Source organism: Labrus bergylta, chromosome 8 (genome assembly GCF_963930695.1).
Source record: "Labrus bergylta chromosome 8, fLabBer1.1, whole genome shotgun sequence".
Taxonomy (NCBI): Eukaryota; Metazoa; Chordata; class Actinopteri; order Labriformes; family Labridae; genus Labrus; species Labrus bergylta.
Window position 1 is genome coordinate 22,116,802 of NC_089202.1, and position 60,948 is coordinate 22,177,749.

Sequence of the window (60,948 nt, forward strand, 5' to 3'; positions counted from 1 at the left end):
TGTGTGGTGTGAACTCTCCCATCAGCTGTGGCAGCTCGGTGTCACTCCGTACATTACTGCGCGTGGAGAGCATCAGCAGCTGCCCAGATGTTTGAGGACTCAGTGAGAGGAAAGTTGCAGGTTTCATGCCACAGGTAGGTGTTCCTGAAACACACTCAAATAAAGATCAATCAAACCACGAGGGCCGTGCTGTGATTGGTTTCTTGTAGTTTCCTGTTAATCAAACAAAACAAATCCTCTTAAATGCTGGATCGATTTCAGATTCTTACCACCTGATCCCACATCTCTCCTATGATCACCTGGAACAATAAAGATGATCTATAACTATCTATAAGATGACAAGTTTTAAGTGACACAATCCGAACAGGAACTCCCATATTTGTAGTCTTTTTGGAGTTTTTCTTTTTCTGGGTGAAAATTGTAATCTCCGAGATGCACAGATGCATCGCTTAAACGCCAATATGAGCCCTGTGGACCGACATCAGCCCATTGACAAATAATGTGGCAGGCATCAGAAGATGAAGATCTGTTGTGTCACATCAGTTCAGTGCAGGAAAGATGGTTTACTTAGCTGCTGAGTTTGTATTTGGGCAGAGGAAGTCACCTGTTGGACAAACTCTGATTTGTTTTCATGGACAAATGTGAAAGAAAATGTCAGCAGTGTGGGAGTCTTCCCGCTCAACCCCACGGGATCTGTGTTTGCTGCACTCTGGAGCTGATCATGACCTCTCGAGTCAATGCTCATGCTATCTACACTGTGAGTCGCTTCACTTGAAATACGCTCCGAGTCTATTTTCAACCGAAACGTTTCCAGCACTTCTGGACAGGATGTCATACATGGGAACGCATGGAGCATCCAGTGAATTTCACAATAAAACATTATGCACAGACAGTCCAGTGTATACCCCATCACTTTATCAACATTACATCTGAAGAGGCGCTGAGGGGCACCAGATAACCCCCCCTCCACCCTTTCTGTGTCAGTGTGTTAGAAGCTCAGGAGGTCTTGTCCCGGCAGCAGAAGCCAGGCTCTGGAGTAGACGGAGCTCCCCCAACCTACAGTAAGGTGATCTGGTATTACTACCACCCGACGTCCCTGACGCCCAGCCACCACCATCGGACTGTGTCGTCCCCTAAACCACCACCGTCCTCATTCATGCATTCCTGCTCCGACCTCCACCTCAACGGCAAGGAAGTGTGGACAACAGGAACGAGAGGAATACAAAGAAGAAATCCTTTCCTGCAGATTATCCCATTTCTCTTTTGTAACATAACGATGTGTTCAGTCTTCTACCTGTTGTTTTGTAAAGCGTCTCGAGATAACATTTGTTATGAACTGACGCTGTACAAATAAAGATTGATTGATATGCGGAGGAGAAACCATACAACATATTTTAAGAACTGCGAAGCTCGAAGCTTTTTATAAATTAATATTTGTTCAAATCACAACAGCAGACATCTCTTTTTTTGGGGGGGAAACCTCACAGGTTAGTTGCTTTGAGGACAACACTATCTACATGCAAACGGTGTCAAACTCAGATTGTCCGTCATGGCAGCGTTCAATTCAAGACGTTGTAAAGCATTCTGCACACAACGAAAACCACAGAGGTGATGTTAGACCTACTGCAGACATCCATCCACCCATCTGTCGGCATCCTTCACTGTTCAACATCCAGCTTGTCTGTGTCAGGCCTGCGAGCATGGCCGGACGTCGTCGGGCACGTCTCTGAGCACAGAGGCTGTGGGGGCCGCGGCGCTGTAATATCAGGCCGCCGTGTTTGACATGCATCTCAACGCGCCGCTGCCGTCACAGTGAGACGCCCTATCTCCTGGAGAGTCTATTAGCTGTGCTTAATTAAACAAATGTGATTAGACTGATCCAAACTCACACAACTGAATCCCCGGTAAGGAGTCAGCCATGAGAGGCGGCTGCAGAGAGAAAGAGAAGTCACGCATGGTTCGTCTTTATTAATAGCGTCTATTACACACTAACGCGCAGCTCGAGCACAGCGAGCTGCAGAGTTAACATGGGGAGAAATGTGTGCAGACAGCGACGTTTCTGAAGTTTGTCAATTACAGTTAACGTTGATTGTCAAGAGAGGATGAGGCTGGGAGTGTCAGGAAACAGGTGATTACTAATAACAGAGTGATCACTGGTTATTTAGTGCTAGGTCTGTGGGTGGGATTTAGACACGGCTGTCAGTTGTAACCAGGTGGAAAGCAGCGGGGAAATTACTCACTAACTTGTAAACGATGAATCACTGACAGAGACGCAGGGAGTAACGCCATGTGCTAATATTTCAGGGGGATTTGACTGTGAGTCATTTTGATTCACCTTCATGTGCAAAACGCTCGCTGTCAAAAAAATATACCTTGCTACTCAGAAGCACTAAGTCGAGGAAACAAGTCGCAGAAACTCAGTTAAAGTTTGAACTTCCTCTGCCCTCTGAGACTCCTGAATTTGATTGTGCGCTCGTTATTCAATCACAGACAAACCGGGCCGTCCAGCGAGGGGCTATTTTAAAGACAATGTTGGCCTATGTCCGAGCGAACCGAGGGGTTTCGGACGAGCTGCTGCAGGTAATGCGGCTCTGATATGTCTTTTGGTTCTGAGCCAAATCAAACTAATGAGGTCTTTAATAGCTGAAAAGTTCAGGTTAAGGTTCACAGACTTTAGTTTGTTTTAAATGATCCATTCAAACGTTCCTCTTTTGAAAATAGCTCTGCGCTGATATCGTCCACGTTATCAAGAGGTTTGTTTCTGCATTTTATTGATGTCTTGAAGTATTTTAAATATCTCACGATAAGTATCCCAGAATACAAAAACCTAGAAACTCATTGGCTTTCATGACCTCTTGGGAGTAATGGCCAACTCCACAGGGCTCACAGTGTAGCCAGCATTTACAAACTACTGGCTATGTTGTGATTCTTTACGGTCTTACAACTTGAGCTTAAAAAGAGTTAAGAGATGATGTCTCCTAAATCGTTGTTAGATGACTGCAGGATACAGAGGATTTGGTTCTGCCTTTTTTGCTCTCTTCACATGGACTGCTTTCCTGCATCTGGCCAAAATATGACAAAACGCTGGTGGACAGCACTCCTCAAACTAAAACATAAGTCTCTAAAAAGAAAAGTGATGACAGAATACCCAACTTTAACTCCTCCCTCAAAAGGTTATTGTCCAGTTACATCTTAGGAACTGTAAGTGGTGGTAACAGTTCCACACAAACATGACAAAATCATTTTTGCCAGCTGAGCTACAGAGGTGGGTCATGAGCAACATCCGCTTTGAAACTTTCCAGTCCGAGCTGGACCAACAAAGAACTACAACCTCATCTGTTTGACTACACGATGGTTGACAGGATGGAAGCAACTTACTGTATGGTACAAGTTTGTAGGTCGAAGGAATACTGCAGAAATGCAGAATGTGTTGCGTGTGATGGTTTAAATACAGATTTAGAGGCCTTTGTAAACACAGATGTCTGGTAGTATACTGGGGGGGAGATTATTGTCACTCGAGCATGCATATCAGCCTTCAGGAGCGTATATCTGTCAACCCTGATACAAAGATTTCAACACAAAGATACGCTGACAGGGAAATGTTTTAGATGCGATATGTTTACACCTAAATGTGTACAGTGTGTTCACATTTTAAAGTTTTTGCAAAGGGAAAAATAAAGAAGACTAAGCTGATTTATGCTAAATGGACTTTTTCTAGTCTTCTGATTACTCAAATTGCTTTGACACCTACACTTTCACACAGTGATGGTAGAGGTTGCTATGTAAAGTGACCATCAGAAGTAACTAATCCATTCATATGCCAACTTGAGGTTAAGTGTCTTGCTCAAGGACACATCTGACATGTTGTTGCAGGAGCTGGGGATCAAACCCCTGACCTTTCTGTCTGGAGACAACTGACTACCAACTGAGCCACAGCAGCTCACGGTTATATCACATAACGTTATAGGAAAAGTAAACATTTAAGTGACTTCACTCCTTGCAGCCTTTACCATAAAGAGTAAAAAAGATTAAGAGGAGACGATGTCTTTGCTAATGAATACAAACACAGAAAGGAATTATAAAAGTGTTTAATGTCATGGTATCTCTTATAATTGTACAGGGCATGTGGGCATGATGTAACCATGACAACTTCTGCACTATATGTTGGTGTGTGTGTGTGTGTGAGGGAAGTTTAAACTTCATTGGAGATTGGAGATGTCAAAACAGTGACGCGCAGTGTTGAGACTCTGATTCAATTAACTTTATTCCGAGTAGGAGATATAATACAGACAATGTTTAGCGTGCAGATGTTGTCAGGTGTACGGTGTGTTGGTTGGAACGTGTTAAACTAGGCAAAGTATTTATTTCTAATTTATGTTGACTGTATAATCATGGACTCCCCGACCCGTGACCACATCAACCCCGTCCTCCATAACCTCCACTGGCTCCCCATCCCCCCAGTGTATCCATTTCAAACTTCTCATGGTCATCACCTATAAAGCCCTCCATAACCTGGCTCTTCCCCTCTACGTGTCTGAGCTCCTCCACTGACACTCTCAGGTCTGCTGACGCAAACGCACCTCTTCAACATCGCCTACAACCACCAACAAACTCAACTCTCATCCTCCTTCTCATTAGTTCTTTGTTGAATTGTTTTCGTCGTCTTTTGTTATTCCTTGCTAAGCGTCTTTGAGTTTTTAGAAAAGTCTAATTTATTATTATTATGATTATTAAAAGACACATGTAAAATATAAATGATTTGATGCAGACTTTAACTTTGGTGAAACTCTTCCTTGTGTTGTTTTTTATAATCCTGGAACATAAAGGGTGTCTCTGTCGGTCCTTTAACAGGACCATATCTCTACTGAACCATTTATCCAGGCCTGCAATGCTATTTTGTACTGGTGCATCCATCACACCACCATTAAGAATTGAAATGCCTTTAAGCCTCTTATGTACATTTCCCTTTTAGCCGCCATGACTTCATTGCTACCAGTGCAACCAGAGGATTCTCTAATTCTGCATAATTTTGGAGCGTTGCTTGGATAACCTAATTGTGTTAAAAAATCAAAAAACAAAAACAGCAGGTTGGGTGACTTTATGGCACCTGTGCATGAAACTGAGAGTTCAGGTTAATGCAGCTGTTTTGATTCTGTTAGCGGAGCTTCAAACAAAGCGAGCGATAACGCTGAACGCTGATTGTGGGTATACAAGGTAGAACAAAAAGCTAGAAATGTGACTGTTTGACTGAAAAGCAGCATGTCAAAGAGTGCATAAGAGTGTTAGGCGTGTTTAACCATGTCTGACCATGAATCAATGAGCTTTAATCCTCACACATTTACAAAAGTTACAGTCACTATGTGTGATTGTTGTTCCTCTGGAAAAGCCGCAAAACTCAGGGAGCAGTTTTCTTTCAAACTGTAGACGGAACCTACTCACCCTGTCGGGGTCTATCATTCCACAATAACAACCTGCTGGCTATACATTATCCCTTAAAGGCAGGGTTGGACATTTTTCAAAAACTAGCTCTCTGTGCTCCCTCTAAAGCCACGCCCCTCACTTACACGCATGACCGCCGACTTTGCTCCAGAAGCGGACCTCAACTCATCTCTTGCATTGTGTAGAAACTGCGTCGTCTCATGTCTCATTCAGCGGTAAGTAAACTCACAGTATAAACTCCGTCATCGGTGACGCTTAGGAGGTAGAGAATGAGCAGGGAGACAGGGAGGCATCTGATTGGTTCATCAGATTGGTACCTCGTGGCAGACATTGGTCGAAGTTTTTTCAGGCTTACAAACTGCTACAGATGATGGAGAACATGAGTTATTAATTTCTCTCAGGACCTAAAGATAATTTCAACCAAAATCTTAAAAAGTGAATTGCAAATGCTCACTTATTTCTCAAGTAATACTCAGCATGGATGAGTAAAGTTTGTCTTTTCTAAAAAATGTGTGCAACTTTGGGGGAATGGGGGGGGTGGGGGGGTGGGGGGGCAACTGTTTAAGAAGTAACGACCCAAACAATATCATATCAGTTGGGGGATTTCTCTTATGCACATGAAACTGTTTCATTTCAAGTGTGCAGTAACTGGATCATCCGTCAATCGGGAGACATCTCCATACGCTGCGATGCATCACTTGATCTCTAACAATCACTCATATAGTGAACCTCCAATCCAGCACACAGTCTCAAGTTGCCTTTGACAGCAGCTTAGCCACCCTGCCATCCAGTGGAACACAGCGGGTGTGGAGAGGCCCTCAGGGGTGAGAAACCCTCCACCACCCTCCGCCCCCCCCCTCCACCTCCTCCACGATTACCCCCGGTGACAGTGACAGAAGTCTGTAATTGCCACCTCGTCAGACGGCTTCATTAAGGCGAGCATTGTCTGCGCAGCTGAACGGCGGTGGATGGGGAAGAGGAGAGCGCGAGCCGGGGAGAGGAGAGAGCCCGCAATGCAATTACTGCATCACCATGACAGGTGGGGCCTCCAATCCTCTGCGTCTATGGGGCCCTCCTGGTGCATGTTGGGGAGCATCATTTTTCAACCCCCCCACTGTCATTAGCTGGTAATGATTGGATTATTTTGCAGATGAATCGTAGTATATGTCTTACTCACAAACATTTCATGGACGAATTAATCAAAAGCATCAAGGCAGAGCAGTCAGAGTGAATTAGAAAAACAACACGTCTAGATTAAAAATTGCCGTAATCCTTCATCAGCGCGCCTTTAACCCGATGATTGGGGCTGCTTTGCTCTGTGTCATCATCAATAAATGTTTGTGACATCAGGACAGTCATTGCCAGTTACAAATAAGGAGAGTTTTCATATTTTTATCCAGCATTCCTTCAAACTCTGTTCACACCGATGATTCACCGACACTGCACTTCCGAACGTTGGCAATGCTCATCACCACAGCAGGATGTAATGTGTACCCAGCATGTAGGAGGTAGACTCTCCATGGACCACTTCTACATGCAAGGTGAGGCTCACGTAATTAACACGGGAAGCCAAGCTGTTAGCAGGGCTACTTTGCTGACATGTTTATAAATGGCTTTGTGAGCTCTTACAATAGGGGTTTGGAGGTTTTACATTTTCTTTTATTACATGATTTCATGATGATGAATAATTTAAAATTGTTGCCTTTTTACTTAAAGGTATAGTATGTATAATTTTATGACAATGTTTACATTCAAATAACTAAATTAATTAAAAATGGACTAAGCCTATGTTATATATAATTCTGGTCGAGTACATTACCTCAGATATTTCCAACAGTTATCTTATTCCCTGCTAGCCGTCATCTTTTGTTATTGTTTTGATTGACAGTCCCCTGGCGGCAGTTTTACATACTGCGCGTTTAAAGGAAGAATATGCGATATTTCACACATTGATATAGCAGAAATCCAGTTTATCTTCTGTAAATGTCTATCTTGAGTCTTTTTATCCCACTGTGTCAATTTATGTGCAATTTGAAGCTACAAGCTAACCAAAGTATGCTAGCATTAGCCTGCTAACACAAGAATGCAGGCCACAGGCAATCATCAAGAGCAAAGGACAATTTTGTCCACCGATTGCGCTTAATGGTGCGTTCTTATTGATAACGCCGTCATGCGAATGTGAGTGAAGAGGGGTTGGAGGTGTGTCGCGACAGAACAGCGGAGGCTTCAGAACAGCGAAGGTGTCGCTGAACAGCAGTTTGTTTTGGTTTCATGCTGGAGCTCAATGGTGACATCTACCGATTTAAAAAGTTGCCCAATATTCCTTCAAACAGCAGTAAAGTGTGTCGTGTAATAATTCAATACTAGCCTAGTGCTCGTTGACAGCAACAATCGATGCAACATGCGACAATCTATTTGTAATGTGTGCTTGTTCAGAGTCAATCTTAGGACAAATCGGCTATCGTCTGACCATGACATGTTCTCCGAGAGCCACTGTCCACTACTCGCAAGTTATGGAGTAGCCATCTGTTAATGAAGAAGGTTAAATACTCCTGGCTTGGACATCCTTCTCCATGAATTCTGTTTCTGTGGTTTGAGCTCTACAAAATAAATTGTGTTTTCATTTTACTTGAGTAACAACAAATCCAACAGAAGAATATCTCAAAGTCAAGACAAACCAAATCTTTTTGCGTGCATAAATTCCCTCATTATACAAGAGTATTAATGCTTTCTTGTAATTCAGGTAAATGGCCATTTAAAGCATGAATGATGGTTTGTTTTATCTGAATTCTAAGTGTTTTTTTCACACTGAAATGTCGCTCTCATATTGAAGAAGGAACCTTCTTTTCTCTGCTGTGTTACTTGTTAATGTGTGAAAGCAGCAGCTTGACTCGCTATCATTCAGTCCACCCCCAGCGAAAACACATTCCTTTCATCCATCGAAATTCCACATGATTGAAATTGCCCTCGGTGGAAACATATCATAGCCATCCATGGCTCTTGGACTGCTCCCATTGGGCGGTTCGGTCCATGCCAAGCGTCTGGGTTGGCCGAGAGCCTCCAGGGAGGCCGGGGCTTATGTCTCCATGGGCCAGTAAGCCTAGAGGCCCCGTAGCCCAGGGAAATGTAGCAAATCAGGGGAGCACCTTGGCAGTCGTGCCCCTCCCCTCCTCCCCCGTCTCCTCTTAGCCTTAGGACTGTCAATGCTAAAAGAAGGCTAATGATGGCCAACTGTGCAGCGAGTGGGTCTGGGGTGTTGGGGAAGCGTGTCTGTAGGTTCATCTGGATTGGCGTCGATAAGGATGTGCGCTCTTCGTCCTCTGCCTATCACTGCCATGCACAGGGTGGGAACCGAGTGTGACGCGTTTATGTTTCTGTGTGTTTGTGTGTGTGTGCGGCAATGGCACAATGATGAGGGACTGGCAGACCATCTCCAGAATGCCAGCAGTGACTGATGCCACACCAGACATTCCTTTCAGAGGAAACGGCAGCGTGGTCAGCACCATGCCAGCTTCTACAGGCCCTAAGGACACCAACGCGCCCCCCCCACACACACACACACACACACCCACAAACACACACACACACCCTCTCTCCTTTAAGCAAAGAAAACAGCAGTGATGGCACGAGCTTCCAACTGATGTGTGTAACGGGTCAGACGGGGAAAACAAACAATAAGGGAAGATGTGTTTGGTCTCAACTTTTCCGATTTTTTTCCTTTGTCATTTCAATGGAGCTGAAGTTTTGTTTTTCATTTAACTTTGATGAGGCAAATTATTTTTCATGTAGACTGCAGAGCCCCGTTATATTTGAAGACTTAAAGGATATATCTGAAAATTTGTCAACTCCACAGATTTAGTTATTTTTCTGTTGTTGAGGGAACTCCAAGTAAAATCTGGTGGTAAAATTGTTTGTAATTCTTTTGGGTGGTTTAATTTCCCCTACCTCAGATTCTATTTTAAGTAAAGGGTGCAAACCGTAATGTTGGGTACGATTACATGCAGGATTTGGAGACGGAGCCTTCTCAGTGGCTCAATTGGTAGAATAAAGGGAGCTCCATCTTTCAAAAAATGTGGTTATCTAATTTATTAAGTTGAAGCAGCAACTTCCTGGTCTGGTTGTTGGCTATATTTTGATTCATTAAGGTATCTAACCAGGTTAATGGTAAAAGGACTTGGACTTGTGTAGCATATTTCAAGTCTTCTGAACCCTCAAAGCGCTTAAAAACTACCTGTCACATTCACCCATTCACACCACATGGACACACTGGCAGAGGCTGCTACGTAGAGCACCTTACTGCCCAACATATCCCATAAACATGTATTCATAAACCACTAGCATAGCAGCAGGGATGATTATGGGTTCAGCAATATACCCAAGGGCACCTTCTCATGTGGTTGTCAAGGGCTGAGGATCCAACCCCTGACCCTCCGGTCGAGAGACGACTAACTCTACCACTGAGCCACCACTTCTACATGGTTATGAAACTTCTGCAGTCTCACTGACTGTTATGAAACGGCTTCAGGAGGCAAGACATTACGCAAAATAGACACTGCAGAAACCCAAGATTGAGGGCAAAGTGTCAGAGTCCGACTGTAATGACTAAATAAATGCAACATGTATGCCTTATTTGGATGTATTCACAGTATCGACGGGTAGTGGATCGAAGTGGAAAAGGACAAACTGGCAGGGGGTTAGCTTGAATATGTCTCAGTTAAGTTTAGGTGAAAAATTAGCATTCTCACATCCAGCTCGACCAGAACATTTAGGGACATTTTTAGGAGTGTGAAATCTTGTGACTGTGCACTGCAATTTAGTGTTGTTAACTTGAAATTGGTCTTGGTTTCAAGACAACTTTTGAAGGTCTTGAGCTCGTCTTGGACTCAAAAGCATGTTTACTCGGTTGCGGCCTTCCTGGTGTTTCAGTGAGTGAGTGACACGGCCCATGCGAACAAGATGATGATTTGGTCTTTGTCTTGACTCGGTTTCGATCCCTAAATGTCTCGGTCATGTCTCGGTCTCGGAGCACTCTGGTCTCAGGTGCGTCTTGGTCTCGGGTTAGTGTGGTGTTGACTACAACACTACTAAAAATGGCGTATTTATTTTAAATGTCCCTCTCAGAAATGAGGCCTTGGTGCATTTTGGGGGAAATCCATGGTTGTATGTGGGTAGTGTTGTTCTTGCAGGTTTTTTTTTTTTTTTAAATCTTCTGCACAGGGGAAATCATTTTACAGATCATTGAAAAAGTCAAGTGGTTGCAGCAAATTCAGATCTTTATCTGAAGGGACATCCTGTTCTGTGGCCAGTGCATCATCTACTGTGATATGTAAATCTATTGAATCTAGAAATGCAGCTTTTTCTTCTTCTTCTTAATATTCTCTGTAAACGGTGAATTCTTCTTCTAAAGAAAAAAAGAGGAAGACAGCAAAAGATATCATGAGCCACCCAGCACTCTTCCTGTCAAGCCTCTCGCATCTCAAATTATTTCAAAAGGGTTCGGGGGGTATTCAATCGCCACAGCCCCTCATGCTCCACCAGGGCTTAAGTGATGACACAGAATGATTATAGCACCGTTAAATACCTGTTCTAATGAGCCAATTAGCCCTATTGACATCCATGGCTGTCTCAGAGGTGGAGCGAGCACCACGTACATGCTCCTTAATCAGAACCGATAACACCATTTAGCCTTCAAACACTAATCCTGACTCCCGGGCTCTCTCTGGAATCCACTGTGATTTCTCTGTACTCACGCTGAGAAACTTCACGCCTGATTCATTTTCAATTCCACTTCTCCCGCACGCTTGTGACTTCACTGTGGTTTTCACGACCATCATGACTTTTTTTTTTTTTTTTTTTAAACAGGATGCTTCTTTGCAACTGTTGCTCCACTAGTGTTCGTGTTGGTTTGTGTTTTTTTTTTTTAACCACGATCAACTGCAGGATCATGAGAGAGGTTGTACCAGTTGTTAAAGCAGACAGTGGAAAACCTTTAATCATCAGTTAATTTCCGTTTGATGGTTTACAAAAAACGAAACTGAATAAGTGGTGACACTTCAGGTAAATTTGGGGCTTTTTATTAAAAAACATGTGCCACAACAAAGAGATTGAAAGTCAAAGTTTTAATGTGGGGTACTTTTTTGAGTCATAATAGTATGAAATGTTTTGATATTATTCAGGTTACTGTAAAAACAAATATACATCCATCATCTTGGCACCGTGAGAATATCTCAACATGTGAACATGAAACTTTTTGCTTTTCTCGGTTCAGCTTTGTTACTCAGGTTGTGTTTTAACAGTGTGAATAAAAGAATCCTGCTCTGCCTTCAAGCTCTCTCTCTCACCTGAAAATATTTAAATGTCATATTCGGGGAAATGCGCTGACAGGATGCACAGCCTGAGTTAATCTTTGATAGGGAATAAATGCAACATTTTCTTCTTTGTCTTTGTGGTTAAAAGGAGGCGAGAAGAGAACAACTGTTCTGCTGCCTATCTGCTCATCTTAACTCGCGCAAGATCAAGGTCAGTTAGACAAACACACAGATGTCCTATCACACATGGGCACACATGAAACGGATTTGACAAATACACTTGCAGACACTTTCACACAAGGAAGCATGAACCTAAACGGGTAAACATGAGAGTTGTTGTCGACGGCCTAAACACAGACAAAGTTAAGTCCAAGACCCGAGTGTGTCGAGACAGAGACAAGGCCAAGACGTAGAAGGTAATGATGTAGTCAAGACCACATTAACTGAGAACAAGACATCGACTGAGACCAGAGTGCTCCAAGACCTAGACATTTAGGGATCAAGACCAAGTCAAGACCAAGACCAAAAATATCTCTGAAAAATCATCATCTTGTGTGCAGCCTGCGTGTCACTTAGACCATAACAGCGGGAAAGTTGCAGCCGTAACCAGGGGAAACATCGAACTATTAATGAATTGAAGTTATTCATTCTTTTAAAAACGGCCAATCAGTGGTGGTCTTGACTCGTCTTGATTTCAAATCTGGAGTCCGCTCAGTCTGAGACAGAGACAAGGCCGAGTAAAAATGCTTTCGATTCCGAGACGAGACCTTCAAAAAGTTGTCTTGAGACCGGTGTTGAGACCAAGACCAATTTCAAGTACTACAAGACTAGTAGAAGGGATTGATAAGTGGTCAACATCGAGACCAAGGCATGGCAAAACAGAGACCAGACCAGAACAATGCGAGTCCCAAACATTGTGTGACTACTTGGGCGTTTTCACACATGCACAAAACTACCTGTCATTTTCTGGGCGAGCTGCAGGTGTGAACGCGAACAGCTGACTTCACAGTGACTTTAACCGCCGGAACTCAGGGTGAGTCGATATGAGAACACAGCAGGAAATATTCAGAAAAATCCACTGCTAGCAAGAGTGAGGGGAGGGGGGGGATGATGTAAATCATGCGAGGGGATACTCATTCTTTGATACTATGAATAAGTCCAATTACACGTGTAGCATTGATATAATAACTGTTATCACAGCAGACTTTTACTGCTTTGTATGCCATCAGCATTGCTCTTTCTACATCCTGCCTCCTGAGACTCCCTCCCTTCCCGTCCATCACAAATAGTCTCCCGCTGTTAGCAGCTAATATTCCTTTTCAAACTTGCACAAAACTCCTGAGACCCCTTTCGGTGTGTGAGCTGCATGTGTGAACACAAACACACCTCTTGTTTTTATTCTGCAGAAAGTCCCAGATAAGTGAACCGATGTGAGAAGGCAGCAGGATGTAATCAGGAGAATTCACCTTGAGCGAGTGGGGGGGAGCGGTGACGATTATGATATGAACCTGCATTATGCTTTCTGTTCTCCAGTATCTTCTCTGCTCTTTTGTCGATATTGTCATTCTGTTGAACTACGCGTAACATTGATTTAAAGGCAAATATTCTCTTTATAGCGTCATATAGCGGACTCTGCTTCATCCGCTACTTTCACATCGTTCTTTTAACGCCATGTGTTGCCTCAGGAGACCCCCTCCCGTTTGAACGGGACAGTCAGGAGGATTTCAGGGGCCGTCTTCCTGAAATTCTCTTTAAATTTTCAGGAATGCATGGGGCGCTGGCTGTAGTTTTCCAAGTGGGCAGCCCAAGTTCGAATCCAGCCTGTGGCTCCTTTCCTGTATGTCATTCCCTACTCTCTTTCCCTGATTTCCGACTCAATCCACTGTCCTATCTCTCAATAAAAGGAACAAAAAGCCCCAAAAATAAATCTTTAAAAAAATTAAAAAAGAGGAAATTTCAGGAATGCATGCGGGGAAACAGGTTAGGATTAAAATACAACCCAATGGCACTCTTCAATTTGATCTGAAAGATCCACATCTTATAAAACACCAACAAAAATAAAAATAAATGCAGCTTTACTCTCTTTGCCTCAGTGTTTCCCTGCACCCTAAAGAAGGTGTTAGCTGATACACGTTGGTTTATTTGAATGTTTCTAGCCCAATGAATTAAAGGCCTTTTATATTTTTCCAAACCATCTGTGTGCCTGGGTCTGGATTATTTATATCTATGTTTTTTTGGTCCTAACTTTTCCTCCACTTTAATGAATCGAAGTTGTTGTTTAAAACCAAGTAAACATGCGCCAGTTTACTCCAAAACACAGAAGTTACCAGGAAGAAGTGAACTTTCTTTGTGCTAAGACCTCAGCAGGTTCTTCTCCTTTTTCAAAACAAATCTCGTCTGCATTATGAAAAACATTATCTTTTAAAATGTCCCCACTTTTAAAAACCTCCTCACTTTGTAAACATGCTCTCACTTTTCAAAGGAAACCTGATTGTCCTCAAGGAACTCCTGTTGTTTACGCTATAGACCTCACAAGAATAGAAGTACAAGAACACACACACACACACACACACACACACACACACACACACACACACAGAGGTGTTATCTTCTTAAAATCAAGTCGAGTCTCTCTGGTCTCTGTTAGTAAATCTGGTGTCCAGATGGTGAAGGAGGGAGACGTCAGACCGTCGTCCCTAAAGAAACGGAACCACAGAGCCGCACAGTCGGTGTGAATCTCTTACTCGCTGTCGTCCCTGTGGACCAGCAGAAGTGTCTACCGGGCCACGTCTGCCTGCCTCTCCAAGTGGGCACTGGGGAGGGCCAATTAGCAGTTCCCATGGAGAGGCGGTGTGGCCCTAATAAGAGACGGAGGGAGAAGGAGAATCAATTAAACCTGAGCTGACCCCCCGGAAACAACACGGGACGATCTGTCGCCCCAGAAGCTCTAAAATGAGACGTCAGTTTGGCTGATTTTAACTCGTGTCCCGCTGAATCTGACTCAAACGTCTGTGTCAAAAAAGTTTGTGAACAAAGGAGAAAGACCAAAGTGTCAAATGCAAACGTAAGGAAAGAATCGCTAATTTACAGTTTCCACAATTTTCCAACACTCACTCCGTAACAATATGACTGCAGAGAAAAACATCATCCAACAAACCAACATAGTTTGGTCGGACCTTTTTGTTCTATTTGTCAAATAATTACACCTGCCCTCAAAGGAAGCCGATGAAGCGCAGATCCGAATCAAATTAAAACCAAAAGATATTATTTGCATGAATGTCGTCACTTCTCAAAATATCGCTTTGCAAATTTTTTAGGCTGTGGTGTCTCAAGCAGACACTCGACGAACTGCAGGATTTTGCACTTCCGCATTGGCTTAATTATTTGGTTTAAACACTCGTTAAGCGCCGACTGTAACTTCAATAAATTAAACATGAAGTGTCCTCCTGCGCCATTCAAAGGCATTGACCACAAATTGAGCGAGCTGAAACACCTGTAGTCGGTCTTCATCTGAAATAGAAGCCAAATCTGGACCTGTATTCAGACATTTTACAGAACAGCTGACATCTCAGATAATGGTACAATCGACAGTCGAACAAAAAGTGCATTTATTTTTCTACCTCACCAAGATCACACAGCGAACACTTTCTCTCCTCTGCTGGAATTAAGAGAGAGCGACCTGTTTCCACAGCCAGAGGAAGGTCCTTAACTCCAGAAAACTCCAGAAAAAACACCCGTTAGAAAAAGGAAGCTCTTCATTTAGGTCAGCAACACAAAGTTCATTACATATTGGTTCTTTTTGCAGACTTTTATATATGATATATAGAGTATATGACCCTATAGGGTACTTTCACAGGTGATGATGAAGTTCTCATGTGCAGAGTTTCAAGCGTAACCCATAGCAACGCTTGAGACAGTTATCTGCTCCAGACAGGGCCGTGAGCGAGAGCTTTTGTGTGTTCAAAACAAAAAAAAATGTTTGACCGAGGGAAGCTGATGAATGAGAGAACACTTGTAGATACGCAATGCATTGTGGGTAGCTTCCTCTCATTTAAGCTTTGGGAGTCGTCGACAAAGAATCGGCGGAGGCAACCTCAGGAGGGAGGAGAGGATAATGAAAAGTTTGATTATCCGAGTTGCACTCTGTTTTGGACAATAATTCAAACCAGAAATTAAATTCTGCATACAGTCCTCTTAATTTGACTTTAATTAAACAATACTCTATAAATGGTGCTTTCAATGACCAAACGTTCCCACGTAGCCTCGCAGCGGGTCCCCAGCCATTAAGGCTGATATACAGCTGGTCTCGGGGGGCCTGCACGGAGTCTGATTTGCAGGAATGACAGCTGATGACTTCAAAAAGTTAATTAACTTTTCAATTAGGACTTCATCTGACTCTGCAGTTGAATCTGTTTGGAGCGACGAGACTGCTGCATGGGGAGGAAAAGACTTAAATAGATTGATGCACTTCAGTGTCTTCGAGCGCCTGAGTAACGGTTTGTAATGTGAGCACGTGGAATTAAAGAGAGAGGCGTGTATACATTTTAAACTCTGTAGGTAGATAGTTGCTAGCATCATGGTTGTCTAGCTTCATCGATGACCTCACACAGAAACTTCTGACTTCAGAAACATGCAGCTTGTAGGATCTATGGAAATATTTTATTTATTCACATTTTGTCTTCCTGTAAAGACTCAAAAGGTTCAGATTTTGTAAAACTTTTATAAGAGCTCATCAATTTGTTTTGGTGTTGAAAAATGAAGCCAATGAGGAAGTGCAAAATCCTGCAGTTGGTCACGTGACCGCTTGAGGCTGACTCCAGGAACACTGGAAGTCACATACACACCACATTCAAAAAAGCAGCATGAACACACAACACTGAAACACAGAAAAGTCATTTTTAGGAGGCACTTTTCCTGAAATCTAGAAGCTGTTTTATTAAGGATTAAAGGATTCTCAACGGAGTGAGGTTCGACTTTTGATGAGAGTCTGTAAACGGAAAATAGACTTCAAATAGAAGTCTATTTGAAGTTAAATCGAAATAGAACTTCATTTTTCTTATTTTTTAAATTCTTTTGTCAAAATACGCTCAGTATACTTTAAGTTATTACTCATATTCATGTTGTTTTTTTGCCGTTATTATTGATCCTCAACCGGCCAGAGGGACCAGAGAGTTGGCATGGGCCCCCCCTTTAAATCTGATTGGCCACCCCAGGTGCCACCCCAAAATCCAAAGCTATGATTGCCTATTTGCCTAATCAGGGGCGGGACTTAAGTGCAAACCAACTATTCTTGCTGTTTTCAACAGGTTAATGGTCGTATTTTCAGTTGTGAATAAAGACTTTGCTCTTTACATAACAATGTCCGAGCAAAAACTCATGCACGCTGTATAACCTGCAATGCACCTAATTGCATAAAAAATATTTTTGGGAAGTTAGACGTCGTACAAGTGTTTGCAATTTACTTGAAATTGTGATGTTGCATATACCTCTTTGTGTTTAAGTCCCTGAAGAATTAAGCTAAGAAGAATTACATGTTACCAAATTGTGTTTCTTACACATCTGTGGTGGGAATAGAAAGGGTAAGAAAATGTGAACCCCTAGGAAAAAGAGGACACATTATCCCCCTTCTCCACCTTTTCAAACAGTCCCCTGTGGTCTAAATGAAACATCTGTGCTGTGCTTTGGTCAAAATATAACATGAATCAAGCACCAGAGGAGGTTTGTGACCCTGTATAAACCAGCTCTCTCTGAACGCTCCGTTTTGGTGTGTGTGTCTCTTTAAATACAATGAGCCCCCCCCTGAGTTTTCCCAGTAGACATCACTCCTCTGTAGAGAGAATAAAAATGGCGGACCTGCACAAAAGTTTTGTTCTCCCCTGGAGATACCAGGGGAGGGGAGGGGATTTTTTTTTACCAGAATCCCACTGTGACATCACAAGGAGAGCACATTTGAAATGGAGCATTTTTCTCTGTGTTGTAAGTCTTACGCAGACCACAAACAAAGGACTGGATGGGTTTATTTCACATTTTGTGGGTCAGTAGACACTCAGGTTACCTAAATAAATGTTCAAAAACACTGTAGAAGTGGATTTTTCATAATATGTCCCCTTTAATCTCAGGGTCTCCTTACGAGAGATTTTAGCTGCCTCTCCTTAGATTTCTTAGTTGTCATAAAGAGTTAGGAAGCATTAATAAATAAAAACTACTCAATTAATAAATAGCACAAATAATTCATGGAATTTTAAATGATTACAGCTATGTTATATATCATCAATCATTCATGGAATTACAGTTGTTGACAAATAAAAGCTGAACAGTGTCTCTTTGTCTCCTTACAACAACTATAATATTTGTGTTTGAGTCTATTTGTTTATTATCTTCTTGACTTCAAGAGGGGAGTCTCAAACTCTCTCTCTCTCTTTCTGTCTCTCTCTCTGTGGAGGAGAAACGACCGTTTGTGCATCATTGAGGATATTAGATCAGATATATCTTCGCCATTTGCTCACAAACTCTCTCTTCTTGAATGCGATGTTTTCAATTAGCGCGTGATTTCCTCAATTTCCGGCTAATATTTAGGCGTGTGCCAGGCTCTAATTGAAGTGGGTGGGTGGCTGTGTGCACTGACGTGGGGACAATGTGCTAGCGCGGCGCTACTCATTAGCCCGACAGTGCCTTACACCTGGGGTTCATTCAGAGCAGGGGTCAGAGTGCACGGGAATTTGTGGGATAATTATTGACAAGCAGATGTTATAAAATCATTTATGGTAATGCAATCATAATAAATGGGCCGTGTGTAGCCGGGCAGATGAGCGGAGGGGGAGAAAGTTTAGGCGAGAAATTAAAGAGAAAGAGGGAAATTTACACAAAAAACCCGCCGCAGTGATTGCAGCAAAGTCGATGTAGATGATGGGAGAATGTATGGAGGGAAGAGCACCTGCATGCAGCACACACACACTTACACACACGGTCATAATTTAAGACAAGAATGTGAACTAAAGCTGTTTTAATCTGTGTCGACTGTTCATTTAGCGTGCTCAAAATAAGGAAACATTAGAAACTATTTCTTTAAAGCTACATATAGACCTTCATTGTTCTCCTTTATTTATACCAACCTGCTGTTTGCAGACCAGCCGTCTGACTTTAAATGTGTGTTTGCTTATTTTGATCACAACACCGCCGTTTAATTATAAAAATAACCTCTATCCCCGGCGTACGGAGGCTCCTCACAAATAAAATATTAGGAACTAAAAGGGGGGGAAAAGCTAGGTGTCTTTACATATATTGTCATTTGCTATAAGACACCCTATCTGTCTCTTGAAATGTGTCAGGAATTACCGCCAATTCCAAAAACATGCATTAGCCCCCACCTTAGGTGCAATAGTTCTTTTTACAGCGGGCAAATATCGCAGCGAAACACGGCTGAGCGAGGCAGCTAACCTGGCAGCTGGCGGAGAATAACCCTGCACGGGAAGAAAGCAACCATGTTATCATGCACACACATGTGGCCTGGGTAAAGATTAAGCCGTATTCATCCCTGGCTGCGTCGCTCTCTCCTGCCTCAGTCCATCACAAGATATGGCAGCCGTTCAGCCAGGAAGCCAGGAGAGGTGCCACGGATTTCACGGCGTTCCCAAATCAGGCCGTCTGGAGACTCGGGCGAGGTGCTCCACGGCTCCGCTACTCGCCTCGGCTTTCCCACAGATCCTAAGCTCCGTACTGATGCCGGGGGTTTTGGAATTTTGTTGGATGGGAGCGTTTGGTGCTAACAGAGGCTCCCCTGCACCCACCTCAACACACACACACACACACACACACACACACACACACATACACTGAACACAATCCCCTGTTGTGTGAATAGAATTGGGAATCATCTGCTGATTCATGATTTCTGAGCGCCATTGTTCAACAGCGTGTTAATATTTTCTGGGAGTTTTTCCTTTTTAAGGGGAGTGGATTTAGTTGAATGCGAACAGAGTGTAAGAAAGGAAAACGATCATTTAGCATGGAGAAGTGAGGGATCACTGCGTGTCCCTGCTGACATGTACATTATCACTGAATGGGGCTGGCGGGCTCAGAGTGCTGTTGGCCTTGACTTGGGAGAGGGGCTTACACCCTGAGAGCTACTTAGGGGCCTCTCGGTGCTAAGCCGCTAATAATTCCTGCAGTTCCCTTAAAAGAAGGAGCAACACAAAAGGGGAAACAAAGTGATGAATGCAGGGTGGATGGTTATACATCAGGCAGGGTTGGGGGGGGGGGGGGGTTGGGGCTTTCACAGTGAAGGTGTGAGCGCTGGGGCAGCGAGTCGGGTCAGAAGGGGTGATAATGAAAAACACATTGAAGAGGAGTTTGATAAAACAACAGAAAAAACTGTCAGGAAAGAATAAAAAGCATCACCTTCATTATCGTTAATGTCTGCACATTTTTTCATTATTAAATTATCACTTTTAAGACGTTTGAGATTTATAAAAAATACACATTTTTTATTTGGAAAATGACTCAAAAAAAGTATTTTTTTTAAATAATTGCTGATAAATTTATTGTCAATCAACAAAAATGTTTAGTATTTTTATTTTGCTCATCCTCAGAGCTAAAAAGGAAGTGATGCACGATGGTTAATTTTTTGTTAAAAATGTTTTATTTTTCATACTTTCTCAAAAAAAAAAAAATTCCCAGCAGGAAGAAGCTAAAAGAGAAACAATGAGGTTATTAAAAAGAAAACGGGATTTTTAAAGCCGCCACATTTACAGGATTAAGATGTTTGAATCCTGAGTAGTATGTATCCGTCATGCTCATGCAAGAGGTGATGACATCGGTGTAAAAGTCACCAAGGCGTTCGTTCGTTCGCACCAGATGTCAGATGGGAAAATCAACTTCCTCTTTTGTCATCTCAGACGCACTCCTCATCGAGGGTGTTTGTCACAAAAAAACAAAAAGATGACTGGTTTGTCACAAATCACAGGTTTTAATTTAAAAAATTTAAAAAACACAAGCAGCATGTTTGGGTGTAGATTTACGGTGTGAACTTCAGGGATGGTCTTTATTGTTTGCTCTAAACTTTTTTTTTTAATAGCGCCGAAGAAAAAAACAACATCGCCGTCGCCTTCAGAGGGCTTCAGAGGAGACGCGCGCCAAAAGAAGCCAGGTAATCACAACGGTGTATCCAGGCATAAACGATTAGCTTACCCATCTGAATATTCAAGGTGATGCCCGAGCCATTTGTGTTGTGCTTCCTACATCCTCGCTTCAGCACACACTGATGAGGGAGGAGGGCGGGCGGTGTGCGAGAGGGGGTGTGCAGCGGAGAATCCAAAGTGGTTTCCCTGTGTCAGTAATTTTTTATTTCCGAAAAAGCCACTGGTGCAGTGTATTAGTCATAATTTATGTTTATCATGGCGTGTACCCCGGCTGACTTCAACAAACCGTTTAACGCTCCGAGCATATGTGCATATGGTCGCTTTAATAGCTATTCTGCATGGAGGAGCACTTTAAAGACTCTGAATCATTTCTTTGGACAAACACTAATGAATTATGTCACCACAAGTGCAATTCAAAGTGCAGGGGGGAAACCAGTGGTAATTATTGGGAGGCTTGGAGATTTTAATTATGAGGAGTGGGCTCCTTCAAAGTGTAACTAAGAGGATTCAGAGGCAGGGCGAGAGTGGAGGGCGAGGGCGGAGGGCGAGGGCGAGGGCGAGGGCGGGTCAGTTGTGAGGTCATGTGACTGAGAGAAAGAGGTCGTCCCAGACTCCTAACTGAGATATAATCAGTCCGTACACTGACGACTGAATGTATGATTTAACAACAGACGTGTGTTTCTCCTTCTTTCAAAAAGGTCTCTTAACTTTTTTTTTTTTTTTTTTTTTTTTTAAGATTTATTTTTGGGCTTTTTGTGCCTTTAATGGAGAGATAGGACAGTGGATAGAGTTGGAAATCAGGGAGAGAGAGAGTAGGGAATGACATGCGGGAAAGGAGCCACAGGCTGGATTCGAACCTGGGCCGCCCGCTTGGAGGACTATAGCCTCCATACATGGGGTGAGCGCACTAACCAACTGCTCCACCAGATATCTTAACTTTTGATACGCACTCTGAAGTCGCGTCACGTTCTTTAAAAACTAGCTCTCAAATTGTCTGTTTGTATTTTTTGGGGATGAAGTGATTGTTCATGAATCTGTTTTTTTTTTTCTGAGGTAAATAAAAAAAAAAAAAGCAGAGAAAAAGTAATGAGTGTGGGTGACAATGCTCCACGTCATGAATTAATGAAATGTTTTGTTTCCTGCATGCATCAAGGCCTCGTGTCTGAGGACGAACAATGGTGTACGCATCCTCTTGTTTGGTCTTTTTAATAAATGATTACCTTTCCTGTTGTCTCAAGCTCCCTCCCAGCCTCTTTTACACAAATACAAAAAAATACACCTTTTAGATTTCTGTGTGTGTGTGTGACGTGTTCGTGTGTTCACGAGAAGGGTTTTGTTTCTGCATGTGGACACAGTAACGCTGTTTTTAAAATGTGGAGCCGTGCCTTTTTTTTTTTTTTTTTTTTTTTTACTTAATGCCCTAAATACTGCTTTAATGTCATCCTCTTATTTATTTTTTTTAATCGTATTTACAGACACGTTATGAAGTTTGTTTAAGACGCCGGTGACAGCTCTGAAGGCTCTTCCTCGCCACACGATGTCTATTTACATCTGAATGTGTAAGCAGGGCCATTATGAATGTCCTGAAATCAGATTTATCCGCTAAAAATACCCTCATTCCAAATCATTAAAAAAAAAAATGGCAACAAGCTGTGCGGGGTTTTTTTTTTTTTTTTTTTTTTTTTTCTCACACAGAAAATAGCTGAAATATGGCGTGTGAGAAATGTGCAAGGTGGCCGTCTTACAGAAGGTGTAGAGGTGGGATAAATTTAATTACAGCTTCAAATATTCATTTGGCAAATATATCAAGGTTGGAAACACAGGCCCAGAAATGGCAAGCCGGTCTGGCAGGCGCTCACAATAGCGGATGGCAAATGACAGTAATCCATGAAAAGAGACCAGACATTTATAGAATTTACAGAGAAGGACTCGCCATCCAGATCTCTGATGTTTGTGGGATTTGCTCGTTGGCATGTAAAAACCACGGGAAATATATAAAATAAACTTAACCTGTTTTTCTTTTTCGCTGTACTTTCGTCGCTAAATTGATTGGGGTTAATTATTGAGCCACATGGAAGAGACGTTCTGCAACAACTTGCCTGACTTTTAATGTCTTGATCAAAAATGAATAAATGTAAAAATACACCGTGTTTGAATTGTTCTCTCTCTTTTTTTTTTGAGATGATGATTTTGATTTCAATGTATAGAGAAAAAAAAAAGCAGAATGTCATTTACAGTTTTTTTTTTCATAAAGGGATTTCAAAGAGCAGTAAGTAATTACAGTTAAGCAAGAGACGAGCCGTCTTCCGCGCCTCTTTTGTTCTGAGGCCTCAGATGGTCACTCGACACGTTTCGCAGTATAGCAGGAAACGCGACACGTGAACCTCGCTGCTCTCTGATCTAACGCGCTCGCTGTCTCGTCTCCAGCTGTGCAGCGATTGTAGTGGCACGGCACCAGCGAGGCTCCAGGCCCAGGTGAAGGTGCAGCGAGGCACTTCCTCTTCCTGTGACAGCGAGTGAAGGCGCCCTACTTCTGCGTCTGTTACCGCGCTTTGCCCTGCTTAAGGTTGATTTAATCAGCGTGTTGGTGGGAGGGGATTGGGGCGAGGCGGGAGGGGAGTCTGCCTCACCTTCCCGAGCGGGGAGCTGGAGGAGAGCACGGGGGCGGCGAGTGGTTCCACCGAAGACCACACAGTCGCACAGAGTCCCGGTGCTGATGCCAAACAGTTCCCCCGACAGCGTCCCCTCCTCCTACTGAGAACCAGATAACATGTAGAGCAAACCTCACACACCTTTGCTTCCACCTCCAGGGGGCGGCTCTCGGGGAGCAGGAATCACTCTCGGGGGAGGGGGGGGCATTAGCCTGTGCTCTGGCTCCGGTCTGGAAGACAAAAGAGAGAAAAAAAACACTTAATTAGATATGGAAACTCAGACTGACCTAATTACTAAACCACAAGTTCAAACAGTTCACATCTTTCCTGTGTTTCATCTGATGGGCTCACGGTGATTGTAGAGCTCAGAGCAGTGATGTCTGGTAATTTAAAAAAAACAATGATTTGGTTTTAATGACGCAAAGAGTTTGTTTTGATGCGATTTTCACTGTCCAACGCTGGAGAATCAAAGAGGATTACTAACAGGCAAGCTCAGGACTGATTGAGGCTGCGTGAGAAACTGTGAGAAAAGCATACAGCACTCAGGAAAGCTGTCACACAAGAACAAATCAATCAATTAATCTTTATTGTATAGTGTCAGTTAGTGTTGTACAGAAGTCAAGTCCACACTAACTGAGACCAAGACATACCAGAGTGCTCCGAGACCGAGACATTTATGGATCAAGACCAAGACAAGATCAAGACCATAACACCGGGAAGGTTGGAGCTTTAACTAGGGGCAAAAATCAATCTACAAATGAATTGAAGAGATTCGTTGATTTACAAAAGGGCTGATCTTGATTTAAAAGCCGCCGGAGTCCGCCCAGTCTGAGACCAGGACAAGATTGAGTAAAAATGCTTTCAATTCCGAGCCGAGACCGAAACCTTAAGAAAGTGTTCTTGAGACCAAGACTGATTTTGAGTACAACACTGACATCAAAATGTTTTCAGAAGACAGTTCACAAAGAGAGCAGGAAGGTCATTACCTTACTCTGTTATATTATCTCCAAAGAGTCCATTTGAACTTTTGTGATCTTCTGTTGGTTTGGTAACCTCAGCATAAGGAAGTATGGTTAAACTTTGCCGAAAGATAGTTTGTGATGACTTGAAAAATCTTGGCCATGTTTTTTCAAATAAAAGCCACTCAGAAGGAAGAAGACCCTCGCCACCCTCAGCATGCAGAGTTCAGACCTCTTAGGTTAGGAGGCGCCTAATCATCAAAAGCATGTGTAGTTCTTTTCTAGTCTTCTGACTACTCAAAGCACTTCTACGCCGCAGGTAGAGGCTGCTATGTAAAGAGTCCATCAGAAGTAACTAATCCCATTCATACACATTCATGAAGCAGTGGGAGTAATTTAGGTTTAGGTATCTTGCTCGAGGACACATTGGACATGTTGCTGCAGGAGCTGGGGATCGTACCCCCAACCTTCCAGTTGAGAGATAACCGACTCTACCACCTGAGCCACAGCTGCCCCTTGAACCCCGAGAACCAGACCCATGTTGAACAGCCATATGCTGCACTGTTGGTTATGCACAACAAGTAACCCTAACCCTAGCAATAATAGTATAAAGTAAGTGTAATACACTTGTATTCATAGTTGCAGTTAGAGTCAGGCGGGTCCACAGCAGCAGGCCGTCTGCAGCAACGATCCAGAGGAACCAACGAGACAACAGAGCTCAGGACGCCCAGGGAAGATTTATGGTTAATTTATAGAAGAGTTAGGTTATCATGGGATGGTCCCAGAAGAAGAAGGTCAGAATCAGTAGTACTAGCTGATGTTCACTTTGTCCTCACAAGGCAACACGATCAGCTTAAGGAGGAGGTCAAGGGGGATGGAAGGGTCATCAAGGCTTCAAAATCAGAGACCTCAGCTGACAGGTTTATTTAGCATGACCAACCAAACTTTAGCCGTGTGTTTATGATGGTAAACATGGTGCAGAAATCTCTAATCTTAAAAGAGACAATTAAACCTAAAGCAGAATCTTGTCCTCACAGCACAGAGTCTTGTTGCCTCTCGCCAAGCAATAATTATACATCTAACTTCAGCAGTTCAACGTCAAAAAAAAAACGTCTTTTTTTTTTTAAACTGGAATTGGATTTTTTGAAGATGCAACAACTGAAGTCGTCGTGTAGATGTGGTCGTTAGATCAGAAAACACCCCCATGTGTGCGTCCAGATGAACAGTGCACTTTTAATCACAGAGACTTGTTGGTTAGCGAGCTCGCCAAGCGACACCTAGAAACACGAGAACATCATCAACAAAAAGATTTTTGAGGAAATGGGTGGAAAAGAGTTTCGCACGACGGTTTTTGATTGACAAGCCGCTCGTGCATCAATGATTCATTTAACTCCGCTGAAACAAGCGACGGGAAAATGAGCATCTCAGGAAATGAAGACATCCACACTGTTTTAAGATTGCAGGGTCGACCTGCGAGTCGTCTGACTGACGGCTGCTCCAGTTCAAACTTTTTTTTTTTTTTTTTCCAACTCCTACTCGGGCGTTACCTCTGCTTATGTTCACAGCGGCAGGTGTAGCGGCTCAACACGCTTTTGGAATCAAAGACGCTGGAAGAGCTGAAGCCAAACCTTCAAAAAAAAGGCCTTTTACCCTCCTGCTGTAGGAAAAGGGTCCATGTGGAGGTATGGAAGATGCTGGGAGCGGGACGGGCGGGGTAGAGGAGGTGGTGGCGGTGGGGTGCTAATCGGGAGGGATGGATGGATGTAGGAGGAGGAGGAGGAGGAGGAGGGGAGGGAGGTTTTGATAAAGCCTGATCTGTGCCACAGGGCATTTATGGCTGTTGGGGAGGCAGGGGGACGGGGATAGGGGGAAACGGGTGGGAGGAGGCATTGTCTGCTGTGTCCGCGCGTTTATAGGATTGAGCTCAAGTTTCCTTTGTGTTTCCATTTTGTTGAGGGATTATGTTCTTTGAGAGAGTTGTGCGAGCAGGCAGGCACACAGAGTGGAGGCGGAGAGAGAGAGAGGGAGAGAGAGAGAGAGAGAGAGAGAGAGAAGATGGGTGAGGAGAGGGGGGGAGGGCAGGAGGAGGGGAGGAGGATGTCTTTGTTCAGAGCGTTGATCATGAACAAGACAGATAGCAGAGGGTGTGTGTCTGCACGAGTGTGAGTGTGTGTGTGTGTGTGTGTGTGTGTGTGTGTGTGTCGGAGAGAGCGAGAGCAGGCAAAGCAAGATGTCAGGACATGTAACCAGCCATGTAACAATTTAAAATCAATTTGCCTCCCAAGAAGGAATTGCTCTGCGAGACGTTTTCTCCCTCCGAGCGTTTACAGGACTTTCATTCTATCCAAATAGATATCAATTACATAATCGCTTTTTCTTCTCTCCGCGCGGACGCCGACTGCAAAGTTTGTCACACAGAAGCTGCGGCGTAATTGTCCCCGGCGCATAATGTTTTGTGATTGCCTGTGACATTTGCAGTGTCATTGATCAAAGCAGCTAGGGGGAAACAGCGGTAATGAAAAGCTCCTCTGACTGACTCGAGGAGGCGGCTGAAGGTGGAGGTGTTTGGGGTGTGAGACTTCTTGTTGACTGAAGCAACAGTTTCAATTTTTTTTTTTTTATAAAAAATAAAAAAAAATGCCTAAATGAGTCCCGAGTCGCATCCAAAAGCAGCTTCCTCTCATGAATCGATTGGTGATGGATGACAGTCTGCATCTCTTCTCGATTCATTAAAAATTCAAATAAGGAAAAAGAAAAAGTAACAGGAAGTCTTAAGTAGTGATAATCTGAGCCCTGAAAGTTTTCCAACTCCTCTCATATAAACACACACACACACACACACACACACACACACACACACACACACACACACACACACACACACACACACACACACACACACACACACACACACACACACACACACACACACACACACACACACACACACACACATCGGTGTCTTTACCTTGTTCCAGCCCCACTGGGGCACCACGCACCCATTGTGTTTTCCTCAACTTGTTAAAACACCACATGGTGCATTTGCATAGGATAACCAACATATAGCGAATCATTTGCATGCCTGAAAGTGCACTTGAGTAACCGTAATTACACGTGACACCAATTACTCTGTTACTTTGTATTAAATTATAATGGAAAATTCCACTAGAGAATTGGAGCCTAATTGCATCTTAATTTGCATAATTTTGCATATTAATCACATCTCAGATGAATAATAAATTTAAGCAGATTTTTTAATTTATGCGCAGATACAAAAACAAGTTGGAAAAAAAAAAATCATTTGAGTGAGGAGGGGAGAAAAAAAAATCAGGAACTATTACTAAGAGCATTTGTGCTAATTTCTCTCATTACGCTGCGCTTCAAGTCAAAGATATCTTCACTCGGCATCGACGAGCCCCACCGTTTGAAATGGAGAGTTTGTAAATCCTTTAACTTAGAAACAAAACAAAAAAAACTTAAACAATGAAAAATTGAAATTTCAGAAATATTCATGCACAAATTTTTACATAAAACTTTGTGCCTCTGTCTCTCTATTGCAGGGATGCCAAATGAATTCCACAATGATAATTCAAATCACTTTCTGCACTTCCTCCCTCTCTCTCTCTCTCTCCCTTTTTTTTTTTTCTGGTCAACACCTGTGCCTGCTATTGTGTGTGGCTCCCCGCCAGCAGACACAGAATCCAATACCTGTAGCCCAGATTAAATTCATATTTACAAAAACAACATTTTTCCAGGTTTAACATGCCATCCTTTCTCCAGCGGAGAGTCGACCGAGGTGTTTTATAAACCTGATAATAAAAACATGAAAAGTATAATGTGCTGGTTTGAGACGGTCGTTGCTTCACTTTGTAACATTTAAACAATCTGTTAAGTTTTAATAAGAATAAGCACACTGTGAGAGATGATATAATCCTTTGGTGTTGGCCATGTTTTGTGTGTTTCTGACCATATTTCCAACCCTTTTCGAACCTTAAACCAAAGTTTTGACTTGCTGGGCCCTGGACACTTGCAGGGCCCTGGGTACTCACTGGGGCCTGGGTATTTGCTGAGCCCTGGGTACTTGCTGGACACTTGCCCACTTTGCCCCTGCGGTGATCCGCCGATGTGTACTTGGGATGAAAGTAAAAACATGCCTGTTTGGCAAAGTGTGAAATGTTTTGAGTTCCTCCTTTATTTGTAATTCATGTCTGTAATCAGGACGGTCAGAGATGTGGTTATAAAAGTCAATCAACAGTTTATGTTTATCAAAATGTATGAATAAAAATGATGGAATAAAAATCTACTTCTACGAAAATAAAACATACTATTTTGTTAACTACAACAGCCTTTCAACATCGTAAAATAAGGCTATAGTCCTCACTGCAGAGGCCGTAGGTTCGAATCCGACCTCGGCCCTTTGCTGCACGTCACCGCCTCTTCACTCTCGACACCCAACATGTCCTGTCTCTCTTCAGCTGTCCTCTCTAGTAAAGGCAAAAATGGCCCAGAAATATAAAAATTAAAATAGAGATTAGAGGGTGAATGTTGCCGACTGTGTATTAAATTGGAGGGTATATTTAATACAGTTTGTAATGTTGAATAGCTGAAAACCATTTCTGTCTTTGTTATCCTGATTTATTTTAACCGTCTTGAAATGTTATGACATGAGAAGTTTTATCTGATATGACTGCGGGAATCTAAAGCTGATTTTCAGGAGTTCAAATTCAGATTTTAAAATGATTTAACTTGGCGAAAGTAAAAGATGAGATATTCTGGTGTTAGAAATGTTATTGATGATTATCGATAAATCTGACTGCAGAGGTGACCTGCCTCAAACTCTCTCTGGAGGTTTGCTCAACGCGACGGCATCTTCATTGCTTGTCAGAGGACGTGGAAACACCAGAGGTTCAGCTGTGGACAACAGTGCCTTTTAGTGGCACGACAGAGGAAAGAGCTGACACACACACACACACACACACACACACACACACACACACACACACACACACACACACACTATCTCCATCACACTGAGCTCTCTGTAAGATCGTCGACACTTTAAGCAAACCAACCTCATGTCCCGTGTGAAGGGTCACAGAGTGCAAACAGGATTTTTTTTTTTTTTTACAAATGCTGAAATCATCAACCCCATTTGCCCCTCGATGCCAAACTTCAAAATCTGTCTTTTAATATTTTCTTGCCTTTTGTTCAATTCAGTTTTTAATTATATATCATTTTTATTTCCACCCTAAAATGATCCAACTGCATCTTAAAGGAAATCTCAATAAAGCACGGCTTATGTTTGATCCACTAAAAAATATTTTAATTTAATTGTTTACCTAAATGCAGTAAATATATTTCAGACTTGACCTCCCCTCCATGTTGTTTAAGATCTCACAATAACAGAAACAATAAATATGACTTGACCTTTGAGGTCTCAGGTCAAAAAAGGTTCAGACTCTTTTTACTGTAACAGAGATTTTAAACTATCGAGGATATTTAAAAAAAAAAAAAAAAGGAGATTTAAATATTATGTATGAGTCCTTTCGGCACACTTGCTAAAACATCTCAAAGAATTAATGTGATTTTTCTTCCTTTTCTTTTAGAATAAGAAGCAAAATGTGTATTTTCTGACTGCTTGTAATGTGGGCTGGTTAATATTTTATTTTATTTTAAAGACTTTTACCACATTTAACTCTACTCTTAACTTCTTGTTTGTGACCTGTTTCTTAATCATGTCATGTTTATTATGACTTGTGCTACTCTTGGCCAGGTCGACCCTTGTGAAAAGAGAACTTGATCTCAATGGGTCAAATCAAAAATAATAATTTCACTTATTTCTCTGCCTCTCCATCTTAATTTTTTCTGCCTTCTTTTCCATCCTTCTTCTTTAATTCTCTCATTCCTCTCTCCATCCTGGTTAAACACTTTGATTCCAGTGTTGCCCTGGACTCTTTAACTCTTCTCTTGTGTGTTTATGTGCAGTTCTTCACACATTAATCCCACCCATGCTGCGTGGCCTCGTTAATATTCTGCTCCATCCGACTCGCAGATGTAAAAAGCATTCTCAACTGACACACGTAATTACTATGATACATCCTGGAAAGGTTTCCGTGTCTGAGCGTAATTTCAAATAAACCAAGTGCTGCGCTGCTAATTATTGATAAATAAAATTAGTTGGAGAGAACTTCAGGTGGGCGGGGCACGCGCGCAGGTGTGTGCAGAGGAGGGAGAGGGAGCGACGGGGAAACGGCGCTGACCTGTAATCACCGACAACAGCGGGGACTTAATGATGTTTTGGTCTGCTGATCAAATTTCGCATTTCCGAACAATCATTTTGGGCACCTGCGCAGAAAACAAAGCCTGGGCGGAAACCGGTGGCCCGTAGGAACAAGTGGTGGCGCGTGTGCGTGCGCGTGCATTACACTGTAAACTTTTTAGAATATTGTCTGTCTTAATAACAGGCTTACACGCGACGACAAAGTCACTTGGAAGTTGTCTAGTTCATACTCACATGCACGACGTGAGGCACATAAATAGATATTTAGCTCCCTCTTCTGGATTCTGTCAGTAAAGCCACAGTGCTGCCTTCACGTGCCCCTTGTAACTTATGGCATTCTCGTTTTAAAAAACAGAGAGCCAACCCAATCATTACAAATATTGCCTTTAGTGGCTGGTTTGATAGTATTTAGATGTATTCAGACAAACACAATCATTAAGAAAGAGGCCACTGGTGCTCCATGAGGATGTGGTGCACGCAGACAAACAAAAGGTCTGCGTTTCTGATGGTTCGGTTTGCAAAAAAGCAACCATAATAAAGAGAATCATGTCTCCTGTTCCCTCTCGTGCACTGGTAAAAAGAAAAAAAAACCTATAGGCCTGCATGCTGATCCTCTAGCTGCCTTACCTATTAAACCTGTGGTGTCCTCTCAGTGTTAGCCACATACAACACGACACAAAAAAATCAAGCTACCAAACAAATAACAAAAGAAACTATGTTCAAAACCCATAGCTACAGTCCTCTTTGCTCCGTCCCTTTATTTCTCCTCATGATTTTATTTGTTTGCTTTTATTTGTGAAGCACTTTGTCACCGAGTGTTCTTGAAAAATGCTATATTAAAAAGTTTTACTTACTTACCTATAAATAGTCGAATACCAAATCTATATGAGAGCATTTGACCTCCATACTTGAACTTAGGCCCGTCTCCTATAAACTCAATGTCTGGTTTACAAATATAACTGGAAAAGCTTGTTCAAATTCTATCAGCTGTCTATCAAAAAAATACAGTACAACAATGTAATGAAATACAAATAGCAGCATAACAGACTACTATAGTAGTTATATTTCTATATAAAGAAGTGGAAGATAAAGCAAATGTCAAATAAATTGAATACGATGCATCGGTCAAGTCTTGAATGTCCTATTGTACCTGAAGGAAGCAGTCATATGTGTTTACGTTGTGAGCGCGAGATGGATTGTGGGTACAGCATGGGCTGAGTTTCGTAAGGTTACCAAAGACAACAGGGACAATGGTGGCTGTTTCAGCCCCGGTCCGCAGTGTGGAAGCCGCCGGTAGAGCCTCTCCGCTCTGATGCAGCGGATCACCTGCCTCGCTGCATGCCGGGAGCTCGGCGGCCTCGCGGCTTGCTCACCCGGGCTCTGCGCCTGGAAGAAGGGCCCGACCAGCAGCCTGCAGCTGGCCTTTAGCCGGCAGCGGACGGGGGTGTGTGTGCGTCCTGCGCGCCCTTTCACGTGGGAGACCGGAGGAGGAGGTCAGGGCCGGAGGGTGTGCAGGCGGAGGGTCGTGTTCGCCGGTCAGAGACACAGACTGTTCAGCTCTCAGCCTGGAGCCGAGGAACCCCCGGGGAGACAACCCGCTGTCTCTGTGGTCGGCATCCCGGATCCCATCACGTGGATCCGGTGCAGAGTCATCATGTATCTGATCGACCTGTACTTTCAGTTAGACATCAGCTCGGAGGAGTTTGACAAAGGAGTAAAGCAGGTAACCAACAGGCCATGAACTAACTACTGAATCCATTTCTCCAGATATCACAAGTGATTAAAAAGCCTCCTATCTCCTGAACAGTACTGGTAATATCTCGTTCACGCTTTGACATGGGGGTCAGACAAGAGCCTCATAAAGATCAAAACTTAAAGGACAGATGAAAAGCTCCAGAATAGAAATGACAGGATGTAGAAATGTTTTACTTTATCTGATGAAAGTAAAAGTTTGGAGATAATTGATCAAAACAGAAACCACCAGGCTACACAATTTAATCTCAGTATGTTGAACTAATCCAAATAATCCTATAAAAGTTCTCAAGGTCTATGAAACATCTCCACCAGCATTTGTACGTTTTGAAATTCAAACTCCATCTGCTGGCAAAACCCAAGTTTTTATGTTTAGAATAGTTCGAGGAAAGTTTGACGTCGACCTTGCAGTGACAGATAATGTTGCAAGAGTTTTGATTAATGCTGCATTCACATGCTCGTAGGGTGGTTTCATTTCCCGAGTTGAGAAGCCGTCCCACCAACATGGGTCTGTTTTTAAACAACATGGATTCACAAAGAGGACTGACATGATCCACCGAGACGCAGGAGGAGAATGAATCACCTTGTGTGTTCCTCTTCCATCCCAGGCTTTGGTCCATGTCTCCAACATGATGTCAAGTGGCAGCTACCACAGGCTGGTGGGGATCGTATCCAAAGAGGTAACAGATCACACACAAAACTTCCAACACGTGTTTCACCTGAGGGGAAGCACTTTGTAAAAGAGTCAGGCAGGTTGTCACATTACCAGAATTTCAAACTTTGACCTGTTTCGTTACCATAGCAACAAGCAGAGAAGTCCTACACACACTTTTTAGGAGAATTTCTCGTTTTTAACTGCTTAAAATGAAACTCTTGCAAAGTACACTGTGCAGTTTAGACTGAGTAACCTCCTTTGCTCTGTCTGTAAGAAACATCAAAACATCAACCCGATGTAGATCCTGCAAATATTTAAGTCAGACTAAACTTCAGCCCCATAACACGTCTCGAGTTATGCACGACTGATGCTCACGGTCCGATCAGCTGTTCCCGACAAGTCAGGTGATTTTTCTGGCATGTTTGATATTTTTGGTCATACAACTGCACGCCCGACTTCTGGACTTTTTTTCCCCAACTATTGTGTCTGCACCAAAAGTGACAAACAGCGTCTTATATCACCATGGCAACAGCAGGCATGCCTGTTTAATCTGTCTTCCCCATCCTATCATGACAGAAACATTGGAGGAAATATCTGCAGACCTCCAGCTGACGGGGAATTTTTGTCCGGATTTAACTCGTAGACTTGTGTTTGTTCACTCAATCGTACAGTGTACTCCTGGCTGAACTTTTATATCTTTTATGAGACGCAAAAAGGACTCGAGAAACGTCAGTATTTAAGCACTGGCTGACCTTTGAACTTGAACCGATCACCACTGTTCTCCCTCTCCCTTGCACAAACTTTGGGTAAAAGCTGGGACTGATGATCTGTAGTTTTGTTTAAGTTTTAATACTTTTCTATAATTTCAAACACTACATGTAAACCTTCACATGTTGATATTGGGTCTAATGATCAAAAGTTATTCATTTGTGGGGATCCATATTAAATGATGATGTTAGTTTATCCGTTTTCCTGATGTCATTTTGTCATTCAGATGATCGAGTACGTTGAGAAGAGGTGCAGTTCTCTCACAGAAGCTAACAGGCAGCAGCTCGCCATCGCTATGGATGATATTGTGTTTGTGCTGCCGGAGGATGTGTCCGTCGTCTTTGACAGTCACGGTGGGTTTCATTGTGTGTTGTTTCTTCTTATTAATCACATTTTGTAATGACTGCTTAATGTATTTCATAATGGCACATTTTGTAATATAGGTTGAGAATGCCTTAAGAAAGTAAAAACAGGGATACTGTCCGCTGATGTGAAAAAAAAGAAACATGTACAACAGCTCCAGAAGGACATTTGAAAAAAACTGTGCCTAGTGTTTATTTAAAAAAAACACAAAGCAGTGCTTTTGAAGTAGCTGGTGAATTATTTAGAGTAGAACTGTTGATGGCAATGAGCCACTTGGACTAACTAGCCTACATGTCACCGGAAGGTACCTGCATAATCATTTCTCCAGGAGTTCCCCAAGTCACAAAAGGTCTAATGTTTTGTCTGGATGCTCTCTGTTGTCTGTCTTTATCTTGCAGGTAGAAAGTTCTGCCATATCACCATGAGGTTCTGGTGTCTGTCAACACATGAAGGTCCTGAAGACCCCGAGGGCACAAAGTTATTCAGAGTGTCCTCAAGTGAAGACGGCAGCCCACCGAAGAAAATCGTCACCGCAGTCTATGAGTAAGCACTCCGCTCAGCTTCTGAACGCATTTGCAATCATGCCACACATCCAAAAGTATGGATTACAATCAAATCTCCCCTCGTTCACATTTTGCATATCCAAATCTATTTCAGGCGTTGTCTTCCTTCTCCTATAGCTCCTTTTTGATCATTAATTTGCTCAGCTGTTGTCTGGTTTATTTTCCCATATAGAGCATGCTGAATCACAATCAAAACGGTACAAATATTTACTCAGAGAGATAATTATATGTTGGCAAAAGCTCAGTTACCTGCTGGCTTCCCAGCATATGGCTCTTCTGTTTTTGTTTGGCAGGAAACGGAGCCAGAGCTGACGTTGGTGATTTAAATGTTATTCCAATATATATATATATATGTATATGCGAAGGATCATGTTGGAGATTATTCTCAAGTGTTTTGTGTACGTGGATTGGAGTTCAGCTAATATTTAATGCCTTATTTAGTGAAATGGTGAAGGTGACCTTTATTTCACTGGAGGACTTCAACTCATAACATTTAAAGTAAATTCGCACAAATTGATGCTTTTGATTTTCACTACAAAGGTCATGGAAACAATTCAACTAATTATGTTGGATTTACTCATGTTTCTGTCTTACTCAGAACATTCTCTGAACCCCTCAACAATCATCATCTATCTGACAGACGATCAGGGTGGCTCACCTGATCACAGAGCGGTTACAGTTGGGGTGAACTGATTAACGATGCGGGAGAGTTTGGTTTTGTGTTTGGTGGTGAGGGAGGATGAGATATTAAAAGTGAGGATGGATTCAATAAGTGATCGGTAAACCAGAGTTAAAATGTGCTGACATGAAAAGTCCTTAGTTTCCTCATCAGGTGGAGGCGTGGTATAACGGGGTATCTTAAATAGCTGTGGCTGCACATAACACACATTACAAGACTCTGAGTAATCCAGAAACAAGTCTGTCTCATCTCTAAACTACATAAATACAACAGAAGTAATGTAGGAAAAAAAATGTAAGACAGTTTGCAAATTTGGAGTTCTTTCTTCCAAAAATAGACCACAAGAGGCTAGAGATCCAAGATGTCTGTGTAGTGATAGTCAGCCAAAAACCAAGAAGACAGAGAAAAGAACATGATGTACTATTAGTGGTGTTAAGACTCTTCCCACTCATATCTTCCTCGTCCAAAACCTTGGGCTGTCTTCAGCTCAGAGGTCCTGACAGCTTTCATTGCAGTTAAAAACACATTTGAGACTACAGGTGGAGGATTGCACACAGGTCTGGATACTTAGCCAGCTTTAGTAGGTAGCTTGTGTGTTGCAGAGCCTCAGCTCGACTCTCAGATCGCATCTTAAAACATTCACACTTAAGCAAATTGTTGCTCACAGGGGCCAGCGCCCATCTGTCTCTGCTCTGGGGCTTTTTTGTCGGCACTCGTAAAAATGTTGGCGAGTGGACAGTCAGAGCTAGAATTGAATAGTGTGAGACTTAAGTTCCTACTTGGCAAAAGATGTCCAAATAATCAAATCTTGTACAAGCACTATAACAATTAGACAAGCTGTTTCCTTGTAGTTTTTTTTTTAGTTTTTTTTTAATCGTCATTTTTGCCAACTGCATGGATGAATTTCTCGGTATTTAGAAAATTGCTTTACAATGAAGCAAGCACGAGAACAAAAGTCCCATCATAACACGCCGTCTTTCTATTCTTAATTACCATCAGACGTGTGGAGACAGACTCTCGTCCTGTGACAGAACAAACAAAAACTATTCGTCCTTGGTATCCATGTTTCTCACAGCTGCTGAGGAACAGCTGATTGATGCCAAATATCGTTCATGCATTTTAACAGCTGCTTTCTAAAATGTCTTTGAATGAAGTTGTAAGGAAAAAGGGACGCCATGGTCACCCGTTTCATCTCCTTTAAGCTACATGAAGCCAGCATTGATGGTCTTCTTCTGCGTGTGAATTAGTCCTTTGACTCCTTGTTCAAAAAGAAGCCTGCTCTGTTTTGGGGGAAATTGCTGCGGTCACACAAAAAGGAGGAATAATTTCCCTGCCAGTGCATGTCCCATTCAAAGCCTCTTTCCTGATTCAATCTGTGATCTGCTTGGTTGCGGGACTAAATGCTGTGGCTGTTAATGCCCAGTTATCTAGTTAGTCAGATTATAGTTCTTATTGTTTCAGGTCTTAGAACATCTAGTGGATAAGCCTATTCAAACTTCCAAGTTATTCCAACAGCTAGCAAACCGTCTGACAGGATAAAGAATCCTCACCTCGATGTTGTGAAGATGAAACACCAGAAGAACTTTAGTCTTGGTCAATTTGCTTCTTTCCTTCAGGACTTTGAATCCGCTAGTACTACTAAAATTGAATTCAGGATGCTCTTCTTAAATGTTCAATAACATGGTGCGCTGGTGGCGCATTGGTTAGTGCGCGCACCCCATGTATGGAGGCTGTAGTCCTCCAAGCGGGCGGCCCAGGTTCAAATCCAGCCTGTGGCTCCTTTCCCGCATGTCATTCCCCACTCTCTCTCTCTCCCTGATTTCCAACTCTATCCACTGTCCTATCTCTCCATTAAAGGCGCAAAAAGCCCAAAATAAATGTAATTTTTTTTTTTTTTAAACTTCAATAACATGAGTATGCATTAGAAATGGAGTATGCATGATTGAGAACAGTTTGGAGTACAGTGGCCCTTAAGGTCAACTGCAAAAGAAATGAATGAAACTGAAAAACTAAATGATTTTAAAAGTGTGATAAATATTTAATGAAAAGCAAAAAAAATAATGTGATGCGCAAAAAACTTCTCATGAAACAAAACCGATCCACTTTTTTTCAGCTGCAATCTGATTCCGATACATAAACGTATGTATCGATACTGATACTTATATCTGTATATTTATACTTGTAGTATGTGTGAGGCTACTCACAGCTGTAGTTGTGAGTAACAGTTGATCATCAGGGCTGTTGAATGGAGGCTGTTTTACTTTCAGGTCCCGTTAAAAAATGTCTGCCTATTCCCTCCAGATTCCACCGGGAGTTGACGAGTGGAGCCTCTCCTGACTGGACGGTCACAACCATTTGGCACTGGCACTGGAAAATGGCTGAGTGATATGAACGACGCCGTTAGTGAGTCATTAACACAACATGCGGAGTACCGCTTTACTGAAACTGGACCACAGACGAAGACACTGACCACATGAAATGGGACCCAGAGCTGTCACTGATGGCTATGCAGACACCTGAACATGTCAGAAGTTCTTTAATGAATTCTTGTTCCTACTTGAACGTCGACCTCAGGCCATACGATGCCTTTTAAGTCCCACTCCATGGATTTTAATTACACAGCTAATTACTGTATGACTCCACTGAATAAACTGTAGAACATGAATCCAGTGTCTAAAACTCTTTTTGAAAGTATCTGTTGAATACTCCCGAGTACATCCATATACTAGATATGTCACTGGAGCTTTCAACAACATATCACAGTCATCTTCTGCATGTGGCAATTAGAATACCTAAAGGAGGTAAGAAATTAGCTCAAAGATGGCCGCCGTTGCCACATCAATAAAGTCGCTTGATAACTGTGCTGTAGGTCAGGTGTCTGAATGACAACCAAGAAAATGTCATCCACCAAAGACGACCAAGAGATGCACTCTAACGGTCAAGAGAAGGTTAATCAGATTTCACTGTCACTTTTTCAGAGGTCAAGACTGAACAGTAAAACTCAACTCCATCAAGTTTAATACAGTCAATATTATGCATCAATAAATCTTTGCACCATGGTGTACCATCAACCATTTAATGTATGCTTCTGACCCAGCCTTAAGATCTGTTTACATGGACTCTAATACTGCAACAAAAACTCAGAAACAGCTCAACAAAAGTTAACTGTCATGAAACTACCTGAAACAGAGTGACAAGGCCCAATCGAGCAGTATCAGTGTTCATTTTTAATAAGGTTGGGAGAGGTAGTGTTTACCTTTTTCATGCATGAATTACAAAATCAGGTTGTCTGCTTCAACTGCTTGCAAGTGTAAAGATCACTTTAAACACCTGAATCTGAATCAGTAATCAGGATGATTTTAGTCAGGCTAAAGGCTAAAAAACTAAGTACAACTAATGACATTGTAGAGACAAAATGCTGGGAAACTACAAACTACAACACCCACTTCTCAAAATGTCACTATTGTAGTACAATGTGTTTAGACAGAGCTGTCGTTCACTTGATATGTTTAAGAGCATCTCGAAGCCTTGCGTATCCTGCGGTGGTTTGGAGCGTTGGTTTGTGCACGTCCTCAGAAATTAACGCTACACGTCCGCAAGCTGCAATATGCATATATAACCACCAGGAGCAGTGTAGAGTTGGACGGTGATGAGACCGGAAGTGACAAGATCGGAGACACCAGAGAGCTGCTTCAACAATGGCGGTAAGTTTTGAAGAAAAGTTAAGAGATCAAGTCTTACCCGCACTATGAGGTGTCATTGCCATCAAACATGCATGCCCAACTAGCTTGCGACGGATCATCTTTACTTCTGTGTTTTACCCGTCTGATTTACGTGGTGCTCCCTCTAGAGGAATCTTCCAGTAACATGCGTTGTACATAGGCAAGTATGTGAACATTTACGCTCCCGTTGCAGCAGGTTGTCTTCGTGTACATGTGGTTCAAACGCAAGTTGAGCCTTAAGGGACTAGGAACAGGTATTTCACACAACTCCCACAATACGATACATATCGTGATATACATTGATTTTGGATAATGACCATGACCCACACAGAATTCACCACAACAGCAGTTCTTTTATTGTTCAGAGTAACAGCAGCAACTTCAAACATTTCACTTAAGCTCTTCAGCTGGGTGTGTGTGTGTCCTTGTACTGTTTATCAAGCAGGTGCTTTACAGATAGACAAGAGATCAGATTAAAAGTCCTCCAAGTGACAGAAAATTAAATTGCTTTGCTGAAACAAGATTTAAAATTCTGTCAGTAACGTCCCCGTCAATTTAAACGAGCTAGAACAAATATTTTCTCAGATAGCGCAGTCGTTGCCAAAAACCTGTTGTTTGTGAAAAACATCGAGTCATGGCAGGCATCTCGTCTGTGCATCAGACTTTTCTGTTAAAGCTAGAAATATAAATACTGATATCTGGCAAACAGGATTCTGTCATTATCGGGTCCTTATTCATGCATGATGATTAATAAGGATTATCCTCATTTTTGCTGCATTATTATTCGGTGTGTGGAAGTTTGTGTGGGTTTTTTCTATTTCTTTTGGTTCCAGCGGAGCGTCATACTGAGTCATAATGAGATTAAACGAGTGTGGTTAGCTTAGCACATGTCAATAAGCACATGGGTATGATGAGAGCACATTAATTAAACACGCGTGACGATCATTAGGTTTAATGAAAACAAGAAAAAAAAACGTGCTGAATGTGAAAAAAAAAAGCTAATGATTTTTTTTATTCACAATTTTCCGACATGTTGATGATTCGACGCCGAGTGCCAACCTGTTCCATTAATCCTGTTAGCGAGGCAGATGCACACAATTCCTCCTACCTCTTTGAAAGTGTGCGTCTGTTTTGTACGTCTATGCGTGTATGAGCTCTTAGAAACCGTGCAACAATTGTGCAATCTCTGTCACACTGCCATTTCAAGTTGGATTACTAGAATATGATAAACATGCTTGAAAATCAAAAACTCTGACAGAACAAATAAAGTAAACCTCTTTGTATTTACTTATGTGTTTTGTCAGCATTCAAAGAGTCACACCAGCAGTGACAATATAATCCAGTTTAATTAACCAAAGATCTCACACTGTGTCACAGCAGCTTAGGTGAACTAATAAAAGATGAGAAGCTATCACTGTAAGAAAAGTGACAAGTTGACAACACTAATGAGCCGTGTAAATTCATGAAATCTATTCTTATCTTTCTACATAGAAAATGATTCACTTTAAAAAGACGTAAAAGGGGAAAAACAGACAGTTCACTTTAAATGTTAGGTCCTGTGACGAGGCGGTCTCTGTTGGAAAGGAGCTGTGTTTTTCTTTTGCTCTCTGAGAATTAAGTAAAGACCCAGAAGTCATTATGACAACAATGAACACATTCTGCCATATATTTCCAATACCACTACATGTGTTTGGGTCATTACCCCGCCTGCTGATGTGCCCCCTGCTAGATAAAATAATATAAACCTGTTCAAGGTTAGTTGAAATGTTTCTCCTCTCTGATGTACAAAGTTGATACTCTGCATGTGATCATGCAAACAAGAGCTTTGCTGTTGTTCAAAATGATGGTTATGAAGCTCAAGAAGTGGTGTGATTCTGCATCACAACATCACAGAGGAGCAACCTGATGCCCACTGAGAAATAACAAAATGTCAGTCTCTATGTCAATTATTACAACACTATTTATTTCAGATAGTGTTGCAAGTACAGTACAGGGCTTTTTCTTTATAAAACACTCTCTGATTGGGTGCTCTACTAGGCAAACAGGCCTTTAAAAGAAGCCTTCAGTTTCTATGCTCCTCACCTGTAAAACATCATTCTTGAAAACCTGACACCTGTTTAAATTGGGCTCAAACCGTTATTTTTACTGAACATCTTCAATAAAGTGAGTCTGCATCTCTTCAACTCTTGCTTTCTAAGCATACTTTGCAGTTTTGTTTTTGTCTTTACAGTTCAGTTTATTTATTGTTGGTCTGTTTTAGTTCTTTTAAATATAAATTGAACGTGTTCTTAATGTCTGGTTATAAATGCTTTTTCTGCAGCCCCATACAGTTGTATTAATTGGTTCAATCCAAAGAAACGTACCTTACCCTGCCATTTTACCTTAATGAAATTCTACAATTCTACAATTCTACAATTCACTGAGCAGACACTTTTATCCAAAGCGACGTACATCAGAGATGACAGAAATAACATCCAAAAATACTTTCATCCTCCCACCCGAAAGAAACAACTGTTATAAAATTAAAATAAAAAGACTGATTTAAACCGAGAACAAATGGGTTCATTCTTGTTGAAGTTTTAATGCCGTGTCATTCTGTTTGTTTTGTTTCAGCAGATAAATCACCACAGTTATGATATAGTAAGTGTATGAAATTTAAAAAAAGGACACCTTCCTCTGGATTTCAAATGAGTCAGTCTCACACATGCATGTGATAAAATTTTTTTTAAAAAAGGTTGAAATTTAGATTTAGGAATTGGCTTTACCTGTCTTTGCTGTTATTGTAGTATAGAGTGAGATTTTAGATCATGGATGTACTTCAGATACATGTCTACTCAAACATAACTGGTGAACATCGTCTTAAATGTAACACCAGCTGAATCTTGTACTTCTTTATCTCATTACATTTGCACTACCTGAAAATACTGTGGAGCTTTATCTTTTTTCTGAATGAAGCGGATATTGTCTGGACTGAAATATTAACTGTGTGGAGGAAACACTGTGCTGGTCAACACCTATTGAGCATCACATTGCTTTTATTTCTTTGAGTACGTTATGGAAGTCCTCAACACAAACCTCCCCTGAAGGATGCTTCATGGACGCCAGCTTCCAGGCCTCTTCAAACGTCTCCTCAGACAAAGTCACACCCACATTCTTGAAAATCTCTGCGATCTGTGACGATGAGAGTGTGAGAATCCTTTTAATTATTCCAATAAAACATTTTACTCGCAGTGAATCTGACTCTGATGTTTAGGTTAACTGCTTTTCCCTCACTAGAACATACCTCTGTTTTTGTGCGAGGACAGACGAGGTGCTCCTCATAAACACCCTGACTGGCATGAACTGATGGATAAAGGAGATCTCTGGCAGTGGATGTGTCACCGTAGTTGGTCGTATCACTAACTCTTTTTATGCGGGGAGCAGGAAGGTCGGAGCGCATGGACGGGAGCCCATAGGTACGGCTGCCTTTGTTAAGACAGACCACATGATGAGGAAGGATGTTAAGAAACTTAGAACATTTATCATAAGAAGGGAAAATAAACTAAAGCATATCAAATAAAAAATGAAGTCCTAAAAAAGGTGTGTTGCAAAAGAAATGAAGGCGTTAGTTCCTCAAGAAGTAATTCAAGTTTGTTTAAGTTTAAATGACCAAGACTTATTTCCAGTGTTATGCCTACACTTTTACTTATTGGCTTTAAATAATTATTTAGAGTATTTCACGATGCACTTTTATCCTTCAGTTTGTATTCAACTGTTCTGGGATGGTTACCAAAAGTGACAGAGTTAGCTCTGTGTGCACAATCTGGCAGCAAATGTTTTATGTTGTCGCCCACAGATAAGCTTTTTAGATTTTAGAAGACTTTTTAAAAATCAGTTTTAAAACACAAACGTGTAGCAGGGAATACTAACCTGTATGAGTATCTGCTGTACAACCTACTAATAATCACATCACACATGTCTGACTTACTTGATGCCAACCGGCCATCACTGGAAGACCCGATGAGGGAGGAGGACGTCCTAAAGTGTTCTGTGACTACCCTGGGTCGCCTCAGAGTCTTGAGGGTCTTAAGTGAGGTTCCTGGCTGGACAGGCTCCAGGTCCTCAGGCTTAACCAAGACCTCAGAGGAAGAAGGCTGTGCTGATTCTGATGACGTCTTCCTCTCTATGTTTGCTGGAGCCCAGCTGGTCTGACGCTCTGCAGGAGAAAAAATAAACACAAAAAGAAATCCAGAAAATTCATCCACCTGCATTCACTTGAGCTGCCATGACTTGAAAACTTTGGCTTTTTCTTCCCAAGCCTGATGTCAGTGATGTTGTCTGAAACACCATAAAGTTACCCGTCCAGTTTTTTAATCCAGCAGAAGAAATTAATGCTTCAAAGTGTGACTTATTCGCTGAGTAATTCTTGAAAAGCACACCCTCTCTACTCTCTAGGAGGGGTGGGATTAAATATTTGAATGGCAATATATCATCACCCAGACTTGTGTGATGCAATCTTCATAAAGCCAGTCCCAAATACCAATAATTTGAATGAAAAAATGTATGAGGACATAAACTGATTATCTGGGATTCCCACCCCCTACTCTCTAGGGCTACCAGGAACCTCAGTAAATAAACTGATTTATTACAAAGCGTCAACTGACCATTTGTCTTGTAGAATTGTCCATGACTTTTGATAGGCATCGTGTCCTTCCAGTTGAGGAAATTTGCAAACTCCAGGAAGTTGATTTGTCCATCTCTGTCTAGGTCGCAGTAGTCCATCAGGTCATCTATAACCGGCTCACTCACACCCAACTGGAACTGACTGCACACTGCCTGCAGGTCCTCTTTGTCAATCATCCCTTTGCCTTTCTATTGATTAGCATAAAGACAGACACAAGAACATGTTATATGGTATGTTTAAGTTTGTAACTATAGAAGAATTATTGTTTCATTGTTACAAGTTTTAGTTACACTTGTGCTTTGTCTGATATAAAGATATAAAATAGTCCCCAATGAGAAAGGACTGTGCTCTGGTTCCTTTGATTATCAGCCTGTAGTGACTCCAGCCGTACCCTGTCATAATGACTAAACGCCTCCAGCAGGGAGGGGAATTTTTGGAAGTTGGCTGTCTTGAGGTGGTTTCGCACTGCGTTGACCAAGCTGCGCTGTCGATCTCGGCCTCTCGTGTACTGGCCAGGCTCTGCCGAGTGGATCAACTCTCCAACTCCTTCGCAGAAAACAGGCAAAATTGTATTTTTATAACTTGCCCCTCGGCTTAATTTAGTTTGTCTGTTTTCAAGGACACAACATGTGTTCCAATATGTAACCCAGGAGGGAATATTTTCAAGTCATTAACCTATTTCATCCACTGGTATGAGGTTTCCATGGGGTTGATCTGGTGGTGCACTCGAGCTTTTTCCTTCCCTGAAAACATAAAAAATTAATGAAGTTAAACTATAGCTATTAAATATCCGAGGTCAAATAATTGGACAGAAGAAGTTTAACTGATGCTTACATTTTGTTTGTTTGCCCAAGTGCTGCCATCATCTTTTCCCTGTTTCCAGATCTCATCCAAACAGTCGTTGGATTGTAAAACCTGTTCAAAATTAAGTATAATGGAAATGTCAGGTAAGATTAGGTTTTTTTAAGGTGAGAAATGCAATGAGTGTTTGGGAGATTAAAAACAAAGCACTTATTTGAGGTCCTACTTCTGTGACTCCCCCAGCCAGCGAAGAGTTTTGCAAGTATCCCTTCCGTCTTTGAAATGAGGTGTGAGGATCCCGAACCTACTGTCTTTGCTGTAGCGACTCCAGTCATAGTTCCTATCGATCCTCTCACCTGAACATGAACATTTGATTGTGGTGGGAGTGACAAGCAGATTTATAATGACCAAAACAATCCCCCAAAAGGTAGATGGTAGTTACAGTAAGGGCATTGTGCATGATAAAATATCTGATTTTCTTACCGACAAAATAGGCGTTGTGGCTCCGTATGTAGGACTCATGTCCCGCCTGAGCTTTCTCCTCCACCTCCTCAGTTGTTGTTGAAGGGTGAATTATCTCTCTCACATCTGGCCCTGGACCAAAAGCAACAGGATTCTTAAGTACAGAGAGGACTTGTTCTGATTTGATTAATACTTTCTGTTCATGTTACCAAACTTAAGTCTATTATCTTTTTTAAAATAAACATTCTGTACCTTTTACTATTTTCACACCAAATGTAGTTTCGTTGTTATACCAGCTGGGAAGTCCAACAAGAGAAACGTCTGACCTCCCCAATGGTGCTTTTTTATTAGAGGTGTAACCTGTCTCACTGAGCTCTTGCAATTTCTCTTGGAACAAGGTCTTTTGGGGTGGATTTATCAAGCTGCTGCCCTATAAAGTAAAACAGAAATAATATGTGAGCAGATAAACTTTAAATGCACACAGGCAATAATGAATTATTCAGGTTAGGAAGGACAAAGGTTCTGAGAGCCCAAAATATCATCACCAAACAGAGAAGTTAGTGATTGATCTGTAATCATCTAGAATATATCAACCCACCAGATCAGTGGTCTTAAAAAACCTTCCTTTATGCCTCTTTTACCCAAATATGTTGAGTGTATTATTAATGTGGTACTCACACTGAGGCAAGATTTGGTGCTGATGCCGTGGACAAGGGTGCTTGCCACATCTGGATCATTTGCCTTCCCTTGGTGCACTCGGATAGCTCCTGGTTTTGGTTGGGTGCTGTTGCGAAATTTCCTTACCACTGGTGGCGTAGGGGGCTGGAAATGAAAAATAAATTGATAGATCACTGAGAATAAACACGCACCTTCAACTTTTAAAACTGTCTGCAGCTGCACATTATGACCTTCCATCCAGTTGTACATGTTTTTAGTATCTGTACTCTCCTTACGTATTATTTTTTGGGGTGACTTAATACTTTTGTTTGTTTTGGGGCTTTTTTATGTCTTTATTAGAGAGATAGGACAGTGGATGGAGTCAGAAATCGGGGAGAAAGAGAGTGGGGAACGACATGCAGGAAAGGAGCAAAAGGATCAGATTTGAACCCCGGCCGCTTGGAGGACTATAGACTCCATACATGGGTCGCACTAACCACTAGGCTGCTAGGCCACTAGGATGAGTTTGATTTTCTAAAACAAACACAGAGCAAGCGTAACTCTGATCATTTAGTGTTGGTAATGATCGCTACAGCAGAGAAGGATGAAGATTCTCCACAGGAGCACCAACCATATCTTAAGAAATGAGATTTTTCTCTCAATGTGTAAAGCCTGGCTGATATTTTCCCTGCTCATCAGTTATTTTAGGTTGTTCCTATGATTCTTCCTTTTATGTTGGAGCTGCAAATATGGAAGTCTGTAGTATGTGAGTTTAAAAAATGTAAATAATGTTTTATAAATAAACATAAGGTAGCAAACTCGTGTATTTTTGACTGTACTGCATTGTGAAAATACAAAAATGTTTAAAGATGAAGTAGTTTGAAAGCAAGTTATCCAGTACTTTTACTCAAGTACTTATTTGACTGAGCAGCTTTCAGTTGTATTGGAATAATATTTGACCAGGTGTATCTATACTTATACTGAGTCTAGTTATTAAATTGTGTGCTTTGTCCACCACTGATAGTAGTATGATTTAAATACATCACTTAGCACATATATCTCAACAAAAATGGTCTTACCCTCGCAATTTCTTGTAAGCAGACATTGGCAGTGTCTCCCAAAGGCTTTAGTTTTCCAGCCTGGTGTGAAAAGAAACATTATGTTTAGTATCCAGTGCTCAGTACAGTATATCCGCTGGGGAAAAGAAGTTTACTGAAAGTTAGCTACAAGGATTAACGCTAAACTAACGCAGTGTTAGCTAGTTAACTCAGAGTTGATTTACCGGTATGTTTGGACAGATAACCGCATTTTTCAGGGGGTAACAAGTATGTCTGCCGGTCGTATTCATCGTAAATTCACCAAGGTAGCTTTGGTCGTTGTCTTCTGCTTTAAACAGCCGTCTGTCGTGCCTTGGGAAAATTTAAATCCACTTTCTTGCTAGCTACCTGCTCCAAACTCTTTCACTGGACGCTGGAGAAACGGGCACCTGACTGTTTGAGTTTTAGTTGCCTAGCAACATCAGTCAGTTCAATTCAAAATGCGGTTAAAGCTGTTTTTAAATACTTTTCATTTCTAATTTCCGGGCAAGCTGATAGGAATAATCAGAAATTGGATTTGTTCTATATGTGTGACTAAAATTAAAAGTTCATTGCAGAAATGGCGAATACAATTTTTTTTTTTTTAATAATCCACGCAACTACGTCACAGTGAATCTCCTCTTTCTTATCAAATATCCTGCTGAACGCTTTGAAAATCATTCATTGTTTTTTTTTTTTTTAAATTAAATTCAGTAAGCTTTATTGGCATGAATGGGATAATATTGTCAAAGCATATAATAAAAAATAATAGCCTATATCAATAATAGTAATTACTAGTAATAATTACTCATTCAATAGTTTCAACAATAATGATATAAATACATTATATATATATATATATATATATATATATATATATATATATATATATATATATTAAAGGAATGATCCTGTTCTGCTCCTGTAAAGGTTTCACATTATCCTTGCACAAATAGCACTTAGTTAGTGTATCTGCTCATTATAACATCTGGCCATAGTACCAGCAGATAACATGTCAGCACTCTTAATTTGCACTTTAAAATATGTATTCACTGCATTTTCACAGCTCTACAATGTATACTGCACATTTACAACTGTGATTATTGTTTTGCACATTGACACCTATGCCCTCCAGCAAAGTATGTTTACAAATTTGTTTAAATTCAGTTATACAATCTTGTCTAATTTAGTTTTTCTTTATTTGAGACTTAGAAGTAATTTTTAGCTAAATTATGGATGTATAAATATCTGTATTTTATTTCATTTTTATGAATAGTTGTTAGGGTTTATTTGCTCTGTATTTATTATTATTTTGTTTTAATTATCTATCTATCTATCTATCTATCTATCTATCTATCTATCTATCTATCTTTCTATGTTTGTTAAGGAACTCGCTATTCTCAGATATCAGTCTCATAGAAGATAAGTGTAGTGGCTATTTGTCCAAAAAACAACAAAACAAATCTAGATAAACTAATATCAAAAATAATCAAATGACCACTGATGCACCATGGGGATGTAATGTACGCAGGCAAAAGAAATCCAATGTCCATGCAAGAGCTGCGGTATTTTGCTGGTTTATTTGAGGAAAACAAACAAAAGAACGAAGAACGAAGAAATCGTGGCTCCCGCTGCCCCTCTTGATCTGGTAAAAAAAAAAAACAATAGGCTCACCCAGGTGCATGCCGGTCCTCCACCTGCCTCTTACTTAAATAATCTCCGGTGCCCACAGTATTACCCAAATACCTAACAAAAATACTAATACAAAACTAAATTTACTAAAAAAATAACTAGCAAAAAAAGAAAACGTTACCCAAAATATTTTCTAAATAAAGAAAACGTGTAGGATAGGATAGGATAGGATAATACTTTATTGATCCCCAGAGGGGAAATTCGGGCGTTACAGCAGCACAGACAAGAAAGCTCGAAAATACACATTTAACAGAATAGATAAGATATTAAAAAAATAAAAATAAAAATAAAAATAAAAACAGGGGGTATATACAGTCCAAAATGAATGATGAAGTTAACTGGGGGGAATTGAGAATTGAGACAGTATTTTCAGAGAATGACAAGATAAAGTGACAAGTGATTAAAGTGACTTGGTATGATAAATAGCAGGGTAAACAAGTCATGTAAACAGCAGAGAAGAGAGGCAGTGTTGTACCACAGTACTGCAGAGTGCAGTTATATAATATAATGTAGTATAATATAATATAATATAGTGCAATATGAACAATATAGTGTAGAATAATTAAATAAACAACACCACCCAAATATTAGTAAACTAAATCCAAAAACTAATTCTAACCCCAATTAAATAGCTCCAACAATAAGCATTGTTTACTTTCATTCTCAAATGGGTTACATTAGTAGTTTCCCTGGAAAGGTAAATTGGGAATAAATCCTCGAATGTGATTGGTCCGTCGCACCGTGACGTAGGCGGATTGTCAATTCCAGTCATACGATCTGTCATCATCATCGTTCGTACAATGCGAAAAGGGAAGTTGAGAGAAGTGGGAGAGGGACATCACGGAGCCTTATGAAATCAAACGCCACAGGAGCTGAGTGGATATCCGACACATTGTGAAGTGCTTCGGTCCTTTGCCTGGAGAGACACACAGCTTCCTCCTTTTTGTCGGTAAGTGGTTAATATTAGCGGCTCTCTGAGAGGGCTCCTCCCGATGCGCTGACCAGACCCATGTTAGCTAACCACAGCTAGCACACACTGGAAGGGCCGAGCTAGTTAGCACAGTAACTTGACGTTGTACACCTGGTGAATTTTCGCATCAGAGGTCATTAATCAATCATTAATACGTATACAAGAACAAACATTAATTGCAGCCAACATCTGCGACTCTATTTAGTCAACAGTCGGATAATGCTAAACAAATTAGCGTCATGTTGCTAATGCTAGCTAGCTGTCATTAGCTGTACACACCCAAAACTGCATCATCTGTGTTTTGGTGTTCTCAAAACGTCATAAAAAAAAATGTCAGATGTAGTGTTTAGGAGCTTGACATTTATGATGCCACCCAGTTAAAAGTTAAAGTAACACAGATTACGTTTTAAATGACTAACAGAGGAGGATTTGTTTTGGTCTAGATGTTTTGAACAGACGAGTTTTGCTGTGTTGCTAACGCTAGCTGTCGTTACTCTGCTAATTCCAGATAGTCAACAACAACAACAACAACAACACAACAGGTTATTTGTGGTTAACTGTGTGTCGTAACGCGATTTCAGACTTTATTCTCGGGCCTGCATGCTCCTGTGCTCACTTGTTAGCTGGGAATGAGAAATGTGAAGGTTACAAAAGAAGCTGTTGTTGTCTAGTTGTTGAGGTAAGATAAAAAAAAACAAGTCTAATTTAACCTTGATAGATTATTTCACATATTTGCGTCATACTTATCCCCCTTTTGAAACCATGTCTCAAACAACACAATGCTTGAAGCAGAGATTTTCACCTCTACACCAGTTGGTCTAGTTTTCTCTCATTTCTTAAAGTTGATAAAGGTGAGACACTGGCAGCTAAAAGAGTTTAGATTTACCGACTCTCTCTCTCTCTCTCTCTCTCTCTCTCTCTCTCACTGTATCTGAGACACCTTTGTATGTTTTTGCCATACCTCTCTCCCCTTTATTTTGCTTTAATAATTATGGCTAGCAACCTGCTATTGTTAGGAGAGAGACACAGTGTGGCTGGTAATTTGAAACTCTGTTGACTTAGTTTGGCCTGAACTACAGTAAGGTGTCCTCTATTGTTATTCCCCTATCTCTTGATAATGACTGTTTGATTTTTAAGAAATGTGGCCATAACAACAGCATAAAGTTATACAGTTGAAAATCCTGAATATCCCCCATATGTTTGAATTAAATGGATACATTTTGAGTTTCTATTCTCTGCAATGTTTACATAAAGTATGGTGAAATATATTTAAAATACTTGATTTTCAAGTTGTCTTTATACCTGCTGCTGGACAAAGAACCACCAACAAAAGGGGAATGGATAGCAAGTGTAATGGAAATGTATAACAGGGAGGACATTCTTTATTTATGTTAAGACTCTTTGTTTTGTAAAAGTGCAATCCTTAAAACATGTTTAAAAAAAGATGTGTTTGTACTCTTAATGGGTTTAAATGTTAACATTATTATTACAACAATAACCGTGGGTGCTGCTTTTGTGAATATAATCCATAAGCTTCTGTTGATGTATAAATAATAACACGGGAAAAGTGCTTTAGGTGAAAAAAAAACAGCTGCTTTTCTCCTGAATGTTGATGTAAAGCAGAAGCATCTGTCCTTCAAGCCCTGTGCATATTTTAACCAAAAAAACCTTTATTTATGAATGAAATAAGGTGTAAGTGATCTGTGCTATGAACATCGTTTAGGCTCAGCAACCTCAAAAGGAAATACTAAATATGCCTTAAATATTAAGAATACAATGAGTTTGCTACCATAATCTTTAGCTGATTAGATCATGAAACTGTAGTACCTCACTTGAAACATTCATGATTCATGGTGGCAGATAATGAACTACAAAATACTTAATATTAAACAGAAAGCAAGTCTGTACACCAAGACAATGTCCTGGCATTTATTTTGTTTTTGTATGTGTGTGTGTGTGCTTGTGTGCGTGTGCATGCATGTGTCCTATGACAACCTCTGACATTGTGCTTTCTTTTTCTCCCTCCTGCTCAGGTATTTTCTGCGGTTTTCCACAGTACGTCAGCGTGCAGAGTAAGAGACCAGACAGTGTGACATGGCAAGTAGAGGCGGAGCTACACGACCCAATGGGCCGAACGCAGGCAACAAGATCTGCCAGTTCAAACTTGTGCTTTTAGGAGAGTCGGCTGTGGGGAAGTCAAGTCTCGTACTTCGTTTCGTCAAGGGGCAGTTTCATGAATTCCAAGAGAGCACAATTGGAGGTATGGATTTGTAAAGGGCCATGCTGTGGCTGTGTACAGGAGATATTATTACTGTTGTACTTGTATTAACCTGGTTGTCGTAGAGAGACTGGTTATGAATCACACACTAAAATAAAGATTTAATATGCTGCTCATAGTCTCAGTTGGACAACAAATATCTGTGATATGAGTCATGACTCCCGGGGGGCCTATACTACGAAGCGAGTTAAACATACCCACAGTGTCTTCGGGTTATCTGGCATCAATAACACATAAGAGACCGTGATTAACAGTCATACAAAGCTGGTTATCAACCTGGTAGGTAAAACTTAAAGGGGTGGTGTAAGCTTCATTTAACCTATCACAATCATAACTGCGTCCGCTGTCGGCAGATGGCCATATCTAAAAAACTCTTAACAAACTATATTAGCAATATGAAGACACTCAAGGACTAAAGTTACACAGCTGCAGGAACAAATGCAGGAATGACAATTTGTAGATAAAGAAACATCAGCGAGTATTAATGTCCAAACTACGGCTTATTATATATTTTTTCCATCGTTAGTTCACCTTAGAACTGACGATAAGAACTGTTTTTTTCTTTCCCTGAAATGGATGTGTTGCTCTGAGTCTTTCATGTGGCGAGTCTAACAGTTTGAGAAGTTATATTTCAGTTGCAGCTCTGATGATAACAAACAGAGCGGCATGGAGACACTAAACATTCATATGAAAATATGATTCAAAGCTATAACAACCCATTCATAATTGTACATCTTAAAAACTCAACTCACAACTGTAAGGGACGATATCAGAAAAAAATAATGATTAACTTTACGGACTATTTAATGTAAAATCATGCAGGACACATGAAGTGTCTCTCTCCCTCCTCCCCCCTCACGATCAGATCCGGGAGCTCCACGATCAAAAGATCTGATTGGTCAGTGGGTGGAGGTTTCCATGGGTTGATCTCTTCTTTCTAACATAACCTGCTCCGGAACAGGTTAGGTGTGCAGCGTAAGTTACCGCGGCGATGTACCCCGGTAAGAAGTGAACCCCCCTCGTAGGATTGAAAACCCTGAAGTTACCTCGCTGACCCCAAATCCTGCTTTGTAGTACAGGCCGCTGGTCAGTGAAGAGAATACAATATATGACAATATAATCAGCACAAAATGAAAGGAAGTATTACTAACAGCAGAGGACATGAGTATCAAAATTCTTCAACGCTGCCAAACAATACATGCTCAAATAAGAAGTAGAACAATACACAGAGTTGTGGGTATAATTAGGGAAATTCCTGGACATCTTCCCCTAATTTCAGGTATGTCCAGCAGCTAACCTGAGGTAGGAGCAGTCTGTTATCATCCACATAATCTTATACTCAATGTGCTTTGGCAACAAGCTCTGCTCACTGGATATGACATATTTTAATCTAATTCCTTCCATTCCATTGCATTGCTATTTTCAGACTCAACTCAGGCCAAATAAACACACCAGTGGACTTTAAAAGTCGTAGACAGCACTTTCCACACAAAGTAAAACATGCTCATACTGGAGTATTAGTCCCAAACGAGGAATAGGTTCAAAGAGAGATATTGCTGGAGATTAATAGGGGTTAAAATTAGTGCTGGGAATCTTTGGGTGTCTCACGAGTCGATTGAGAATCTATTTTCGATTCAAATTCAAAACGATTCTGGATTCATGATTCAAAGTCTATTTTGAAGTAGTACAAACTTCAGGATCTACTCCAGTCATCTGTGAGAATGGCTGAATTTCTCGCTCCTCCATTTGGCATTCTACTGAGTTAAAGAGCTAGCCTTAGCACTTAGCAGGGAGCGACTGATAAGCCAAAATAATGAATCGATTTTCTTTTGTGTTGAGATTATGACTCTGTATAAAATGTCAGAAGATAAGAATCTTGATTTTTACATAAATCAAATTTTCCCACCTGTTTTTTATGGTTGTTTTCTTTATTATGCATATCTTTTCCACAAGTGTATCTATATCTATCTATCTTTATTCTCTAAGGATCAAACATAGATCTAAGAAATATATCGGCATAAATTTTTCTTTTTTTCTCCCCAATATCGACATAGGCCAAATCATATCGGTCGGGCCCTAAAAACAACAACACTGATATAACAAATAGTTGGTCATCCACACATCCTAGATCTCTATACTGATATAATTACATGTAAATTCATATGACAGTGGATCAGTTATCACCTCTCAATGTAACACACACAAACAATTTTTCCTAACATTGCTCAAAATTCCCTGCTCTTCAATTTAGTGAGAAAGTCACTCTCTTCAAACCTTCAACTTCACTATCTCTCCAGTCCGCCTTTGTTGGAGGTTTGGACTCTAATCATTTTCATGTTACTGTCTTTGATAAAGATAAAGATAAACTTTATTGATCCCCCATGGGGGACATTTTTTTGTCACAACAGCTCAAGAAACAGGAATATAATTATCAAAAATAACAAGATGTTAAAAATCAAATTATGTACATCATTTTTTTTATTTTATTGCTGGCTGCTTATAAAATCTTTATCAGATATGTATCCTACACTGAAAAGTGAGCTGCAGTGTTGCCCAGGTAAAGAGTTGAAAAAGAACAATCAATAACAACTCCAAAAATATCTTGTTTTGCCTGTTTTACCTCCTGCCCGTATGGCAGAAATGCAGGGTAAAAGATAAAGTGATTATTGTTAAATTCATAACTTTAGAGGGGAATTAGATGAACAGTGATTGACTTAAAACATTGGATTTAAAGGTTGCAAGTCAGTCCCTTAAAGAGCAAAAGTAAAGTTGTATCGGCCTAGGTGGTTTCCAGGTGTGGATGTGTGACTCATTGCTGTCAGTGGGAATTACCAGAGTAAATAAAGGTTTAAAAAAAATATGTCAATGTGTTAATCCCGTCATGCACAATGCTTCAGCACTCAACCAGAGTCTGGATGTTCAGTCTGGAACATGTTTGTTATTACTATCGTTTCCAAATGAGTGAACCACGTAATCCGTCTCTTTGTGACTGTGTTTCCAACTTTGTTTCTAAATTTTTTTTTTTTTTTTTTTTTTTTACCTCCACAGTCATACATTTTGTGCAGTTCAGTAGCGACAGGCTCATTTGTCATTGGCTTCTCTGCTTTGTGCCCCCGCAGCTGCCTTCCTGACTCAGACAGTATGTTTGGACGACACAACAGTCAAGTTTGAAATCTGGGACACAGCTGGTCAGGAGCGCTACCACAGTCTGGCTCCCATGTACTACAGAGGTGCCCAGGCAGCCATTGTGGTGTACGACATAACAAATGAGGTGAGTCAGGTGCCAAGTTCTCCGTCATGCAGTTTCTCTTATCAGCACTGCTGTCACCAACCAGAACTGGAACAGCACCGACTATGTTTGCATGCACTTTGCAGAGAAGACAAAATTACTACTAACTGTTGTAACTGTTATTGAGTATGCATAATCCACCAAAGTCTCTCTCCTATCATAGACCTGTATACCTTAGTCGTGCTAAATGATGTTTAGTTAGTCGTACAACAAGCAGAGCGGACCTCAACAGACAAGAGACAGTTTTTGTCACACAGACTGTGAAGCAGATTCTGACTGAACGGATGTCCACAAAAGCTCCGGAAAACTCAAAACTATAAGCCAATCCCAGTTGGATAAAAATAGTCTCTGAATGCCACACTTGCTTAAGGCCGTTCTTTAAATATCCAAATGTTTCATTCTGTTTCATGACCCTCGTATATCGTCATGTATATTGTTAGTAGTAGTGGAGAACTTCATAAGAAATTCTACAGTCTTATCAATGATGCAGTGACAGCAGTGGTTTCCACTCAAAGATATTCTGAGTATTAGTCAACCTTTTTATAGTATCTAACCTAACTAAAAGATGAGTCATCAGCGATGAGTCCTCACTTAACAACACACTGTTTTGTATTCAGTTTGTCGTACCTATGCGTGGATATAATGGTCACTTGTACACATCACAAGAACATGTTCAAACATACATCCAACCTTCACAACAGGCTGGCTCTTGCTGACCATCATCCTACATGGTTGGCTTGTGTGGGGGCCAGAAGTGGCCACATGGTAGAGTAGGTAGTATCTGTGTTGTCATTACCTGAAGCTCGCATCAGCAAAGCCGAGATCTGTGGAAGGTGGCAATGCTGTTTTGGTTGCAGTGGCAACGAATGGCCTGTAGTGTAGGTTATGTAACTCATCAGTCGGGCATAGTGGCAAAATTTGGATGAGGGATGTCTTCACCTTGTGTTTATTTCAAATCGGCAAGTAGATCTCAGAGGGCCACACAACACATGGCGAGTAAAATAGTCACATAAAAGAAAAAAAAAATGCTGATTTGATCAAGCTGTTGGCGTAGCTGCTCCTCTTCTGTCTGCATGTCAGAGCCTCACAGGCGTGTGTTGACTCACCCAAACATACACACACACGTACATACAGGAACACCAGTCACCACACACACACCACAGTAATCCTGCTGCAACTGGTCGTCTGCTAGCTATCGTCAGTGGTAGGCTAACTGACAAGTTAATATGTGGCAGCGATTACAAGGTGTCAGCTAACCCTTTGTATCATTTAGAGAAGAGAAATAAAACATATGATTCACCAGTTGTTGTTTTTTTTTTTAATCTACTCACCACCATGGCCTTCTGACACTTGAAGAGAACCTGAGCAAAGCAAATCTGGAAAATAGGGATCCTTCAATTTGTTACAGAATCTTTCAAAGACAAGGTCTTGAATAAGGAGAGTCGGAATTGAAAAATCCTGTATTGCTGTTTTGCCTTTTGCATGGCAGAATAGCCTTAATCTAAGTCTTATACTGTATTATGTCAACTGCTGATACCTCATCATTATGTACCCACGCTGAAGATATTTGATTCACATTTCATCAGACTGTCTTTAAAGCGAGTCTCTGGACCTTGAACAGATAAGAAAAGCCAAGTCAGAAATGAAGAGAAGACCACCTGGCTGTCCTCATCTTTCCACCACATGGATCTTATTTTTATTTGCACTAACTGAGTCACCCTCCTCCTCCTCCTCCTCCTCCTCCTCCTCCCCCTCCTCCTCCTCCTCCTCCCTTGTTGTGTTTGCCAGGAGTCATTTGTGCGGGCGAAGAACTGGGTTAAAGAGCTCCAGAGACAAGCCAGTCCAAACATTGTAATAGCTCTGGCTGGGAACAAGGCTGATCTCGCAAACAAGAGAGCGCTGGACTTCCAGGTTTGTCTTCTTTTAATCCTCGCTAATTAACTGTGAACAGACGCAGAACACTCATTAGAAAGAGACCAAAGGTGTCAGTGTCTGTTTGGAGGTCGTCTGCTGGAAGAGTAAGACGACGTGTGACCTGTCGTGTTCTTGGTACACGCCCACTTTGCCTCCTCTGCGTGTGGTTTTGTTGTCCGTGCAAACTGTGAGGTGCTTTCCCACCTGCCAAAGCTAGAGACGTGTTTGTTAACGTGTGAGGTCATTTGAATTAATTGATGGTGTTGCTTTCTCTTTCACAGGATGCACAGTCATACGCAGACGATAACAGCTTGCTTTTTATGGAAACATCAGCAAAGACCTCTATGAACGTGAACGAGATCTTCATGGCCATCGGTAGGTGTCTCTTGAATATTTTATACACCATCAACTTCTTTTTTTTTTTGTCAAAGTTATAATTTTGATAGGACAGCTGAAGAGCGAGTGGGAATATTGGGAATGAGAGAATGGGGGGGGATGACATGCAATAAAGGTCAAAGGTCGGATTCGAACACATGCTCGCTGCAACGTGGACTATAGCCTCTGCATATGGGGTGCTCAACATAACTGCTAGTCTGTACTTTGTGTTTTATTTTTAAATTGAGCAGATCCTCTATGCGTCCCCTTGTCAGACTCTCTGTCTGGTTCAATCTGCTCTATTTAGCCTGCAGCAGGCTAAGTTGAGAAGTAGACTTGTGCTTTGAGGCGCGTGAAGTGTTAACATGAGCATCGACTAGAGAGTGTGCGATCCGCCCCAGAGTGCACAGCGTAAAGCACGCGCTGCACACAGATCCTGTGGAATCTGCCCATTAGGACACTGAGCGGTGAAAACACTGAGCTGCATTGATTTGTGTAGAAAACGGATGGTCCGAGTACAAAATCCAGCATCAGTGGACACAGGCCTTCATGTCATCTCTGATGTGTTTGCTTTGTCACTGCAGCAAAGAAGCTTCCCAAGAACGAGCCTCAGGCGGCCGGAGCCGGCAGCGGGCGGAATCGAGGAGTGGACCTGACAGAGACGGCTCAGCCCAGCAGCCGCCCCTGCTGCAGTAACTAACCCGGCTCTTCCTGCTCATCCTCACCCTACACACACACACACACACACACACACACACACACACACACACACACACACACACACACACACACACACACACACACACACACACACACACACACACACACACACACACACATACCCCTTCCCTCCTGCTCCCCCTCCTCCCCCATCTGAACATCTGGACATCGGGCTCCCTGGCTTCCTGACGTCAGACCTCACTCCCCTGGAATAGCATAAAGACTCTGTATAGCTGCATTTCTAATACCTTTTTTTTTTTGTTTGTTTTTTTGTTGATGTTCTCTTTTTTTCTTTTTCCTTTTTTTTTAAAACTTTTTTTAAGAAGTGTATATCAGTATAATGGATGCATGTATCACTACAACGCCTAAAAAACAACACATTTTATTTCTTCTTCAATTGTAAGACTACCCCCCCCTCCCCACACATTTAGGAAAGACGAGCGAGAGAAACACCTTTGAACGTGTGAGTGTGTTGTGTGTTGTGTGTGAATTTTTCTGCGGATGGGAAGGTGTGGTCCTCATTTGTCACTTCACAGGGTCGACTAAAATAAACGACGACTGTCCTGTAATACAGAATAAGTGTGCAGGTTGAGTCATGCTCACAATCAGGAGAAAACCAAATTGTCAACAGTCAGATTTTTTCTGACTGTTGTGGAAGCCGAGAATCTGTTACACGAGAAGACGTCGTAATCCGAGGAGTCTGATGGAAAGTGCTGGAAAAAACTGAACTGTCTGAAAAAATAAATACACATCTGGCTTCCCGTTATGTGCAAACATCTGTACATTATATCACACAACAAAGTCTTCGAGGGCTGGAAAAACATGGAGCAGAATCATCAGGAACTACGATTTAACGAGAGGCTGCTGAACGAGGACGTGAACAGGGGTTGGGTGATTTTCTTTCCATGTTAACGTTTAAGTATTCCTTCATGTCGTGGTATCATAAAGTCCGTCACAGAAGCCTCCAGAGGTCAAAATCTGACACTGATTCAGAAAAAGAAAACAAACAGCGAACCCTGAAGACTGTTGGAACAACCTGCTCGCAAAGACTGTTAACATTCGGCTCATTGCGTCAAACTTGTCTTTGTAAAATTTGCTCTGTTTCTGTTCAGGCCAGTAGTCAGACCGCATTAATGTGGCCGATCTTCATCAGAGTGTGGGAGGCGGGCGGCGGCGGGGGCGGGGCTTGTTTTTAGAATAGAGTTCAGACGGCAAGAAACAGATAATTGGACTAGTTCCCATCGTCACACAAAAAAAAAAAAAAACTCTAATGTTGTTATAGGGGTGCAATGTCGTCTTCTTCCTGGAAATGATTTAGAGATTCTGAACAATTGTACAGTTCAACATAGGTCTGCTTATTTTATTTTGATCTCCATCCTCGTCACAAACTGGTCAGGTGTTAAGTCGTGGTGGTCTTTTTTTTTTTTTCTTTTTTTTTTTTTTTCAGGTCTATGTAGTGTTATTAACAGAATCCCTCTCTGGTGTCTTGTTACTTTGCTCGAAGAAATGGTCCATGGTCATGTTTGAAAGGAACTTTTATTGCATTGCACAGTGTTGATCATGTTTGAATTAATGACTGCCCTTCGATTTTATACGACGGACTGTATTGGACTCTGCTAACCTCCGGCTATAAGCAGGTAGCATCATTAACCTTACAGCTCAATGAATTTTAATGATGTAAAACAACATTACTAGTGATGGGCTGCTGATCAGTTTTGAGTGTCTGAATACAACTTAATAAATTCAATAAAGAGGTCTCTTGTACGCCTTTTTGTGTTCAGTGGCATCACATGTAAAGGGGTTTTTTGTTTTTGCATCTTCTTAGAATATGTTCGTTTATTGAGACCAAATATCCTGTTAATCACTGAGAGGTTTCTTTATTTGGTCCTGACACGACAGTCACATCCACAAACTCGGAGCAGATCTGAGCTTCAAGGTTCTCACAGCCCTCAAAGAAATGTTTAAAATTCATAACAAGAAGTTCAGTAAGTAGAAAAAAAGAAATTTAACCCTTTACCCACAGAGGTCACTACAGTGAACAGCTATTTAAAAGCTGCTTCGTCTACTAGATGCCTTTTGATGGAATAGTTTCACATCAGCTGCTTCAGTGGATTAGCAAGTCATCTCATACGCTGCTACCTACTGGCCAGCTGTAGTAAGTGTACCCAAAATCTATTCTTTTGGAACATAACAATGAGTAAGGTCGTCTACCTGCTTTTTGTAAAGTTTCTCGAGATAACATTTGTTATGATTTACAGACTATACGGACTATCCAAATAAAGATTGATTGATCTAACATCCTCTTAAAATCATCCAATGAGAGCAGCTTGTTAAGTTTCAGCTCTTTTTGTGATTCGTTCCAACTAAAGGGAAACTTAAACCCATTTTTTCCCCCAGTTCACAGAACAGACGTACAAAAAGATCCTGCAGGGACTTTTAAGATTGTTAGTTCCTCATACTCTTCTGACTGATGTAGGTCAGAAGAGTATGAAGGAAGCAGACTAAAACAGATCTTTAGATAACAATACATCAGTGTTTACTGCGTGTGGATGAGGTCATCGTCAGGGTTTGTCTGCTTGATTGTTTTTGCCATAAACATCACACTGAGTCATTTCATTTTGGACATTTGTTTATTTTTGGATAAAAGTCGAGACCTTTCCATACACAAGTGACTCAAAGTTTGATTAGAAGATCGGGACATAAGGTAGTCACTAAATTATAATTGGACAGTGATAATGACGCAGTGATTCATCTACTCTGACTTGTAATCCAAAG

At 41.3% G+C, this 60,948-nt stretch overlaps 3 protein-coding genes across 3 annotated transcripts; 2 read left to right on the forward strand and 1 right to left on the reverse strand.

Annotated features, from left to right (window-relative positions):
• Nucleotides 1-31,946: 31,946 nt before the first annotated feature.
• si:dkey-82o10.4 (uncharacterized protein LOC797793 homolog) lies at nt 31,947-38,219 on the forward strand. Its single transcript, XM_020640428.3, has 5 exons — nt 31,947-32,497; nt 33,135-33,206; nt 34,176-34,302; nt 34,711-34,855; nt 37,856-38,219. The coding sequence occupies exons 1-5, from the start codon at nt 32,087-32,089 to the stop codon at nt 37,938-37,940; spliced, it is 840 nt and encodes a 279-aa protein (XP_020496084.2). The 5' UTR covers nt 31,947-32,086; the 3' UTR covers nt 37,941-38,219.
• A 1,344-nt stretch (nt 38,220-39,563) lies between these two features.
• Nucleotides 39,564-47,334, reverse strand: efhb (EF-hand domain family, member B). The gene is made up of 13 exons (XM_020640435.3): nt 47,142-47,334; nt 46,939-46,998; nt 45,881-46,024; nt 45,455-45,632; nt 45,224-45,334; nt 44,967-45,096; nt 44,774-44,854; nt 44,615-44,682; nt 44,331-44,485; nt 43,920-44,127; nt 43,244-43,471; nt 42,560-42,741; nt 39,564-42,447 (listed from the first exon to the last, which is right to left on the reverse strand). The coding sequence occupies exons 1-13, from the start codon at nt 47,205-47,207 to the stop codon at nt 42,301-42,303; spliced, it is 1,758 nt and encodes a 585-aa protein (XP_020496091.1). The 5' UTR covers nt 47,208-47,334; the 3' UTR covers nt 39,564-42,300.
• A 2,075-nt stretch (nt 47,335-49,409) lies between these two features.
• rab5ab (RAB5A, member RAS oncogene family, b) lies at nt 49,410-59,928 on the forward strand. Its single transcript, XM_020640430.3, has 6 exons — nt 49,410-49,576; nt 51,631-51,857; nt 54,995-55,146; nt 56,953-57,075; nt 57,360-57,453; nt 58,038-59,928. The coding sequence occupies exons 2-6, from the start codon at nt 51,692-51,694 to the stop codon at nt 58,151-58,153; spliced, it is 651 nt and encodes a 216-aa protein (XP_020496086.1). The 5' UTR covers nt 49,410-49,576; nt 51,631-51,691; the 3' UTR covers nt 58,154-59,928.
• The last annotated feature ends 1,020 nt before the right edge of the window (nt 59,929-60,948 follow it).

What these genes read in the sequence shown, in the direction of transcription:
- si:dkey-82o10.4 (XM_020640428.3), top strand. Translation starts at nt 32,087, where the DNA reads ATGCAGCGGATCACCTGCCTCGCTGCATGCCGGGAGCTCGGCGGCCTC. An exon ending in TGGGGATCGTATCCAAAGAG is followed by an intron (nt 33,207 to 34,175) that starts GTAACAGATCAC and finishes TTTGTCATTCAG; the next exon opens with ATGATCGAGTACGTTGAGAA. An exon ending in ATCGTCACCGCAGTCTATGA is followed by an intron (nt 34,856 to 37,855) that starts GTAAGCACTCCG and finishes TATTCCCTCCAG; the next exon opens with ATTCCACCGGGAGTTGACGA.
- efhb (XM_020640435.3), bottom strand. Translation starts at nt 47,207, where the DNA reads ATGAATACGACCGGCAGACATACTTGTTACCCCCTGAAAAATGCGGTT. An exon ending in CCACAACGCCTATTTTGTCG is followed by an intron (nt 45,097 to 45,223) that starts GTAAGAAAATCA and finishes GTTCATGTTCAG; the next exon opens with GTGAGAGGATCGATAGGAAC. An exon ending in ACAATTCTACAAGACAAATG is followed by an intron (nt 43,472 to 43,919) that starts GTCAGTTGACGC and finishes TTTCTCCTGCAG; the next exon opens with AGCGTCAGACCAGCTGGGCT.
- rab5ab (XM_020640430.3), top strand. Translation starts at nt 51,692, where the DNA reads ATGGCAAGTAGAGGCGGAGCTACACGACCCAATGGGCCGAACGCAGGC. An exon ending in CCAAGAGAGCACAATTGGAG is followed by an intron (nt 51,858 to 54,994) that starts GTATGGATTTGT and finishes GTGCCCCCGCAG; the next exon opens with CTGCCTTCCTGACTCAGACA. An exon ending in TGTACGACATAACAAATGAG is followed by an intron (nt 55,147 to 56,952) that starts GTGAGTCAGGTG and finishes TGTGTTTGCCAG; the next exon opens with GAGTCATTTGTGCGGGCGAA.